Source organism: Pinus tabuliformis, chromosome Q (assembly GCF_031772625.1).
Source record: "Pinus tabuliformis cultivar Carrire ecotype Pingquan chromosome Q, CPIR1, whole genome shotgun sequence".
NCBI lineage: Eukaryota > Viridiplantae > Streptophyta > Pinopsida > Pinales > Pinaceae > Pinus > Pinus tabuliformis.
In genome coordinates, this window is record NC_142296.1 from 113,435,424 (window position 1) to 113,507,512 (window position 72,089).

General features: G+C 36.4%; 1 pseudogene; it reads left to right on the top strand.

Moving 5' to 3' along the window:
* Window positions 1-24,954: 24,954 nt before the first annotated feature.
* Window positions 24,955-26,714, top strand: LOC149218488 (AAA-ATPase At3g28510 pseudogene; annotated as a pseudogene).
* The last annotated feature ends 45,375 nt before the right edge of the window (window positions 26,715-72,089 follow it).

Below are 72,089 nucleotides of genomic sequence, written 5' to 3' on the forward strand. Positions count from 1 at the left end.
TATATATATATATATATATATATATATATATATTTTAAATTTGGTTCTACCAAAAGCTGAGAGGGATAAAATTTGGTGCAAACCTCTTTTAGAGTGAAAACATATATAATCCCTCTTGGCACTTCATAGATCCAGAGTTAAGATGAATCTAGACCGGTTAAATTATAAATATTTTTTTAATATTTTATTTGATATTATTTAAATATCATAGTGTAATTTAATATTTAGCAAAACATTTCTATTTTATTAATTAAATGTATAATATATAAAAGTACTTAGATATTAAAACATGTTTGAGTTGACAACATTAAATAGTAAATTATTATTATGGTTGTGATTTTTATACTTGGTTATGGCAGGTTATATTGTAGTCACTTTATAGACAAAATGCTTTGACTTTCAATTAGTTTCGAAATTTTTAAAAATATTTTCTAAATTGTATTAAAGTTTTGAAAAAAATAACTATTAAACTGAGTATTTTGAAAATAAAAATTAATTTCTGAAATTTTTGAAATTTGAATTTCTATTTTCTTATTGGCTCACATAGATGAAATAACTAGTTTTATTGGGTTATAAATATAATTTATGAGAAATAAGAATTATTTTAAAAATAAAAAATAGAAATAAAAGCTATATACCATGAAGTGTCATAATAGTACACGCATCAAATCTCAATATTCATGAAAAACAATACACACATCAAATCTCAATATTTATGAAAATTTCATTATTTATAAAAAATAAAAAAAATTATATATATATATATGTGAAGTGTCATAGTAGTGCACACATCAAATTTCAATATTTATAAAAATTTCATTTCTAAGTGTGTCAAACTCATGTTTGACTTTTAATTATTGTGCAACTTTTGAAAATAATTTACAAAGGTTTTGAAATTTTTTAACACTCACAATTTATTTTATGATATATTTTTTTGGTGGTTTAATATATATATATATATATGATATTTTAATTGTGAAATTACTTTATATATAGATTCACTTTTATATATAATATTAACATATATAATCTACTTAATATAAGAAAAAACATCTAAAATTATTATGTCACTACTTAAATAAAATATTCCTAAGTTATAATGAGAAATATTTAACAAAATCTCTTTTAAGTCTTACTACTAGGACTCCAATACTATTGCAACAATTGCAAAAAAAATCCAACAAACACATTTGTGATTTTCTATCACTTCTTATATCAATATAAAAATATTTTTGAAAATGCAATCTAAGTTTTTCCTCTAAACTCTTGCTACATTTGAGTCCCTTCCTACATTAATACAACTTATTTAGATAAATGGTCAACATTTGAATTGAATTATATATATATATATATATATATATATATATATATATATATATATATATATATAGATATAGATATAGATATAGATATAGATATAGATATAGATATAGATATAGATATAGATATATATATATATATATATATATGAAAAAATTATCAAAATTGTTTTTTACCTTCATAAATTGATTTCTAATTGGAATTGATATTATAGTCTCAATTTTACATTTATTGCCTATCTAATTTATTAATAACTTAAAGTCTCCCAATACTTATAAATATTTTTCTATTGTTTTTCATAAAAATATAAAATGCCTAAAACTTAACTATTCCTTTACTAACAACATATTTCAAAATAATATAATGTATTGATAAGAAAAAACAATGTCCCGGACGTCATATATCTTTATAGCTCTTTGGTATGCCCATAAGTCAACATGCATTTTCATAATTAAATATGTGTTCCTTTAATATTATATAATGTTTTTCTTTCAAACATTTTTACCTATCTTTAATAGCTAGCTTGATTTTATGGGCAATTTGTGTAAAAGTCATATATGGCCTTGAAATATCAAGTTGTCAAATAATGCAAGGTAAAGACTTATAAGCATTTGTAGATACGTTAGTTATTTAAGAATATAGATAACAAACAAAAGTCAATTAATACCGTTTGTAAATTTTTGTTATAAATGATTTTAATGCAAAATAAAAATTTCATTGTTTTAACTAAACACTTATTAAATCTTAACTTTGTGATTTCAACTATAAAAATCGCCCTACTTAAAAACTTTAACAATTTTAATTGTTTGAATATTTTGAAATCTTGTTTTAATATTTTAAAATTAAAAGTTGAAAAAGATCTAAACTATTATAATGTGATTTACAAAATAAACTTTATAAATCATAAAATTTAATTAATTACCCTTATATATTGTATGAGAATCATAAAATTTAATTAATTACCCTTATATATTGTATGAGAATTTTTATATTTTTATTATCCTTTTCATAAAAAGCAAGTACTAAACTTGTTTAAACATTAAGATTATGATTTTAAAAAAATGATATAACGCAAAAGAATATAAATTGAAAAAGTATTAAAAAATAATATAACGCAAAAAAATATAAATTGAAAAAGTATCGGACTACGGTGAAAATAAATGGGAAACATACTATAATACGAATGGTCATCCATTTTGACGAAACCCATTGACTTGAAATCTATTTCCACTAGGATGCGTGCCCCTAGGCACATGCTTTCATAATCTAGCAAGATATGCTGATATTATCTATGTTAGAAGTAGGTATATATATATGAATTTTTTTTTAATACATTTTATTAAACAATATTATGGAAAAAAATAAAAATAAAAATGTAACTATATTAGATTGTGAACAAAATCTATCTTACAAATAAAATATAAAAAAATACGCTAAAATATAAGTTGTTAGGTATATGATACAAATATATAAAAAAATCAATAAGTTGTCAGGTATATAATATATATAAAGAAATCAATTTTGTTATTTTTAAAAGTTTATTTTTAATTAATTTTTCTAAAAAATTGAGATGGTTATAATTTTAAAAAAAATTGGTAGTGGTGGTGGTGGTGGTGGTGGTTAACATCCACTGAGACCAAACTTTGGTCTATCGGACCTAAAGAAACAAATTATTTAGTTTGATTTAAGATTTTATTCCTATGCTCAAAAAGCTTGGAGAGAAGCCTCCCGAGCTCACTATAATTTTGACATCTTAAAAGACTAGGAAGGTCAGTGTTGCGACAAAGATTATGAAACTAAGATCTAATGTGGTTGTACGCAGGGCACTCTAAGAGGAAGTGGTTTTCATCCTCGATCTTCCTATTCTCACAGAGATGGCAGGTCCTTTCCATCCATGGTGTTTTAGGAACTGCCCAACGACCTGTTTCACTATGGAGCTCATGAGAGTTCGTTCTAATCTTCGCTATATTAATTTTCTTCTTTGAGCTAGTTAAAACAGAGAGATACTTTTGATCTTCTAGGGTGGGGTTGATGACCTTCTTATAATAACTTAATTTTATTTTAGTTGCTAAATCTTTCTCACACCACATTTTTTCTTTGAACTTAGAAGTAACAATATTTTTAATGTTATTAATGTTTTGCAATGCATCATTCTCGTTGATCTCCCAAAGGTTTAACCAGGCCCTCGTGTCTTTATACCACCCCCGCTTGAGCCTTAGGTGGTTTTGGCTGGAATTTAAAGCTAGCTTAGGAAGTCTATGATCTCCTATGTTATTGAGTTTGTGTTTATACAATAGAAGCCTAGTCATAGCTAGGCTCTCGATAGGGGAAAGACCTACTTTTATAAGAGGTAACTTCATATTTTTCTTATTTTTTAAGAATAATATAAACAAAAAAGATTCTATTAAGTTTGTGTACCCGGTCACAACAAAGTACTCGATAGAATTACAACTTGTACAAGCATGTCGCTTCAAAAAGACTTAGAGGGATGAAATCAAAATTTTCTTTTAATTTTTTCTTACTAGTTTTTGGAAGAATAAAATTAAGTCCATTGATAGGTAAATTTTACAAAATTGGCCAGTAACAAAATGCATTTGCAAGGGGTTGATATTTTTTTCTTGTCCATATTGCTTGGTGTTGGGTTTTCTATTACACTAAAACTTGCAAGGATTAATAAACTTCCAAACCATTATCATTACTTTTATCAATGATTCCATGGTGGACTCTAGATAACTTAGACTGATATTTTTTGCTTGTCTATATTGTTTGGTGTTGGGTTTTCCATTACACTAAAACTTGCAAGGATTAATAAACTTCCAAACCATTAGCATTACTTTTATGAATAATTCCATAGTGTACTCTAGATAACCTAGACTAACGCTGACTTAACAAGTCAATAAGGTTGGTTGTTGAGGAAAGACGAAGAATGGCGAACCCTAGCTCCGCCGTCTCCTTGCCCTCGGCCGTCGTCGGCTCTCTGCTCGCTCTGAGTACGAAGGGGTTCGAGAGATCTGGGCAAAGACTAAGGGTCTGTCTCTCAGCTGTAGATCCACAACATGACCACGCCAAGACCACCAGCTCGAACCACAGCACTGCTGCCTCCATGCCCCATGCCGCCGTTAGGTCTCAGATCGATCCGGCTGCGAAGGGGTTGGCGAGATCCGGGCAAAGATTAAGGGTTTATCACTTAGATGCAGGCACACAAGATCTCCACGCCATGAACACCGGCGCCGCAGATCTAAAAGCGCCTGCAAACCTCTTAACTGAGAGCTCAGGGAAAGCTTGGCCAAGTCCCCCTGCTTCCAAGGCGTGCCTTTGCAGCCCTCTTCAGATTGACAGATCGGACAAAGATCAGCCAGATCTAGTCACCCAGAAGGCAGAAAAACCCGTGTGCTGGCCAGATACAGAGATCTGCATGGGGTCAAAGCCCCGATCTAACTCCTTTCAGATCCAGATTGCTCAGCCTGCAGGCAGAACTATCATGCAATGGGTTCGCCCTTCAGATCTGGTGCAGGACCTCATACTGAATCTAAAGCGCAAAATGGGGATCCCATCTAGCCTTCTGCGACTTCTCTTTCAAGGTAAACAGCTAGAAAACCCTCTTTCCCTCTCTGCTTACGGCATTTCCAGGAACAGCTCGGTGGTGGCTACCCTTCGTTTGAGAGGAGGTGCTGCGGGACAATCCTCCTCTACTCGGCCTTTCTCATAGAAGGAAGCAGTTCACTCTGAGAACCCCAAACCCCCGGAAGCCCTTAAATCTAAGGCCTTCTTGGTTGAAAAAACTGAAGAAGTTCCCTCTGTTGAACTCATGCATGAAGATCTGGCTTCCCAGCATCAAGTATTTGCAGAAAGAGCCATCATTTGCAGATTTAATGGACTGTGGCCTCGATCCCAGGATCTCTACGCATGGATTCATGCAAACTGGACACATCATTGTAAGATCTTTTTTTGCTTGAAAGGTTATTTCATTGTTCTCTTTGATAACATCAAGCACTATGAAAAGGCCTTAGAAGAGGGCCCTTGGTTCATGGGAACTGCGGGGCTTTTTTTGACTCCCTGGTTTCCAGATTTTGATCCAGCCACTGCAGTCATTACCAAGACACCGGTATGGATTCGGCTTCCAAACTTACCTGCTCATCTATGGGATACTCGTGTCTTCAGAGCTATAGGAGACACTTTAGGTAGTTTCATCCATGGAGATTTTTGGCAGGAATCCAAAGGTCTCTACTCATATGCAAGAGTGTGTGTGGAGTTAGACCTGACCAAAGGTCTTCCAGAACAAATCAACCTCAAGATAAATGACTTTGTCTGGACCCAGACGCTGGATTACGAGAACACTGCTTTTCGGTGCCGCCATTGCCATCAATCTGGGCATTTGCAGAATACTTGCCCATCTCACCCGGCAAAAAAGAACAAGGCCAACGACTCCAAGCCCAGGTCCAAACGATGGGCTCCATGCTCTCCTCCTCCAGGCGGGGATTCTGACTCCTCCAGTTCTGAAGATGAAGATAGCAATGAAGATTTGAATCAGGCCCCTCATTCTGTGGCCCCTTCCACTGAGGGCCTGGCACCTTCCTCTGACTCAGCCATTGCTCAGAAACGTGTCCATTTGTCCTCTTCCTCGGATTCAGAAAAGGAGGGCTCCCCTGTGGAGGACCCCAATCTGCAAGTTGTAATCGCCCATCCACCCCAAAGTGGTTGGGTTGAAGTTAAAAAAGGAAAGGGAAAAAGCTTCGTGTTGAAACCCCTACTCTTTCAGGGTAGAATTCAATACTTCTTATGCTTTCAGTGACTAGTAGTAGCTCCTTGCTTGCTTATCTCATTTCCCGGAACCGAGGTTGATAGTTCTATCATTTCTGGTTGCCGGTATCCTGCATCTCTGGAATGTATCCTCATGTACAATATTTTACTGCTTAATAGAATTAGTCTTATCGAGAAAAAAAAAAAAAAACCTAGACTAACGCTCTGATACCCTGTAAAAATCTTCTCCATACTTTAACATGACATTGTAAGTAATAAAATACTGTTACACCGGGTGCATTGCTAGTCATACTCCTATTATCTTTATTTTCTTTCTAAGCCTGGAGGTCAGAAAATTGTTGGCTCACCGATTCCAATTCGACCTCCAGCCGGTGTATTCTTTCTTGCTGCTGTCCCCATTATGACGGAAATGATCCGATTTCGAAGTTCTAAGATTTCTGTGTACCAATCCAGAGGCAGATGAGGGCATTGCTGACACTAATGAGCCATTCTTGATTGGTAATCTAGACGTGACTTATGTTCCAAGTTGGAAGGGGAAGAAGAGGCACCACAGGCAGGATGATTGGGGAGTAGTCTTCGTTACATGCTGCTGGATGAACTACCACCTAGAGTTCTTTCATCCCAAGAAGTAATTCGGGTGCAATGAGTGATGGAATGCTCCTAATACCGCCTTTCTTAATAGAGTTTCCGAGCTAAGGTCTTTCTAACGGGCGTCTAATCCAGACCAATTTGGAAATTTCAGAACGATTGGCTGTCACCTTCCAGGTTTGAAGATGAGACAACCTTCCAATCCACACCTTTGTGCCACTTTTGTGGAGACACCCGGGCCTGGTGATAAGATTACTCCTCAGAGCTGCATAGAAAAACAAATGCGTTCTCCAGGAAAGAACCAATTTAAGTATGGGGGATTTTCGCAGTGCATTATATTAGATATCATTTTTGGGATTCAACTGCATTAAGTAAGTCATTCAAAGTATGACCATTTCCATGAGAGGTAGTCGTAAAGTGACTAATTTCTCATGATTTTTGAATAGTTCACTTAGCACTCATTGCATCGGGTGATGCTCACAGGGGTGAAGAAGTGGGATTGAAACTAGTGAAATGTGGAGAACGAATCACATAGCATCAATCATCACTTCCGGGGCTTGCACCCGGTAACCAGGACTTCCCAGGAGGTCACCCATCCCAGAACCAAAAGAACCAATTGCCGGATGAAGAGATTAAAACACCAAACCGTGGAGTATTCTCAAAAATGCGAATTCACGGAAATAGGAGGGTGGTGCGTGCTGATTGTATTTCATGAGCTCAACATTCATCGTAGCAAGCTGCAACTCTATCCGCTCACATGTTTTTGGAGTTGATCTCGCCGTCATGTCTATTGCATTATGCCTGATGAAACTCATCTGAAGAGGTACAAAGCTCTGGTTTAAAGGACTGGATTTGATACCATACACATACCATGCATAAATGTTGTTAATCTGGGAGGATAGTGTCCCCGTTTCTTCAAGGGAGAGGATTGGTGACGTACGCCACCTAGATCGCACATCATGTTGGAGCCAACGTGCCAGCATGGGCGGTAGTCGGCGAGATGCAGCTGATCTTAAAATTTTATTGATTCCTCTTTGTTTTTGTTATTTGTAAGTGGTGCTTCGATCTTTCACCTTAATATGGTTCATTTTATTTGGAAGTCTTTTAATCCTTGGTGGAGCCATTGAATCTTCTTATAGCTGACAATGTTAAATTTGTAATTTTAAAACAGTGCAGCAGTTTTGGAAAACCGCCCGGTCCTCCCCGCACCGCCATTTGCAAAAAGCTGTTTCCGTATGAAGGGAGCCGCCGCAATCACTTTCCGCCACGCGTCCCTTGTACAAACACCAAAACTGCTTTCCCCGGACGGTAAAGATCGTTTGGTTTGCTGGAGGATGGCGTGCGAACCACGTAGGATCGGCTCAGCGATTTGATCGCGTGATCTCAGCCGTCAATTTTTCGAAGGTGCTGTCCGGCCACGACACATCAAATTTTGTCGTTTTCTTCGTTGACCACCGTGGAGGAAACGTTGTGGTCTTTAATGTTTGTCGTAGGTTTTTGGTGGAGGCTTTAATATTGGTTATGGGCATATGTCCCATGCCTTTAATATAGTTATGGGCACGTTTAATATGTTTTATATTTTTTTTATATATGTTTTTATATATACGTTGACATAAATATAGTTTATGTGCCGTAGTTTTTTTATGTAATAGAGTGGTGGCTGCATAGAGTTGCAATAGTTTTTTTTGGTGCACAGCAGTGCGTTAATTAGGAATACCACAGGGGATGTAATGATTTTGTTCCCCATTGTAAAACTGAAGTTTTTGTAATATCCACAGCAGTGGAAAATCTGTGAGAGCAGCACAGTTTTTTTTAATTCCCTCTTTGCACAGAGGAAGAAATATGTAACAGAATGTTTGTTTTTAATTAATAGAAATGCTTTGTGACTGTGTAATGGTGTCATCTGAGTCATTTTGGTTTTAAGAGGTTCCCTGTCAAAAGATCTTGGACAGAGTAAACAGAGCATTGTCTCTGTGGTGAATTTTTATTTTGGTTTTTGGTATTTTCTCCAATTCAAAAATACCCAACAGTGGTATCAGAGCAGGACCAAGCTCTTTAAAGAAGTTAAAGAAGCTGAAGGGAGAAGGTTGTTGCTGCAGCAAAACTTCTCAGGCAGACAGAAGACTCAGACAGCGAAGGATTCAGGTATTCCCCAAAAGCATTTCTCTTGTTATTGCTGAAGACAGTTAGTTGTTTTAAAAAAAACCACAGTCAAGGATTTAAAGCCATAGTTCAGAATGCAAGGAATGGCAAGCACAAGCATGGGTATGTTCAACACCCAGCTCCCACAGTTTAATGGGAAGAACTATGACTACTGGTCAATAACCATGACAGCCCTGTTTGCCTCTCAAGATTTATGGGAAATAGTTGAATCTGGGTTTGAAGAACCAGCAGATGAAACTGAGTTCAATGCATTAACTCAGGGAGAGAAGGATCAGCTGAAGAGCAACAGGAAGAAGGATTCAAAAGCCCGTATGTTGTTGTATCTAGCAGTGGACTAGAGTATATTTCCAAGGTTAGCAGCAGCTAAGACAGCAAATGAAGCATGGCAAACCCTCAAGACAGCCTATCAAGGCATGGAGAGAGTGAACACAGCAAAACTACAATTGCTGAGAAAGGATTTTGAGAATCTGAGCATGAAGGAGTCAGATAACATTGACTCATTCTTCACTCATGTGATTGGTGTAATCACACAAATGAGAACTCATGGAGAAACCATTGAAGATAGAAGGATTGTGGAGAAAATATTGAGGGTCTTACCCTCAAGGTTTGATGCCATAGTCACCACCATTGAAGAGACAAAGGATCTCTCAATCTATTCAGTTGATGAGCTACATGCATCACTGATAACACATGAGCAGAGGTTGAGTAGGAATGAAAACTCATCTCTTGAGCAAGCCTTCAAGACCCAGATATCCTTTGGAAGAGGAAGAGGTCAAGGAAGAGGAAACCGAAGAGGAAGAGGTAGAAGCCAGAACAGAGGTGGAAGGAACAGCCCATCAAATGCACAAGGAAGAGGCAGCAATCCAAATCAGAACCAAGGTCAAGGCAGCAGCCAACAAAGAGATCAGTATCAGGCTCAAGGACAAAGGTATGATAAATCTAACGTTCAATGCTATTATTGCAAAAAGTATGGACATTATGCTAGTGATTGTAGAAAGAAACAGCATGATAAGAACAGCAGACAAAATGCAAATGTTACAAGAGAAAACAACAGTCAAGACAATGTTCTGTTAGCTTGTAACATGGCTGAAACACATAGTGAGGACATATGGTTTTTAGACTCAGGTTGAAGCAACCATATGACAGGGAATATAGCCCTCTTTTCAGCCTTAAATCAGAATTTGAAATCAGAGGTCACACTAGGAACTGATAGTAAAGTGTCTGTTATGGGAAAAGGGGAGGTAAAAATATTTACAAAACAAGGAGAAAGGAAAACCATAGCAGATGTCTACTATGTCTCCGGAATGAGATGTAACCTCTTGAGTATTGGACAGCTTGTCCAAAAGGGTTACAATGTTTACTTTGTAAATGATGTGTGCACCATCATGGATATACCACCCAGCAAAAGATGCATTGCTGAAGTGAAGATGACAAGGAACAGGATGTTCCCTCTCCGGATCAGGGCAGATTTGAAAAACAAAGGAGAAATTGCAGCAGTCACCCAAGAGGCCTTCCAAAGCGTGCCAAAGGATGAGAACTGGTTATGGCACTTGAGATTCGGACATCTAAATTTTGGAGGTCTAAACCTATTAAGCAGAAAAGGAATGGTAAGAGGATTACCATTGATAGAGAAACCGGACAGCCTTTGTGAAGGTTGCATATTGGGAAAACAACATAGAGAAAGTTTTCCATCAGGGAAAAGCATAAGGGCCAAGGCACCCTTAGAGATTATCCACTCAGATTTGTGTGGACCAATGCAAGCTCCATCATTAACAGGCAGCCTATATTTCTTAACATTCATTGATGACTTTACAAGAAAGACTTGGATATATTTCCTCAAGAACAAAAGTGAAGTCTTTGAGAAATTCCAAAACTTCAAAGCACTTGTGGAGAACCAAAGCGGGCTGCACATAAAGGTATTGAGAACTGATAGAGGAGGTGAGTATATCTCAAATGAATTCCTAAAGTTTTGTAGAGAAAATGGAATACATAAACAGTTCACAACTCGGTACACCCCACAGCAAAATGGAGTTACTGAAAGGAAGAACAGAACCATCATGGAGATGGCAAGGAGCATGTTGAAGGCAAAGCATTTGCCAAATGAGTATTGGGCTGAAGCTGTACATTGTGCAGTTTATATATTGAATAGGTGTCCTACAAAAGAAGTCTTGAACAAAGTGCCAGAAGAGGCATGGAGTGGGAGAAAGCAAGGAGTCACCGACATGAGAGTTTTTGGGTGTGTGGCCTATGCACACATACCAGATCAGCTAAGGAGGAAGTTGGACAGCAAAGGGGAGAAATGCATCTTCATTGGATATAGTGATGAATCCAAAGCCTACAGGCTGTATATCCCATCTACCAAGAAATTTTTTGTAAGCAGGGATGTTCAATTCATTGAGGAGGAAGCTTGGGATGGAAGCATAGAGAAAACAGTGAACATTAAAAGCTGTTTGCCTCATGATGAAGATGAAGAGGAGGTGGCTGAAATGAATCCCCAAACAGCAGCACCAACACAAGGACAGCAAGGAACACCATTGAGGATCAATGAGAGTGCTTCTCCAAGCACACCACAAGGAGGAAATTCAAGTGCATCTTCAAGCACTTGCACACCAAGTGAACGAGGTAAGAAGTTTAGAAATCTAAGTGACATTTATGATGAAGGAATGAATTCCTTATTTGCCTTGTTTTGTCATGTTGATGATCCTATTCATTTCGAAGAAGCAATTAAAGATAGGAAATGGATAGAAGCTATGGATGAGGAGATGAATGCCATAGAGAGAAACAAAACATGGGATTTGGTTGAGCTACCAAAAGGCAAATAAGTCATTGGTGTGAAATGGGTCTACAAGACCAAGAGCAATGCTGAAGGAAAGATTGAAAGGCATAAAGCAAGGCTGGTTGTCAAAGGCTACAAGCAGCAGTATGGGAGAGACTATGAGGAGACTTTCGCCCCGGTTGCAAGAATGGAAACCGTGAGAGCAGTGCTGTCCATAGCAGCTCAAAACAAATGGAAAGTCTACCAAATGGATGTGAAATCAGCATTCCTAAATGGAGTGTTAAAGGAAGAGGTTTATGTGGAACAGCCTCTCGGATATGAGAAGAAAGGAGAAGAGCACAAAGTGTGCAAATTGAAGAAAGCTCTTTATGGGCTGAAGCAAGCGCCAAGAGCATGGTACAGCAGGATAGATTCATATCTATTGGACAACGAATTTGACAAATGTGAAGGAGAACCCACAGTCTACATCAAGGAAAAGGATGGTAAAATTTTAATTGTTGTCTTGTATGTAGATGATGTTATTTTCACTGGAAATGATATGTATCTTATTGAGAATTTTAAATCAGTCATGAAGAATGAATTTGAAATGACTGACATGGGTTTGTTGAGATACTTCTTAGGCATAGAAGTAGATCAAAATGAAAAAGGAATTTTTATATCTCAAGCAAGATATGTAAATCAAGTTTTGGGCAGATTTAACATGCAAGAATGCAAGGCAGCCATCACTCCCACAGTGATGGGATTAAAGCTCAGCAGAGAGGACAGCAGCAAGGATTTTGATCCTAGCTTGTATAAAAGCATTGTGGGCAGCCTTATGTATTTAACAGCAACTAGACCTGATATTATGTATGCTGTTAGTTTGATTTCCAGATTTATGGAGAGGCCAAAGGAGGTACATTGGCAGGCAGCAAAGAGAATTTTGAGGTATGTCAAAGGTACCAAAATGTTTGGAATTCTATATCATGCCTCAGAACATTCAGATTTGGTTGGGTACACAGATAGCGATTGGGCTGGAAGTGTAGATGATCGGAAGAGCACTTCCGGTTATGTTTTTAACATGGGTTCAGGAGCCATTTCATAGGCTTCTAAGAAGCAGTCCATTGTAGCATTGTCTACAGCAGAAGCAGAATATGTGGCAGCGACAGCAACAGCTTGTCAGGCAGTATGGATGAGAAGGATGTTGAGAAGCTTAGGCCAAGAGCAGGCAAAAGCAACAATGGTCTTTTGTGACAATAGCTCAGCTATTGCTTTGTCAAAGAATTCAGTGTTTCATAAGAGAACGAAACACATTGATACAAGGTTTCACTATATCAGAGAATTAGTGAACAATGGAGAAATCGACCTAGAACATTGCAGGACCCAGGAACAGGTTGCAGACATCTTGACAAAGCCACTGGTTCAGAAGAGTTTCAAATTTTTGAGAAAATGCTTGGGAATGACCGAACGCGCGGCTGTTAAAATTAAAGGGGAGTGTTAAATTTGTAATTTTAAAACAGCGCGGCAGTTTTGGAAAACCGCCCGGTCTTCCCCGCACCGCCATTTGCAAAAAGCTGTTTCCGTATGAAGGGAGCCGCCGCAATCACTTTCCGCCACGCGCCCCTTGTACAAACACCAAAACTGCTTTCCCTGGACGGTAAAGATCGTTTGGTTTGCTGGAGGTTGGCGTGCGAACCACGTAGGATCGGCTCAGCGATTTGATCGCGTGATCTCAGCCGTCAATTTTCTGAAGGTGCTGTCCGGCCACGACACATCAAATTTTGTCGTTTTCTTCGTTGACCGCCGTGGAGGAAACGTTGTGGTCTTTAATGTTTGTCGTAGTTTTTTGGTGGAGGCTTTAATACTGGTTATGGGCATACGTCCCATGCCTTTAATATAGTTATGGGCACGTTTAATATGTTTTATATTTTTTTATATATGTTTTTATATATACGTTGACATAAATATAGTTTATGTGCCGTAGTTTTTTTATGTAATAGAGTGGTGGCTGCGTAGAGTTGCAATAGTTTTTTTTGGTGCACAGCAGTGTGTTAATTAGGAATACCACAGGGGATGTAATGATTTTGTTCCCCATTGTAAAACTGAAGTTTTTGTAATATCCACAGCAGTGGAAAATCTGTGAGAGCAACACAGTTTTTTTTAATTCCCTCTTTGCACAGAGGAAGAAATATGTAACAGAATGTTTGTTTTTAATTAATAGAAATGCTTTGTGACTGTGTAATGGTGTCATCTGAGTCATTTTGGTTTTAAAAGGTTCCCTGTCAAAAGATCTTGGACAGAGTAAACAGAGCATTGTCTCTGTGGTGAATTTTTATTTTGGTTTTTGGTATTTTCTCCAATTCAAAAATACCCAACAGACAAGCTCTATTAGCTTGAAGATTGACTTCCTTATTTTGGCCGGGAGGACATGAAAGAAGGATTTATGAGAAAGAGTATCAAGGATGCCCAATATTTTTCAGCATATGAGAGTGAACTAGTTGTTCTGAAGAAGTGAGGTTGAATGTAAGAGAAAAATGATGATAAAGAGTCTCCCAAAAAGAAATATCATGCTCTTTAGCTAGATTGTTTGATATATGGCCCAGTCCCCATGCAAATCTTATTTCAGTCTCTCTTTCACGATTGATAAGAATCCCCCATCGTGCAACCCCTATCAGGTAACCTTATCCTAAAATAATGTTATAATGCATTATATTTTAAAGAAATTCATAATTATAAATTTTTTTTATTATATTACTTAATTTATGATTTTGAGTAAAAAGTTTTATTAAATTTTAAATGTTTATATACTATGTAATATAAATTAAATTTGTAGTAAGTGTTAAAATGATAAATATCAAAATTTTTACTTTATAATGAATTTCACATAATTGAATTTTAAGAAATTATAAAAATTAATTAAATTATAAATTTATTTTTAATTGAGAGAAATTTTGTGGATAAATTGTATGGAGGATTTTTAATCATGTCGAATGTTTTGGGTGGATACTCCACCCATACCTAAGAATTATCAAGGTCTATGATGATAAGTGGAGTGTCCACCCAAAAAGTTCGACAAAATTAAAAATCTTAAACAAAGTTTATCCCCAAAATTTCTCTCAATATGAATAACTCTCTGTATTTTCAATTGTTGTTGTTATTATTATTATATATATATATATATATATATATATATATATATATATATATATATATATAAAGATCCTTAATTATGGAGATTCATCCCCTTTACTATATTACAAATAGGCTTTGTTACAATACCATGGTTTATCAATACCACATGCTAAAAAAACTATAACTTATTTCATATGACTTTTTCTCTACTTAATTGTTCTAATTAAAATGGAAAAATGACATAACTACTATGGAGATAATTCTAAACATTTGATTTGTGCATAGTACTAAGAATATTCTAAAATATTTCCTGGACCTAATAATTCTTGATAATTAAATTAAAATTATGGAAGTCCTATCCCAAATTGAACATGGCTAAGTAATTATTTAATTTTAAAATATACATATAAAAATTACCTAAATGTATATTATAATTAAATGAAAAAATGAGTCATTTTCTGTATAAAGATTTCTGTAAGAGAATGAATAACTTCTCAATATATAAACAATTATTATGTAAAATTTTAAATGAATCAATTTAAAGTATAATTATTAATTTCCCCAAATGGGGTGATGTGTATGGAATAAGGGCAGGGAGCGCAAGGGCGGCGAAGGGGGGGTGCAGAAGGCGGTGTGGGATGGTTGCGCTGGTGCATTGGCTGGGGGTGTGACATCCCATCCTCTGGGAGCTTTAATAAATATTTTTTGGACGTCAGTGTGTAGAGTTTGTTACATGTGGATTGTCCTTGGGAGAAGGCAAGCAAGGTCACCACGAAATCTAATTGTGGGATGGGAGTTATGTTGAGTTCTTTAAGCATGGGGGAGTCCATGTTTATGAAGCGGTCTCTAAGAGAATTGAAGGTTGGATTCCATTATTAGGAGTCTAGTTTAGGGAGGGGAATTCCATCTCATGGTTTCTAAAGGATGGTGTAGAGTGGGGGCCTCATAGTGATGCACCTAAGGTAGATAAGATGTAAGACTACATGTTTGAGAGGGGGTAATTGTGAAGCCCTGCAGAACACAAATAGTTGACATGAGTCAGGCCCAAGCCAATTGCATGAGGAAAGCATTGTAGAAGTCTGCTTGTTTCTCTGTGGGTCAAAGTAAGTGGCTATGAGTATAGAAAACATTTTTGGCTTTCCATTGCAAAAGTGGATGACAATTAGGTTTCCAAAGATTGATGTTGCATAAGATTTAGTCTAGAACCAAGTCTATCGGTGATGGTAAAATTTGGCCCTTTTCGCTAGATTTTACTTTGGAGTTGTTACAATGTAATAGTGCTTTTGGAGTGGTGGTATTCTTTGTTTCTTAATTTGGTTAAATTTGGTAGTGGTTGTTTCCATTTCAACTTCTGGGATATTGGTTATATTGTGATAGCTTTCTTTGAGGCAATTTGGGGGTAGATCGTATTCTTTTTTGGGTTTGCTTCACTCTATGCCTTTTTCTAGGCTTAAGAAAGTCTAATTATCAACTTGGAAGGGTTACCCCTATGTCCACCTCTATTTTTGATCCACTTATGTCTCATTCTTAAGCAGGGAGGTGGTGGTGCATGGGTATTACTAGAGAGAAGTGAGGATGTATGGGGTCAATGTGGGGTTATGATAAAGCCAGAGTTTAATCTATAGTGGCATATCCTTCCATGTACAGCTGTGGCTTGAAGCGAAGGATAGTTAGAGGCTATTATGTAGATCCTTTTGGAGTTGGGGTAAATATGTCCAAGGGGGAAGAGGCCTTAGGGGTGGAATTATATCCTTGAGAAATCACTCCCCATGTGTCTACCAACTGTGATCAGTGGTCATAACCATAAGTGTTGGGGGTTTTCTCTCTGGATCATAGGGAGTGGTTTCTAGTTGAGTTTTGTTCTTCTATGGGGAAAGGAAGTATCCAACACTATATTAGCTATAGGAGGTGAAATCATGCAATTTGAATGTGCCTATGTCAAACGCAGTGCCACATATTACCAAGAGAGAGCCATGCATGGTAATATTCGATTGTATCAAGTATAATAGGTTTTGTTGCACACTATTGTGAGCTCATTCCATACTAGATACAAGAAAAAATTACCTAGGAGGAAGGAAAGGATTCATCCCACATAACTTCCCACTATGATTTCGAGGTGATGATGGATTGGACAGAATGGATTTTGATACAGGACAGACAAGAGGCAAGGTTAACCATTACATGTAGAAAATGGACTTTTACTAGCAGATGAAATTTCTTCTTGGGAGAATGATTCAGGATCATCATGAGTCTTATTTAGATAATATGCTTCACTGGATCATATACACACTCATCTATGCTCTCTGTATCAAAGGACGGAACGAGTTGAGTGACACCTAGGTGTACCCCTAAATGTTGGATGTCCTCCAAAATGCCCATTGAACCCCATCCAGGTGGCAGGCTTGGACTCAAAATCCATGGCATGATGTTATGTTGTTTATGTTTGTTGTCTTTTTCTATGATGTGTTTTATGTATATGGTTTATTAGGCATGCGTGTCAGTTATATCTTGGTAAATTTTGTATCATTAGGCTCTCAATTATCTATCTCTTCATAGGAAAATATTTTTTTGGTTATAGTCAAGTCTCCCATGTGAGCAATTGACTACGAAAAATGTAATCTAAACTATATACCATAATTTTCTTCTTGATAAATTTCACCTTATAATTTTTTTAATGATTATAGTAAAATTAATTTAAAAATAAATTAATAATATTTTAATGTTAAAAATTGAAATAATTTTAGTTAGAATTTCTAAATATAATTATATTCCAATTATCATATCGATAAAATTAACAATTAAAAAAAATTAATTATTTAAAAATTACATATTTTTTCATAATATTAATTTCTTTAATTATAAATAATTAAGAAGTTTTAAAATCATTATAAATAGTAAATTAGTCCATTTATATTATAATTATAATACTTAATAAATTTGAAAAAAAATTGTAAATTTACTTTCTGTATATTATATAGTGTTATTTTATTTTTAGCCATAAGTCTCTTTACAAACATAAAATAATCTCTTTTCAATTTATGATTATAGTGATCTCTTTCAACTGAAGAAAATATTTTAGTGATATGATTATTCATGCTATAAGTATTACATGATTAATCATGTTATAAATATTATTGGTAATAATAATGGATGGAAAAAAAATTTAAACACAATTTGCTATATATTGATTATTAATATAAAATTTAATATTGAATTAACTATATATATATATATATATATATAAAAGTAATATACTTGTAATAAAATTAGTATAAATTTATTTTAATTCTAAATTTATTAAGTATTTAGAGAAATTAAAGCTTTTAAGATGTAATGAGTTCCAAAATTAAAAAAAAGTTTGTAACTGGAGAATTTTGATTTCTCTAAACATTTAGCAGATTTCGAGTTAGGATAAATCCATATTAGTTCCCTTTTTTTCTAGAGAAAAAATCACATTTTTATTCAACCTGAAAATAATGATCAAAATTACATTTTGTAGATGCCACTAGGCATTTGATCATGTCAATCTTTCGACTAATGCACTATAAAAGAAAAAACTATAAAAAAATACATAATTTTTCCATGAGCTAAGTGTGATAATAATCACTTAACTACCCCTTTTTGCCTTTACTTTTTTCAAGTTTTTTCCAAACCCCATGGTTGTGTTCAACTGTTACTATTTCCAATTGATTTCCTTCTTCCTACACATAGAATTCTTTGTCTAAATTTGAACTCTCTTTATATCCCCTGATCCCTTTTCAATAAGTGTATCCTCTTTCTTTTGCTTTGGTGTTTTGATTTCTACTAATTTTTTTCTCTTCTAGGTATGGGTCATGATCTCTCACTAGTTCCCAACTCTTCCATCTACCTTGCTACCTTTTTGTGCCTGAGCATCCATTTTTGAAGGATTTTCCACGGGCCCTTCTTCTTCATCCTTAGAGCTATTAGGTACCTCGCATCCTTTTGGCTTACAAGCTTGCCTCCTTTTCTTTTTTGGGATATTTTTTCTTGTGGGCACATGTTCTACATATGTCCTGATCAAAAGCATATTCGACATCTAAATGGCATATTCTCATAATCTAGAATCTGGGTCGACTAAAAGTTTTCATGCTTTAGATGGATATGATCAGGTAGACCTTTAATAAGGCCTATCTCAAATTATGGAAAATGTAAAGATATCTTTGTCTTCTATCAGTGTCTGTTATTTTGAATTTTTCAAGGGCATTCCCAATACCTTCTAGGACTTGATGGTGCCAAAAAGGGAGAGAGAGATTTGATAATCTCACCCACACTGATATGGTAGTGACCACCATGCTGGTAGCATCAAATTTTGGGAACCACGGGGTAAAAAAAATCCTAGCTCTACCTCAAAACCATGGCCCGTCATTTAGGACTTATTCCCTAACTTTCTCTGTGTCAAATTGAACTGTGAAAAAACCTTGGGAACATAAGTAAAGTTCACAATTGGGTGTCCAAGAAGAATATACCCAATGATGTAAATATTTTTTTCTCATCCAAAAGCCATTAAATTTACATATTAATGTTAGAGATTATAGATCAACAAAAAGTGATTTTACCTCTCGGGGTATAATGGATGGTGTTTTTCCCACTTGCTCGACTATGTAAGGTCGTGGCATATTTTGTATCTAGTTATCAAGAGCTACAACCTTCCTTTTCACTGCATTCTTGAATGAGGTGGGTCCATTAGGGTTTTTGACACCTGAAAGTCCACTCATCAGCCTCATATTTAATATTGAGGTGGAGCATCCAAATCACATCTTACAATGATTTCCCCTAAAAATTCAAACTTCGTAAAAACACTAGTATACCCAATTCATTCTCTATGGCCTGCTTCAATTTTTCCACTCGATACGAGCCTTGAACCCCTAAAAGAACTGATTTCCCACTTAGGGTTTTAACAAAAATATGAAAAATCTCCTCCAGATCCATCCTTGCATTCTAAGGTATTTCGATCTAGGGAAGATCAAGTTGAATTCCCTTGAAAAAATTGACATTCTCAAGCTTAGTCGCAATTCCCAGATGTGAATGGAGTAAAAGAACTCAACTATTTACACACACACACTCACACACACACACATAGATATATAATTGAAAAATGATGATACAATTGTGGGAGGCCCATTGCTTAAGTACAACCTCAGGTGCCTCTTAGTGAATGTCCATGATCTTTGGTCATGCCCTTTTGCCTTAATTTAACTAATCATTACAAAGTTCATTATTTTTTACATAACATTTCCTTCCTCCCAAAAATATGTTTTGTCCTCAATGCATACATAATGACGGATGTTGTTGACGAAACATTTCAGTCTCCCAAGAAGCTTCTTCTTCCGGTCAATCCTTCCACTTAATCAAGTATTCTTTGATGTATCCTAGAGTGCCTCAATTTATTCTCCATGTTCGGTCACCTTCGTCTCAAGATCTATCAATCTTTTATTAAAATCATCCATCGACATTGATGAAGCCATTGATTGGGTGTGTGGTGGAGTATACTTATCTAGCTTTAACTTTTCTTAACTTGATCCTAATTTTTATTTTTTTATTTTATTAATTAATCAATATATTAGATAGTTAAAATAAATAAATAAATTTATATATATCTATATCTATATCTATATCTATCTATATATATATATATCTATATCTATATATATATATATATATATATATATATATATATACATATATTTAATATTGTATAATATTTTGACTTTATACTATATAATTGTATGACATTCCACAGTGCCAACATCCAAGGGTCGGTCGAAAAATGAGTATTCATGCATGCAGCGGACAACTCTAGGGTCGGTCGACGGATAAATATGCATGCAACAAACAAGAACATTGGGGATAATGGACTGTCAGAAGGACCTAATGGACGAAGGTGTGTTGATAGTGGACAAAGGTGTGTTGACAGTGGAATGGAATAGTGGATTCGCAACAACATAAGAGGTGGTAAGGTGACAGACGTGATTCAAGAATTGGGTGTCGACTGCAAAGTTTAGTAGTGCACAACAATGGCCACTCTAGACAACAGACATGGTTGGGAAAGGAGATGTGGGGGAACGACTGAGATAGAATAGAGGGATGATAGGAGCATGTGGGACAATAGAAGTTTAGAAGAACCTAAGATGATGGGGGAATGGAGGACTAGAAGATGGGACAAAGTGCAGTGAATTGAGGCGGAACAGGGTGTGGATGCATTGTACGAGCAACAGTAGCAGTGCTGTTGTGGCTCTGATGCCAAATGGAGTAAAAGAACTCAGAAATTGACAAGAATATACCTGACACATAACTAGATCCAAAATATTCCAAGACCTTATATAATCGAACAAGTGGAAAAAGTACCTACCATGGACATTAAAGCTATAACCTTCCATTTCCCTGCATCCTTGAATGAGATTGATCCATAAGGGTTTTTGATACCTGAAGGTCCACCCCTTAGCCTCATATTTAATATTATGGTGGAGTTTCTTTCAATGTCATAAACTTTCATCTGAATGAAATATTGTAGCAATTTCCCCTCAAAAATCAAACTTTGTAAAAACACTGGTATACCCAAGTCATTTTGTATGGCCTGCTTCAATTTTTCCACTGGATTCAAGCCTCAAACCACTAAAATAATTGATTTTCCACTTAAGGTTTTAACAAAAATATGAAAAATATCCTCTATATCTGACTTTGCATTCTCAGGTCTTTTGATTTGGGGAAGATCAAGTTGAATGCACTTGAAAAAAAATTTGTTCTCAAGATCAATTGCAATGCATAAATGAGAACCATCAAAGGGAAAAATCCACTTACACATTAGTTGCTTCAAAACTATAAACTCTATATCTACCACAAGGGTCTTCTCCTTTGGCATATTGAGACTCTAGGAAGCAATTGATGTATGAGGTCCCTGCCCTTTGGGAGAAGGGCGCACACTGAGCAATCTTGTAGGGCCCGCTTAATGTAGCTTACCCAAACAAATCAAAGTACCACCAGGGACATCTTCCTCAAGTGTAAAGACACCCTAATAAATAATCTATGTTCCTAGGGAACAACCACAACATAGAAACTAATAGATCATGAATTTTGATTGCACAAATAAGGGGAGAAACAATAATCAATCACACTGGGCATACTTAACACATTTTCCATGGATGAGCCCTACCATTGCCATAAGTCCATGGTTTTGTAGTCGATCTATGGCTTTGAGCCTTCTTGACGAGGTCAAGCCAATCCCCATCATAAAAAAATTTGATCAACCAAAGCGATCACTGATTGTCGTGAATTGTTTGTAACAAGTAGCATGATCTAGACTTTTCCACAATATAAGAGGCCCAAATACACCTACAATCATCTCTTCGTAGCATGAGGGGGACTTCATCTTTATTCCAATGTCGATCCTCACATCTTCTCGCAGGCATGATACCCTTGGCGACACTAAGCAGAGTGTCGCAGAGAAACCAAAACCTAACATAGAGTGAAACCTCCATCCCGATGCCGAGTTCAACTAGTAACCTTCTTTTGAAAACATCCCTATACTAATTCTTAATAATATTATTTATATTTATATAATTTCACATCTTTATACATAAGAATATTCTTATTTTTAATTTCATTAAAACATTGATTATATATATATCTATCTATCTATCTATATCTATATATATATATATATATATATATATATATATGAATTATTTTTCATTGACATATTTATCATTATTTTAATTTAATTTTACAGTGTGATATGAATAACATTGATGATATATATAGATAGATAACTTAGAAAAAAGTTGATTGTAAATATTGTCTGCTAATTAATTTAAATATGAGGTTCTAATTTCAGGAATATGAATTATCATTTTAATTTATCTGGTTAAATGGATTTTAATTCTTTCTCTCTTAAACAAACATTTCCCAATTCTATATTTAGAAATATTTATATTTTTAACTATCCTTGTATTAACTAAATTTATTAAGTTGTTATATGTTTATTAATTATATTTTGGAATATCATGGTTACGAATATGAAATTTATTGTAATGTAATATACAAATTATGAGATTATGAGCTTTTGTGGGAAAATATGTTCACAACTTTATTAATAAAAAAATTACTATATAACAATTTGATTTGAATAGACTTATTCTTTTCTATTACTTTTTTAATTGAGCCATCATGATCATCATCATCAATTTAAGGCTTCATTTTATGAATATTACACCATTTCTCCCATATTAAAATGACATTTCAATATTTGCACTCATTTACATACGCTATAACATCTCTCTCATACTTTCAAGTGCCTCTCAAGACCATTAACATTAGCAATAATACTTTTCTTGAAAAATATCCAATTATCTTTTTTAACAATAACCAAGAATCATTGTTATATTAAAAGACACTAAGCTAAAGCTTAGTTTAGATACATGACTTACATAAGCAAGTTGAAACTAGTGGACATGGTTGAAAAGGAGTACAAAGTATGGAATATTTTGAACAAAATGCTACAATATCCACATTATTCTACTTTTACAAAGCATTGAAATGTTACATTAAAGCATGGGGAAATATTCCTTTGTTTTGATTTTTGCTTAGTTTAGATACATGACTTACATAAGCAAGTTGAAACTAGTGGACATGGTTGAAAAGGAGTACAAAGTATGGAATATTTTGAACAAAATGCTACAATATCCACATTATTCTACTTTTACAAAGCATTGAAATGTTACATTAAAGCATGAGGAAATATTCCTTTGTTTTGATTTTTGCTTAGTTTAGATACATGACTTACATAAGCAAGTTGAAACTAGTGGACATGGTTGAAAAGGAGTACAAAGTATGGAATATTTTGAACAAAATGCTACAATATCCACATTATTCTACTTTTACAAAGCATTGAAATGTTACATTAAAGCATGAGGAAATATTCCTTTGTTTTGATTTTTGCTTAGTTTAGATACATGACTTACATAAGCAAGTTGAAACTAGTGGACATAGTAGAAGTGGAGTATGAAGTATTTTGAACAAAATGCTACAATATCCACATTATTCTACTTGTACAAAGCATTGAAATGTTACATTAAACCATGATGAATTATTCTTCTACTTTGATTTCTCAGTCTCTTGGTTAACCATTAAAGAATGAGGACATGCCCTTTTTGCCTTTTTCACTAAAGTTCACTTTGATTTAGCCTTGACCCCAAATTAGTTATGTGATCAACCTTAAAGTTATAAATCAACTTAAAAATTGGCTTATTTTATTAGAGAAAAAAAATTCTCAATATAAATAATGAATTATATTCAATAAATTACCAATCACAACTTGAATTCATATATTTACATTTTACTTCCGAGCCTGATATAAAATATAAATTTAGTTGGAAATATGAAATAAACCCCAACATACCTATATGTTCTTCTTAACTCTTGATGAAAAAAAATTACCCCTCCTCCTGCCCCTTAAAAATATCGAATTATATTGAATTATGCTCACTAATTATATAGAATGATCCTCACTTCTTAGTGAGTGAATTACACGCCATTTTTATTTAAATTTTCTTTGAAATGAGAATTCAATTAAATTTTTTTATCAACAGCTACGATGGCTATTTTAGCGCCCTACGCATTGATTCCTGGGTAGTGGGTACACTAGATAATGGTGTGCACTCTAAAATATATGACAGTATATATATGGAACATGTGAAAATTCGATGGTATGTAAATCACAGATCCCACGTTACACAGAATGTAGACTGGATAAGCCTATCGCTGTACGAGGCCTCTACATGAGCGTCGTTGCTTTGACCTATAGCTGCACTAAATTTCTGGTGTACAGTCGTGGATTCCGACGTCTTGACGTTAACTTCAAATATAATATCGAACCACAAGCTATAACTAAACTTATCATATAAATAATTGTTTATAACTCTTCTGGAAAACAATATAATTGTTTGTAAGTTGCATTTGGCGTGTTATGGGTACGGTTGCGTGTCATAAATGGGTCCGCATCTGCTTTATCAGAGTATGATGGGGTACTTTCAACAACTCACGTGCGTCTTTTCAACCACATGGATAAGGTTGCTCGTTGCGCTCTCATTTCCCGGAAAATACAAACAAATTTACAGCAGATCAGAAGGCACCGACATTACGGTTTGGTTTGGGTTGGCATGATTCATTGGATTCAGCCAGAATTGAAAACGAAACACCCTTCGGTCCAAAAGGAAATTTCTATTTAAATTCTCGGTTCTTTTACTTTCCAGTGAAGGCCCGTCAGATAGCCAGGCCGAGTTCGTCTGAGTTATTTCTGTTTTCATATCTCTTTCGTAGTAGGGTTTGCTTGTATGATGAAAATGGAGGTCTGGTCGAACTTGGGTTCGATCATGGCTACCGTGATATTCGTACGGACCATAGTGAAGGATTACGCACCTCCAGAAGTCTATTATTTCTTTTCAAAATCGCTGCGCAGGTTCATAGGCCTGGTTTCTTCTTACATCTCAGTTGTCATCGACGAGAACGATGGGATGAAGGTAAGCGAAGTTTACGAGGCTGTGCAGACTTACCTGAGCGCAAGATCGACCTCGGCTGCCAAGAGATTAAAACTGAAGAAGCCCAAGAATAACAAGGAGTTTACCTTCAGCATGGATAGGAACGAGCAGGTTTCAGAGGAATTTGAGGGGATCAAAGTGTGGTGGGTTTTCTACAGCAGCGAGCCTAAACAGCAGATCGTGTTCTCTCGGAACTCTGCATCCGAGGAGAAACGCTATTATGAGTTGACGTTTCACAAGAAACACAAGCAAAAGATATTCGATGACTATCTTCCCCATATCATGGCCGAAGCCAAAGCGCTGGAGATTAGAAGCCGCTACAGAAAGATTTACACCAATAAATCCGACTCCAAGGACTTTGGATACTGGAACAGGGTGTGGACGCCTGTTGTGTTCGATCATCCTTCGACTTTTGAAACTCTGGCTCTGGAACCAGAAATGAAGCAAGAAATTATGGAAGATCTCCAGAGATTCTCGAGGGGAGAGAAATATTACAGGCAAGTGGGGCGGGCATGGAAGCGGGGTTATTTGCTCTACGGTCCCCCTGGAACTGGCAAGTCCAGTATGATTGCTGCCATGGCTAACTTTCTGGATTACGACATCTACGACCTGGAGCTGACCCAAGTGAAGAACAATGCGGCACTGAGGAAGCTTCTCATCGCCACCACCAACAAATCGATAATTGTGATAGAAGATATCGACTGTTCTCTCGATCTCTCTGATCGCAAGAAGAAGAAGAAGAAGCCACAGAAAGATGGCGAGGAGGACGAGAAGCCGCCGGAGCCTGACAAAGCGGATGAGATCGAAGCGAATCAGGACAGCAAAGTGACCCTCTCGGGAGTTCTGAATTTCACGGACGGGTTGTGGTCGTGTTGCGGAAGCGAGAGATTATTCGTTTTCACCACCAACTACATTGACAGGCTCGACCCGGCGCTTCTCCGGTCTGGTCGGATGGACAAACACATTCTCCTCTCATTCTGCACTTTTGGGGCATTCAAGATTCTTGCGCGCAATTACCTCTCCATTGAAGACCATGAGCTGTTTCCCCAGATCCAGGATCTGATGGAGACCGCTCAGATGACGCCTGCGGATGTAACGGAACATCTAATGAAAATGACAGATCATCATCCCACCACTGCCCTCCAGAACCTAATTCAAGCTCTTCGAGAGGCCAAAGAAAGAATCGCTACTGCCGCTTTGAAGGGCATATCAGAAGAAAACGCTTGTGCAACAGTACAGGGCCAAGAATAATGTCAGCAAAGTCGTTGCAGACATCAATCCTTCCTTAGATCTTCGACATCCACTAGAGTTGATCAGTCGCAGAGTAGAATTACTCAGGTAATATTCGAAATTTCTTTCCTAGTACTAGAAGTTTGGAGTTTAAATGTAATCTGTACTCTGTTTTTTTTCTCCTTCTTGTAATTTAATTTACTAGTCTCTGGTCTTGTTTTCCTTTGAAATTTTGTGACTATAAAGCAGTTTTTGTGCAGAGAAACCATACAGTTAAAATTGGAGTTTTTAATACGTAAAAACTAACATAACCGTGAGTTGCAACTCTAGCAATAGATTGTAGAATATTTTAGTAATTTTTGTTCAAAGGAAACACCCTGCAATTTATCCAGAGTTTTACAACTACATGAACAAAACGCCGAAGATGATACTGCGCTTGAAGAAGAGTTAAAATATTATTAGCTTCCCAAATATGTCGTGCCTTATGTATGTCCGAACCTTCTGCATCCCCTTCCATTAGAATCTGCCCATTGAAAAAAGAAAAAGAGAAATTTTGAGTGTTCCAAAAATTATTATTCATAGCATAGCGAGAAAGCGGGGAAGGCAACCTTGTTTAAATTGCATAAAGGAGCTATTCACATTTTGTTTCGGATGGTGGGTTGTATTGCAGATTTTGTTTTGCAGGAGGCATTTACATTTTAAATGGGATGTTGGGGTTATATTCCATATTTTGTTTTGATGGGAGTATTCAAATTATATTTGATATATTGGAGTCATAGAATTATATTAGATATCTTTTTTTATTAATTATGAAATTTAATAGGATATGCTTAAAAATTATGTTTATTTAGTAAATTTAAAAATGTAAAAATATATTTATTTTTTAATTAAATTTATTATTATAATTTTTAAAAATATTTAATACAATTTTATATTATTATATTATTATTATAAAAATATATTTATATAGGTTAAATATTATTAGGATCATTAAACATATTTGTAATGGAGACCTTATTTTGACAATACTTATAAACTTAAGATTATATTCGATGCTTTCTTCAGGAAAAAGGAAGAAAAAGGAAATAGTGAATGCAAGCTCAAATGAGTATTAAGATTCAAAATATAATTTTGAGCAAATGGCCTTTTGTTTTCTCATTTCAAACTGCTACTTCATGTATTTTAAGCTCGTCCCAGGTAGATGCAGAAGGAAAAGCAAATTTCAACCGTTTTTCAATGATGCAAGTGTTAAGGAGAAGCAATTACATTGTTTATATTCTTAATCTAAAAATTTAGATTTTTCTGTTTTTTTTTTACCTTATGTAATTACAATAATTAAAATTATAATAATTAATTATTTACATTATTTTTTGAGTAAGCAACCTAATTTAAACATAATTTTTTTTAATAAAATATGCATACTATAATTTTTTTTATATAATGTTCATAAAAGAATGATAATGGTAATTTTCCACCAATTCTCATTTCAAATACGACGGTACAATCAAATATCTTTTGACAATATTTTTTTTTAATAAGATATGCATACTATATTTCTTTTTATATAATATTCATGAAAGAATGATAACTGTAATTTTCCACGCATTCTCCTTTCAAATACTACGGTACAGTCAAATATCTTTTGACAATATTTGTAAAATAAAAATTCATAAGAAGAGGACGTCTTCAACATAGCCATTTATTAATGAGTAAAATCTATTTGATAATCATATTTTAAAATACCTTTATAAAATAATATTCCATCCATGTCATACAATTAAATAAAAGTTATTTGATCACTAATACAGATTATAGAAAAATAATCTTTAATAAAAACAAAAATTACTCAACAAACAATATTCCATGTCATACAATTGAATCAAGGGTTATTTGATCGCGTATACAGATTATAAAATAACCTTTAATAGAAGCATAAATTAGTTAACAAGATTTTATTAGAATGGTTAAAACATTCACATGGTTTGCCTTTGAACCACTATAAAACAATTCATAAGAAATTAAAGCAGTGAACAATATCACATTTATGATAAGATTTCCAAAATTCTAATCGAGGTTAACTTTCTAAATTTTTCCTCTCTATTTTGTTTTATATATATGTATGGGAATAATAATATCATGGAGATTTTAAATTCGGTTATATATGTGTGGGGAATAATAATACCATGGAGATTTTCAAGTTGGATAATATGAAAAAGTACAACTCTTAATATTATTAGGTTAACATTTTTTTTATTATAGTATAAAATGTAACATCCAAAAAGAGAATAAGTTAAAAATGGTGGGATAGTATTATATGACTATTTAACAACAAAAATATTTGTGTATATCAATATGTTTGATTGAGAGGGATCGAATTTTTTCATGTGCAAATTTCTTTAGAGTGCAAAATACAATGTGTTATTTTTCATTGTTAAAATTGTGTTTGTGAATGTTAAATAGAGTATATATGACCAAATAAAAGTTTTCGGCATAAAATCTTAATTTTTTATAAACTTAAACATCTTACTCACATTTTTTTACTTCTCATTACTTTACAATATATTAATTTTTTATAATTAACATTATTTTTCTATTTAAAACATAATTTTTATTTTAAAGAATAATACCAATTTACGCATTCCCTCATATAATAAGCCTCTTGCACCAATAATATAATGAACAATGTCTTTGTAAATAAAATGTGGTTTCATTTAGAAAAATGATCTAAAATATGCATGACAGCATGATGTAAAAGATTATGTTTGTTGTGATATTCATTTCAACATAAAAGCATTTTATAGCTTTTAGTGTCAAAATTAACTACAATATTTAAAAAAAAAAATTGAGTCTTATCATAGATGTGGATTTACAAATATTGTGTTATTGTGATGAATTGATACATTTAACTTTATCTTTACAATCATCATTGCCTCGGTTCCTATATGAATATTAGTTTATCTATGTCAAAGTGCCAATACATTTATGTATTTCCATCCTCATCAAAAGGTGTGGTGTGTGGTTACGATGATTATTGATGTGTGTGGTTATGATGATTATTGATATATGTACAGGTTATTTTTTTTAAGACATTTACAACATGGCATTTATATACGAAGAAAGAAAAATAAAATAAAATTATAGAATATGTTTGGAAATCTATTATTGCATTAATTTATATTAGATATATAATATTTAGGTCGAAAATAATATATTTGATTATGATAATATTTGTAGGGTAACAAATGAATATTGTTTATTTTTATGGAATCATAATCTTCCCTTTATCCAATTTAATAGTTATCCAATAAAGGTAAAGGTGCATGGCAAAGCTAAATTTTTAGTTAAAAAAGAAATAAGGGAATTCTCAAAAGAGTTAAGGATAGTGATATCAATTCAATTGAATTTGATGGATTTAAATATAATAATATTTATTGAAACATTAATTTGATATGTTGGAATAGTATTGACTAAAAATGTTAGTGTCCATGCAAAAATCATGAAAGTCATTAAAGACTTGAAGACATGAAGACATATTAAGAGTAATGCATATCATCCCATGGTAACATGATTCATATAATTTGTTTCTATTTGTTTCCCTAAGATGTGTGTATGTGTTTAAGTGTTTAATCACAATGGTGTTGAAATTTCTAAGTCTAATAATTAGAAACTCTCTATGTACTTTTTGATTTATTCCTTCCTACTTGTTCTGATTAATTAACAAGTTATTTACCATGTAAAAAACACAAGTACATGCTCAACACATTACAAATCATCAACTGAAGGAAACAAAAACAAGCACACTAATGACACCGTTATTTTTGGACTAATGTCCCCAGAAAAACCCAATGCGGGAAAACTGGTGCAGTTATCTCAGGGTTTGATTTATTAAGCAGTTTCAGAATAAAATTTGGGTGCTAAATCTGGCTAACCCAACAGAGAAAAATCTCGACAGTTCTAGCTTCTGCCCTCTACGTCAACCTTCCCGACTGTTCCGGTAGTTCCCGGCAGTTTCGACTATTCCCGGCAGTTCCGGCTTCTGCCCCCTGCATCTGCTTTCTCGGTTGTTTTGGCAGTTCCCGGAATTTTTGGCTTCTGTCCTCTGCGTCAACGGTCCCAGCTATTTCGGAAGTTCCCAACAATTCCGGATGTTCCTGACAGTTCCGGCTTCTGCCCTCTGCGTCAGTTTTCCTGGCTATTCCGACAGTTCCGGTTGTTCCCGACAGTTCCAGATTTTGCCCTCTGCATTAGCTTTCCCAGTTGTTACGCTGATCCTTCCAGCACTATCTTTGCCTCTCTGCTTCTATATTCACTGCCCCTCAGCTGCAAATCCTGATCACTCTCTCAACTTTCTCAGCAAACCCAGCCCTAGAAAGTTGAAACCTTGATCTCTTGGTGTGTTCTCCAAGTGACCCTCAAGCCTCTTATACTTTTCTTGTTGACAAATCAATGGCCGAGATTAAGTCCCTAATCAACGGTTAAGATTAGATCTGGCTTGATCCATGATGTTTGGAACATTCTAACACAGTTTTATATTAATTCACATTAATATTTTAATTTCCCTAAGTTTAGACTTAGGGACTCTATTAAAAATATTACTTATTTTAATATCTCCCAAACTGTTTAGAATCTGCCCAAATCCTTTCTGGGCATTGGAGATCTCATGTGCCTTAGCCTCTCCATCAATTTTCGTGGCTAGAGCACATTCGATGCTACTCGAAATCAACACTCCCTCTTAGCGAGGATTGTGTTCTAGTAATACTCCTCACTAAGCATCACTCTGATTATCCAACATCGGTCCCTATGCTGATGCCAGGCCTGCTTCCCAACATCCTCTGTGCTACTGCATCCTATACTGCTACACATGGCCCTGCCACTGCCACTGTTGCATCCATACTGTAACTCCCTCTACATTTGTGCTACTGCCCATGGCTCTGCCTCTGCCATTGTTACATCTGCACTGCAACCCCTCTCATCATGTTGCATCATGCCGCCCGTAGCACTACTACTACTAACTGTTGCACCGCAACCCAGTTATTGAGAAGTAAGTAAATAATCTCCCAACTCTGAGATCTCTGTTAGGTTAAAAACACTCTTGATGCTGAAGATCCCTTTGTCACTGACAAGTGCTCCCTCTTTGACCTCTGTGCTGCTGCAACAACTCCATGCATCTCGCACTGTTGCACACCTCTCTGTGACATCTTGCACTGGTGCAACACTCCCTTGCCTCTCGCACTGTTGCAACCTGCTAGCCTCGCACTGTCCTAGGAATCCTACACGGTAGCTCCCTCTGTCACTCCATCTGCACCCGTCTCTACTAACATCGCTAGTACTGCTACTCCTCTTCGGGGCTCCCGTAGCAAGGTCTAATCCAAGAGGTTGGGTACCTCAAGGATCTTGCCCCTCATCGCTTGTAGCCCTCCTCACTACAACTCGATTTCTCCTCACTTCTGCTCAAGCGGCATGTGAGTACTCATGTCACATAGAACATAGAGGATCTTGGCCTTCCAGATGACAATGGTGGTTGTCTCATCCAACCTGTCCTCATCTCTTAGCCCATTCATGGTCGTCTCTCTACTCTTCTTGTCGACTCCTCCGAATCTCTCTACTTCCCGTCTGGAAGTTCTATGTTCGACTCCTACTGAGTCTACTTCCCGCATAGAAGTTCTTTGTTCGACTCCTACTTAGTCTACTTCTCATCTGGAAGTTCTCTGTTCAACTCCTGCTAAGTCTACTTCTCATCTGGAAGTTCTCTGTTTGACTCCTGCTGAGTCTACTTCCCATATGGAAGTTCTCTATTTAACTCTTACTGAGTCTACTTCCCATCTGGAAGTTCTCTGTTTGACTCTGGTTGAGTCTTTCTACTTCCCGTCTCGAAGTTCTTGGTTCGACTCTTGTTGAGTCTCTCTACTTCCCATTTGGAAGTTCTCGGTTCGACTTCGGCTGAGTCTCTCTACTTCCTGTCTAGAAGTTCTCTTCTGGAATCCCTCTGAGTCCCGATTTCCCTCCTAGAAATCCTTCTACCAATGTCGAGATGCCCCTCTCTAATCATCTGTGCAACTGCAACACTGATCCAGATTCCTTAGCTAGAAGTCCGCCTCGACAACAACTCCCTCTACGTTGGCCTTTCCCTGTTAGGTATTGTTTTAACTACAGTACCCCACCAGCTCCACTCTGCAACTTACCCACAGCCTCCTAAACCCTAGAAACCTAAAGGTGAGAACTCCTAGGCTCTACGTAGTCCCAACACTAGCAAACTAGCTTCCTCAGCCAACTGCATCAGCCCACCCGACCTCTGCGTGACTCTGCATGAGCCTGTCTTTGCCTCCCTCAGCCTCTATGCAACCTCTTCTTAGCTCGAACTTGATGATGCAGGCACTACATCACCCCTCCCTTGATGCTTTGTTATTAGGAACAACTTCTATCACTCAGGATAGTTGTTTTCTGCTGCTACTGCTATGCTTTGTTGATGTTCTCAGTTCTCTTGTGATCTGCAAGCACCCTATGATACCATGTTGAAGTTTCTAGGTCTAATAGATAGAAACCCTCCACGTACCTTCTGATTTATTCCTTCTTACTTGTTCTGATTAATTAACAAGTTATTTACCATGTAAATACTGAAAATAAACACAAGTGCATGCTCAATACATTACCGATCATCAACTGAAGGAAACAAAAACAAGCACACAAATGACACCGTTATTTTTGGACTAATGTCCCGGGAGAAACCCAATGTGGGAAAATTGGTTCAGTTATCCGAGGGTTTGATTTATTAAGTAGTTTCAGAATACAATCTGGGTGCCAAATCCAGCTCACCTAACAGAGAAAAATCTTGGCAGTTCTGGCTTCTACCTTCTGCGTCAGCTTTCCCGGCTATTTCGGCAGTTCCCAGAAGTTTCGACTATTCCTGACATTTTTGGCTTCTGCCCTCTACGTCATCTTTCCCAGCTGTTCCGGCAGTTCCCGACATTTCTGGTTGTTCCCGGCAGTTCTGGCTTCTGCCCTCTGGGTCAGCTTTCCCGGCAGTTCCGACAATTCCGGTTGTTCCTGATAGTTCCAGCTTCTGCCCTCTATGTCATCTTTCCCAGCTGCTGTGTTGATCCTCCCGACACTATCTCTACCTCTCTTCTTCTGTATTCACTGCCCCTCAGCTACAACTCCTGATCACTCTCTCAACTTTCTCAGCAAACCCAGCCCCAAAAAGTCGAAATCTTGATCTCTTAGTGTGTTCTCCAAGTGACCCTCAAGCCTCCTCTTATACTTTTCTCGTTGACAAATCAATGGCCAAGATTAAGTCTCTAATCAATTGCTAAGATTAGATCTGGTTTGATCCATGACTTTTAGATCATTCTAACACAGTTTTATATTAATTCAAATTAATATTTTAATTTCCCTAAGTTTAGACTTAGGGACTCCATTAAAAATATTAATCATTTTAATATCTCCCAAACTATTTAGAATCTGCCTAAACTCTTTCTAGGTATTGGAGATCTCATGTGCCTTAGCCTCTCCACCAATTTTCGTGGCTAGAGCACATCTGATGCTACCCCAGATCAACAAATGGTTAACATGTGATAAGGGGTTTTCAATTTTTTTATTAATGAGACTATTAGAAATGAGGTTGATAATATCCCCACAAATTATAACCTTAGGGAAAACCAAAATATGATGGAAGAGAATTATAATGATGAATGACTAAATGGCAGGATAAGTTGTTTGATTTATGACACCTTTACACCCTTTGATGAGAATGCATTTGGGGATAATGACACAATCCTCTCCCTGATCTTACAAACAAAGTTATATATGAAGGGTCAGAGGAAAAATCCTCTCTCTACCATTTTGTTGTAGGTGAACTCAAAAGTATTGAATGACACTTCAAACACAATTTATACACATATTAAGGAATGCATTGCTTTATAAACATTTAAGTTCATGATAATTTTCATTTTATGTCAGAAGGATGCAACCACCAATATTTAGAAAAATAACATTTTTGTAGACTATTAGCTAGTATTCTCTTATTAGATTCAAATATTTTTCCTTATATAGATTGAGAAGTACATTTTCTTATAAAATATATATGAATGGGGTATCAAACAATTGATGTATATCGTGATATATTATGAAGAATGGAAAGTGAATTTGAAGTGGTTCCCAAATGTAAAATTATTGAAGATTACCTTGATTAGTTGACAAAGAACATTCACAAGTAGGTTATTTATCATATTCTTATCATTCCATTTTTTCAATAATTATTCAAGTGTAATAACATAGTGCAACTTATATTTCATCACACTTAGAAGAGGAATGACAATAGTGTCATGTATATCCCTATATATGGTTATGCATTTAGGGTCATTAAGGAAAATTGGCCCATCTTTGTAAATGGAGCTTATAATGTTAATATTATTTAGTATTTAATGATGTTAATCCATTTGCAAAGAAAATCAAATTTACTTAATGTGGGGAATGTCTGTTTTAATTATTAATATCTCTTGATTGCTAAGAAAGAAGGACCATACAATGTTGTTCTTAATAGTTCAAAGAATTTACTTTTCAAATCTCTTTCTTATTATTTTTTGTGAATGGCAGAGTCAACAATTGGACTAGGGTTATAATGACGTGACATGGGGTTCATTATGAATGCCACCATTATAGCCTCCAAGTGTATCCACAAAAACCCACACATGGTACATGATCTAGTTGAGGTTTGAACTAGCGAAATTACAAGGAGAGCATTAACAGTGCAACCTATCACCAATAAATTTACACTATAGGGTAAATATTTATTTTTAAATTGTTTATAAGGAGGAGTGCATGAAGATGATGACCTCAAAAGTGGCAATGGGGCCATCAGGAACATGTTCCCACAAAAACGTGTGTACATTCCTAAGAATGTGCACAAGCTCCTAGGCATCCAAGATAAAAAATCCTCAAGAAACCAACCAAGTTTCCATTCAAGTTTCCATATCAACATGGATTATGTATGCACATGCATTCTTAGGAAAGAAAATTCACTCTAGGAATGTGCATGTGTTCCTGATAAGAATTTTTTTATGCACTTGCAACCTAATTTTTTACCAAATTAGGACCATATGACACATTTCTAGGAAACGTTGAGAAAATTTCTTGATTCCTGAACAACCTCAAGCACCAAATGGAGTCGAGATAAACATTCCAATGGTGTTTTTTTTTTTTTTGAAATTTGGTTTAAAATGTAAAAAAAAAAACTAATTGATACCATCAATGCAATAATTGTATTGAATCACAGGGAAATTAGATAACATTTAACCTAATCAAATTCCAAACCCATCATCACCAAACAAAAAATTAAAACATCCAAACACAAAACAAGAACCAAGAAATCCAAATGATGAAATCGATGCATCCTCATCTACATTTAGATCATTGATACATGATCTTTGAAACACTAAAGACCCATCACAAGTGTCCCTTGAAAGGATCATTGATACATGATCTTTGAAACACTAAAGACATCACAAGTGTCCCTTGAAAGGTCAGTAAACTCAATTGTATCATCAATCTCCAAATCCCAAAGCCAATTAATCAAAATTTCTAATTACCAGGCTAGAATGTATGAACATTATAGAACCGATATAAATAAAGACCAAATTAGAGACCTCAACATTACTAAACAAGATTTTTGTATTTGTTTATTTATCTGTTTAGAATTGTTGTGCTATTTTTCATCTATATTGATACTTTCAAAGTGGAAAAAGTGGAGGAATAAGCTCACTAGAGCATTTTTTCCAGTAAGTCCCATTTTTTAATGCAAAGTTTCATATTTGTTCATATTGTAGACTGAATTTTGGACCATAATTGTGTAAGTGGGCTAAAACATCTATAATTTAGTGCATTTCAAGAAGACACTCTACCTATCCTCACGTCCTATTTTGGTGAATTGGGGTCTAAAACCTTCTAGAAGGAACTTGAGGCATCAAAAGTCATTTTTTGGGGTAAAATTTTTATGCATAAGTGCCACACCCCTTATCTCTATTGTATTCATAGATACCTTTCCAGCAGTGTGAAAATTGTCTCAATCAGATTCCATATGTAAAATTTATGCCACTAGGAAGTTGACCTTCTTATTTTGACCACCATGATTCAATATGATGCCACATTAGTTCCCATTATTCATGGAAAAGGGGCTAACCACATGATCATGATGGAGAAGACTCTAAAATATTCAATATTGTAACTCTAGTTAAGAGTTGAATGAGCCAAACTTAACCACTAGTAAGCTATTGGGCTATGTTAGAATTAGGCCATTATGAGGAAAAGGGATTCCTTTATATTCAAGTGCATTTTGTTCCAAAGATGAGAAAAATAGTTGAGATTGGATAGGGAGAGGGTGAGCATACAAGATCTATGCACTATAATGGCCCACAAGCCACGCATGTCACTTCTTTATAGTTGCATCCATTTCCATTTAGAGAAAGAGAGAATAGAGCATCCTTACCTTCTAGCTAGGTTTTCTCCCAAAAAGGTTTCCTAGGCCATATTTTGTGTTATTATGGTTATGAGAGATTGTATCTTTGTTTTTTTTTTATCTATTTTATGCATTTTCAATATTACATGCATAAAAATGGAAACTTAATAAATCCATAAATCTAAGAAAAAATAACCCTCATAGTATATATTTCATATTTTCAATACAAATTCATCAGAATTGTTGTGATGAAATGTCAAATGGAATATCCACAACAGTTTATGGATCATATTGGTATCAGAGTAGGTTTCTTTGGGGATATTGTGGGGAGTTGTAGGGGATATATATTGGCTAAGTTAAAAGTCATAAAACCACAACCATAGTGGATAATTTGTTAATAACCCTCTCACACATAGGAGAGGTTTGAGCAACTGGAAGCACAAGTTACAAATATAAATTGTAATGTGAGCCTCCTCATGGTGATCCTAACCAATAAGCTCAGGTTATTTGGAGAAGATGGAGGTTCTAATGTGGAGGTTGGATCAAAGGGGAAATAGGTAGATTTGGAGGAATTAGAAAGGGAATATAAGAAAGAAAGTAAAATGGAACAACCCAATTTAAGTGCTAAGAACCATTCACAGTCACTACTCAAAATGGAAGTGCATGTATACATCAAAGCATATCAAGGTGATATGAAGTTATGAAGTTAAATCACTAGTTGCAAAAATTATAGGTTTATTTTAGTGTTCTGTTGACGATGCTAGACCCGTCAACATGTCAGGGGATCTCCCTCATAAGAAGTCCCAACTAGACCTCAAACTGTTTGGACTAAGAGTCCCAACAGTGGGTAGTATGGTATCTCCTTGACTGCGGTTGCGCGTAGAGGTAAGTAATATATCCTTGTTGGAAGCAAAGGTGTGACATTGTAGCAAGTCAGGGAAGATGCATGGAAAGGCTTTAACACACGGAAGGGGAGAGGAGTGCACCCCTTAGAAGTCTGTAATAGTATGTAGCTTGGAAGGGAACACACAAGCTTAAATACATCACAAGATGGAAAGAAAAATAGTCGAAAATCCAAAGTGATGAGTTAAACAAAAAACATGTTTCGATAAGGTTCATACAAACATATACGGAAGAGTCCATACATACATGCGTAAGTTTCAACTACATACATTGTTAGAGTAACCAAAATAGTCGAACTACAATAAAAATACATGCATGAGACGTGTTGGCTTTGTTAAATTAAAAGAGTGAAATATCCAATACAACCATGAAAACCACTAGCCCCAATAGTGGAACATTATAGTCACTGCCACCTGCTCCTCCAAAGAGATGTACTCACTCTGCACTGTGGAGAAGCCAAGGTTCGTTACAATACACTCCAAGCTTTCTATAAGTTATAACTATTAGAAGCTTGGCTCCCAAAAGCCTGTTCAATGAGTTATGAGGTTCTATATATAACAAAGGGAGGGGTGACCCTTGAAATTCCCCTTTATGACTCTTGAGCTACCCTCATGACTCTTCAACTTACACATGACTATTTACATTATACTATTAACACTTGGTCTTTCACTTTACAACATGTTTACAATACAATTTGCACATGTACCCATGTGAGACAAAAATGGGCTTAAGTAAGCCATACAAGACATCACTGAGACTCGAACAGGTGTGGGAAGAATAACTCGTCGACATCCTCTTGGTGATCATTGGTGGAAAACGGATGCCAATATTGGTAGTCTGCTATGGTGTCTGCGTGCTTTGTGCTGACATTTTTTTGAAAGTGAAATCTTGCCTCTGTTGCATTTGGGTAAATTGATTTAGCACCTCTGTCCAACTCATCAGGTAGCATGCACATCATGGTATTGAGTGTAGCTGGACCAATGACATACTTGTGCATAGTGTCTGTGCTCATCTGCAAATCTGTGCTGGTGGCTATGCACATCAACTGCTCGAGGTACATGTCCAACTCCAATCGGACTTGGTTCTTTGCTTTCACCTCAATGAGTGCGTCAATGGATGGGATTGCATGTGTGTGCACAGAGACATACATGGTCCTGAACACTCATGCATGTGAAGCCTGTAAGCTGGTGATGAGCTGTGTGAGTTGCTCATAGTTCCAGATCTGACTCTAGATGTGTGCCTTCAACTCCACTGCCTTTGGCTTCATCATCTTTGACAAGTACAATTGGGCTCCCTTGTACCTCATTATCCATATATGCATGTGATCCACATTAGTGTGTATGTGTGTCAAGATACGTGTTCTCCTAGCACAGTGCTGTTGCCAACCATTAAGATGGACAACTAACTTATGCATGGTAATGAACCCAAAGTACATCTTCCGCATGAATCTCTCGAGACATGATACTTCATCAAGTATTTCTTTCCTCCACTCTGCTCTGGTGGATGATGTAGCTTTCTCTTATCTCTTCTTGGTCGCTTGAAATTCCTTAGCCATGCACTTGTTCTTAGCTATCAAGAATCTCACGCTTGAGTTGGTGGCTTCGACATATGCCTTTGTAGCATCGGCCAATGCAATTGGATGTCTATGAACATCAACACGATCGCTCATTCTTGAAAATGCACAGGAGATACATGGAAATCTAGAGTGGGCACTCTTCATGATTGCACAACTCTATGTTGTGACTCATCAAAGGATATGTTGTGCACATCTGCTTCCAGATTATCCTCAAGGATTTCAATGTCTCCTTAATCACTTGGGGCTTGCTCTACTCCCAGATTTGGGGAATCTTGTGGAGTGACCTCTAGGTCCTTGGGCATGAGCTCTATATCCTAATCCTACTCCAGGTGAACCACATCCATGTCAATTTGCTCCAACATCTATTCAATCTCCTGAGCAAAGTCTTGCTCCTGCGACTGCTAACCCTATTTTCTATCTACCAGCTACGATGAGTCAATAACTTGTATTTGTGTAGTTTCATCAACGTGTGCACATTGTGCTTCCTGCTATTCATTTTCCTGCTTCACTTCCTTCTCCCTTTTACGCAACTCTTGTTCTTCCCTTAGTTGTTTCTTCACCTCCTGCAACTGTTTCTCTACCTCCTCCAGTTTTTGCTTCTCCCTCTGTCTTTTCACAATCCTTCTGTTGTGTTGTCACTTCTTTGCCTCAATCTCCAAAGCTTCTCTTACTACAAGTGGATCTTCCTTGAACTTGTAGCTTTGCTCCACCTACGCGCTATCAAAAATCTTCCTTTTACATTATTCATGTGCAAGTTTGCTTCCCTCTGCTACTGTTGATGTTTCTACTCTCTGATATGTTGCTACCTTGTGCACTGATAACCATTCTACAACCACTCTTATTGGTTCATTGAGCCTTGAGGAGTTGTAGAAATATCTCCATAGGTCTTCCTTAGGCCAAGTACATGCCCCATGGATCCAAGGATGATACACTCTCGCATAGTGGTCCTTCACTAAGCAATGCAAGTCATATGGATTGAAACTTCTAGTGCCGAAGGTGAACCTCTTGAATTCCTCCATCTCGGCCTTAGCATGCTTGAGAATCTAGATCTCATACAACCCGATTCGCAAAGGAAGAGCAGACCAAGGTGCATTCTTCTTTCTATGCAGTCTCGTTGACAACCCTGTCAAGATGTGGTATGCAACCTCTTGCATGACCAGCTTGTCCATGGAAAACTTCGGTAACACATGCAGAGCCTTCTATGCACTGTACATGTGGATGAAGGTGGCAAGGGGTGAGGCATACCAATATGATATGTTAACCAATTCCTCCATCGCTACATGTGACATGAAAGGTAGATCTTGCTCAAAGATCATCTTATACACCAGGGTGAGAAGTGGTCTGATAGTTGTAGTATAAATCCACGGAAGCTGCACTCGGAGAACAACCTGCAATAGTTGTGCACATAGGTTTCTGAAGGTGTCCTTGCCTAACCCAAGCCGGGGAACTATTGATGAGAACAGATTGCATCAAGCATGTAGGTGGACATGAAGAGCTTTGCTTGCTGACCCTTGGGCGGATGCTCGGCATTTGCTACTTGCCCCTTCAGTTAGAGAGCCAACATGTTAGACCGATTGAAAGGTATTCCTTCGTTCGCCAGTTGATCCAACATAATCACCCAACTCTATGGGAAGGTCTTTGTACTCTCTTGGTCATACAAGAAGCATGCGAAGATGACCAAGAACTAATAAGCTTTCCACAGTGTCTTTTTCTTGTATACCTGGTTGGGTGTCATCCTGAACTTAGACGACTCTCTCACCTAGCTCTGCAAGATGTCTCTTGAGTTCACATTGCTACTGGGATTGGTGAAGAGTGCATCCATTTTGTTCACCGATTGCGGCAAGTGATACATCTCCTGATAGTTATCTTCCCTGAAGGTAGCAGATTATGTTCCACTTACACTTCTTAGTACTATTATCTTAGGATTAGTATGTGAGACAATCCAGTGGATCATGTCCACGCATGGAAATGCGGGATACCTGTATGCAACCTGGTACAAGACAGACTTGTGTATGTTGACATAGACTCTGCGATCCTCCATATTATCCTCAAAGGTTCTTGAAAATATGTTATTGATATCGTTCCATGTGACCTTGATCTCCTTCTCTATGAACAACTTAGTATCTTCATAAATGGGAAAGCTCATAGACACTTGCTCAACCACATCTCTAGTTGTGCTTTGTATGGTGTCCTTTGATCCTGCTCTCTTGAAAGCCATTTTACGTGTACTTATGAGAGATGATCAACACATGTGATACTTGGAGATAGAGCAACACTCATGGCTAGAAAACTATCAGTTGAAAACCAAAAGAAAGTTGAGGACTGACACGCAACACACTTGATTGATTGCCTGGGAAAATTGCGCAGTTTTCTCTGGGAGAGGCTGGGAGACTGACTGCAAGAACTGTGCAGAGCATAGTCCAGGCTACTAGTGAGTTGAATGACTGCTAAAACTGTGTAGAGCATAGTCCAGCTTTGCTTTCTGAGGACTAGAACTGCACAATGCATAGTTTCAGTCAGCATGACTACTACCCGGGAAATTTCATTACACAATCCTGGGGGCCAACTGAGGCACTGTCTCTCAAAACTACACAGAACACAACCTGAGAGGCCAATGTGAGGTAGGATTTGCCCAATTATTAGGAGCAAGGCAAGGCCTTCCATCCAAGAAATGCATAGTGCAAGCTAGGTAAGGCAAGGTCGATGCAACCATATGGTTGTCAACACCCAAAATAGCCTTATCTCTAGACTACCCACGCTTGGGAAACCTCTCCTAACTCTAGTCTTTATTCCGTTTTGTGCTGCAATCAGATTTCTTTCTAACTTTTCCTTAAAACCCACTCTAGAAACCAAAATTGAAAGTAAACCTTACAGGCTTTTCAAACTTAGTGCTTTCAACTAACTCCTCTGCCCTTCACCTCTTCATATGACCACTTTACAATGTCCGATGCTCCTTCACATGTGCTTTTTGCAATCCTTCATCACAATGATAATCAAAAACTATTTATGCTATTTCTTATCGCATCACAGATCCATATAACATCGCAAGACGCTCATCATGATTTTAGTGAAATTAAGGTTCATTGCATTTTGTCTGATCGCCAAATCAAAAAACTCAGGGTCATCGTAATATCAAAAATAAAAGGGTCATCATAATTTCTCTTATCACAATCGCAGCTCCCTTTGCTGATATGCGATAAAGACTTAGGACTAAATTGCGATATGCAATGAAAGGTTTAGGTTGAATGTGATATGTGATATTTGAAGGTGAATGCGCAACGCTTCAACTGAGAATGTCATTTATGTACAGAGCCCTACGCAAAATCACAACGCCAAGAGGAAAATCCCTCTTCCTTTGAGAAAACACAATGCTTTACTAAAACTTTATACTTTCGCTGGACTTCCTTGGATCTTCATCAATCCCAAGGTTTTGGGCCCGATCTGAAATTTCATTTATGAAGTTTTTTCCAGGAATCTGACTGTTTTGATATCATCCATCCGATTCTTCTTTAAGAACTTCAATAAGGTGAAATGTCCACTGTATAAACAAGAAACTAAAAATAGAACTATTTAACATAGGCTATTACCACCCAGATCACAATCTTAACTAATTCGGGTGAACAAAAAATGTGAATTTCAACACAGATAAATATGTACACAAACATTTCTGAAATTAAAAGAATATGAAAACAAAAAAGAGTTTTTCCATGGGCCCTTGATGGCCTGGTTTACATTACATTTTTTTCTCGCTCTCGCTCTCTGCTCGCTCTCTCTCTCTGCTCCCTCTCTTCCTCCCTCAAATAATCACTCAGAAAATAAATGGAAATACAATATATCCTATCTAACAATCTCCTTCCACAAATGAAGGAATTTACTATATATTTAGAAATCAAATCCTATCCTAACTGAATAATCTAAACAACTTGGCTTGATCATCATGTAGGGAGGATCAACTTTCCACTTATTCCCTTTCTGTTCAGAATTTGGCAACAAATAACTACTTACATAATTTGCAATTAATAAAAATTAAGTAGCCCTTTTTTCCTCCAAACCCTTGTTAGCCACAACATATGAACACACCATCACATTGTTGGCTAGGTCTAGATGCTCTTGCATCAGACTCCCAAGGATGAAAATTCTTAAAACCTGATTCATTAATTCTGCCATTGTAAAACCTGAAACTTTCAGTGCTACAATATTCATCCATGTAAATACTTGATGCTTCCCTTCCATGATGCTTCACCCACTTGATCAAATATCTCAAATTATTTCCTGTCTTTTTCATGTAGCTTACTACTCTTTGCTTATCATCACAATTCATTGCTGGTTTAAGCTTACCAGGCTTCCACACCTTATTTTGCAGTTTACCATTACATTCACCTGTACCATTCTTTTCAGCCAATCTTCCTTTCTTCTTTTGTCCTCTATATATTCTATTGGAATGTTGTTGTATGAGTCTCCACAACTCATCAATTTCTTTGTCCAATTCACTTCTCAGATGATGAATACTATTCTCCTACAACTGGATGTGTTCTTGCATAAGAACATCATAATCCATGTGCCAATATTTTCCCATATACATTTCTAAGACATACAAATGCCTTCTCCATTAATGCCCTGCAATAATTCCAGTTCCTTCTTCTGGTTTCTCATTCATGGATTCATCACTTCTTACTTCAATTCCCGGTATACCTGTAATTCTGCAAATTTCTTGAAAACTAAGAATTCTTCCTGCTTGCTTAGGTACTTGGGATACCTCTTCTTCTAGTAACTTAATTTTTGTAACCTTAATGATTATGGCATCATATTCGTCTACTTCTGAAATGTCACTTTCAGCTTCTTCATTAATAACTCCCTGTTGTACAATAGTATTCCTGTTACTATCATCCCTTGAACCCATCTCTAGTTCAACAACTCCATACTGTGAATTCAACATCATTCCATCTTTATGAGACATTCTAATCTCATCCCTCCTTACTTCGATTTGATCTTCAGAATCAATTCCTTGTTTCAAATTCACTTCACATTGCCTTGTTCCTGCATATAAATCTTCACCAGAATCAATCAATTCATTAAGCACAAATGCTTTACCCTGTTTTCTCTGTATGCCAACATTTTCGACAACTTATTTTCCACATTTGTCATCCATGACAACTTCTTCATTCTCATTCAGTTCTGGTTTTACAGTTTGAACACTTATTCTTTGGTTTTCTAGCCTCTTCTCCAAAAGACTTAACTCATGCCACAAATCTGCCATCTCACTTGGAATTTCTCCCAAAAGCTCTGCACAATCTTCACTAACTTCATTGTCTGCAACAACTGTCAACAATCCTTCTTTACTCTGGTTGTCTTCAAGGTCAACAACCTTCAGTAACTATTTACCATCTACAAAGTCTTCTACATCAACCTTCAGTAGCTTCTCTCCTTTGGCTTTAGTCCTCAATAGTTGTCCAATATCTGCATAATTCACTACAGTCGTGTTTAACAGTTGCCCTTCCCCTCCATCATAAGATTATGTGAATTTCCTTCTTCTATCTTCTAAAAAACCATATCTTTGCTTTTCTTTTCCCCTATGACAACATTAAACAGTTTCCCTTCTTCAGTGTATCATGCATTTACACAAAAAATATTAGTTTCAAAACTATGAGACACCGAGGTCTCCTCAAATAATTTCATCATCAATTCTTCAGGTTGACTTTCACTTCTTGAATACACCATAATATTATCCATTAGTTTTGTATTAGCTTCATCAATTTTCCTGAGAAAACTCTTTGTTCCATATTCATATGAATGGATCTCTTTGTTTCCAAACATTTCTTTGATCTCAATAATTCCTTTGTCATCCTCCTTTTGACTTATCCTTTGGATTTCATCTGACTAGACATCTTCCTTCACTTGACTGTAACTTTTCTCTCTATTCTTCATATGACTATGGATAGTCATCTTCCTTCCTGATTCCATGATAATGTCACAAGAATGTCTTCCATCTCTCTTATCTAAACTACCTACATGACCACAACCAGTCATCTTTTCACCTATTGATATGACAATTTCCAATAACTGCCTGTTTTTCCCCAAGTTTACATGACCTACAAGCACACAACAATTATCAGTTTTAAAAATACAAGACCTTTCGCCCTCTTTTGATGCTTCAAGCACCAATCTCCCATCATAGACCTTCTGGATTTCAGCAGATCCTCTTTGTTGTGACTCCATTCCTTTGAGTCTCTCCTTCTCTAACAAATCAATATGAATTTGTTCAAGTTCTCTGAACTCATTTATCAACTTTCCATTCCACTTCTGTTGCAATAGCTTCCACTTGACCCGTTTCTTCATTCTCCATCTGTATCTTCGGTCTTCATTTGTCTTTCTTTGTAGCCACTCCATTAATATATCTACTTCTACTCTCATTACTGCCAGACTAATCTCATGCTCTTCATTCTGCTGCCAATTGCTATACTCCCGCAATCTAATGCCTTCCTCAAATTTACTCTCATGTTGTTGATCATCTCTTTTAAATTGCTAGTTTCTTCCATCTTTATCCTATTGGATTAATACTTCTATTTCCTTCATGTCTCTAAGGAAATAAATTTCTTGCTGCTCCTGATCTTTCATCTCATCTTCAAATAATCTCTGCTCAATTTCTCTAATTTCAGCATCATATTTATTAATGTTGTCTTCCATACCTACAACCACATTATTAATTGAAGAGTCAAAACATTCACTTAACTCTATAAACATTAGAGACATTTCATCTTTATCATGCATGGTAACTGCAATCTCTTCTTTATCAGGTTTTGAAAACTTCATTTCTCCTTTAGGTTCCTTGATAAATCTTTCCAAGAACTCTATTTCCATGCGATATCTTTCCAGCATTTCAGCACAACCTTCATTCTCAGCTTCATTCCTTTTCTGGCAATCCTCCTGAGTTATCCTGTTTTCTATACCATCACATTGCAAAATTCTTTCATCAATTTCATTAAACAAATTCATTTTTTTACCTCCTTGGAATACCACTACGACATTTTCATTATGCTTCTGGTCCATAACAACTTCAACTGACTGTCTTACACCAAACATAAATTCATCTATGAATTCTTTCTGCTGAAATAATTCAGCACCTTCCTCCTCTAAAAGACATTCTCCATCATACTTCACCTCAAGAACTTTATTCATCTTTGTGACAGTTTCCCCAAACTATCCATCATCTTTTGCACATCCCGAAAACACACACAAACTATGAGATTTAAAAACACAAGGCTTCATAGCCTCATCTGCTTCCCTTGTCAACATATCTTCAAATTGTTATGAACTATTCCAATAGTCCATGAGATCTTTAGCTGATCTCCCATTATCCTCTTCACCCAAAATTTCACCCTGTTCTGGTCCACAAATGGAAACTTCCATTTCTGACTCTGCTTCTCTGAGGTTTTCCATCAACCGCTTCACTTGTCTCTGTCGTAGCCTTCTCTGTAACTTAGGCCACTTCACTATTTTTTTCTTCAAGACCCAACCTTGTCTTTGGTTTTCCCCTAGCAGCATTGTTAACACATCGAGTTCTTCTCTTATCTCAACCATCTCCTTGTCAAGCTTCGCTTAACTCATCTGTTTCCTACAGATTGTTTTAGCACCCTTTTCCTTCATCTTGTAGCCTTCTTCTAAACCTTCCATATGAATTTCCATAGCCATCTTCTCTTCTATGTGAGCTTCTACACCTGCAACCAATCAACTTCCTTCTGAGTTGATCTTCTCACCAAGCTTCTCCTCTGCCTGGTTTCCAAGTCCTCTTTTCCTTAGAACTTGCACTGAGCAATCTTGCTCTCTCTCTGGTTGCTACACTCACTTCTCTTAAGGACTCCTTTGTCCCTGTCTATTCCAAGCCTCAGCTGGAATGAGGTTCTGCTACAATCTCTAAGAACTTCCAAAAGTTCTTCCTACAGTCTTATTGTTGTAGTCTTGTGCCAAACTTTTCCATTCATTCAACTGTTGTGAACTTTCATACCTTTGTAATCATAAATCTCCATAAGCAAGAACATCCTTGCTCTGATACCAAATGATGCAACCATATGGCTGCCAACACCCAAAATAGCCTTATCTCTAGACTACCCACGCTTGGGAAACCTCTCCCAACTCTAGTCTTTATTCTGTTTTGTGCTGCAATCAGACTTCTTTCTGACTTTTCCTTAAAACCCACTCTAGAAACTAAAATTAAAAGTAAACCTTACAGACCTTTCAAACTTAGCACTTTCAACTAACACCTCTTCCCTTCACCTCTTCATATGACTGCTTTACAATTTCCGATGCTCCTTCGCATGTGCTTTTCACAATCCTTCATCGCAATGATAATCAAACACTATTTATGTGATTTCTTATCACATCACAGATCCATATCACATCACAAGACACTCATCGTGATTTCAGCGAAATTAAGGTTCATCGCATTTTAGCTGATCGCTAAATCGCAAAACTCAAGGTCATCGCAATATCGCAAATAAAAGGGTCATCACAATTTCGCTTATGACAATCATGGCTCCCTTTTCCAATTTGCGATAAAGACTCAGGACTAAATTGCGATCTATGATGAAAGGTTTAGGCTAGATGTGATATGTGATCTTTGAAGATGAATGTGAAACACTTCAACTGAGAACGCCATTTATGTACAGAGCCCTACGCAAAATTACAATGTCCTCTTCCTTTGAGAAAACACAACACTTTACTAAAACTTCATACTTTCACTAGACTTCTTTGGATCTTCGTCAATCCCAGGGTTCTGGGCCCGATTTGCAATTTCATTTATGAATTTTTTTCCAGGAATCTAACTATTTCGATATCATCCATCTGATTCTTCTTTAAGAACTCTGATCAAGTGAAATGCCCATTGTATAAACAAGAAACTAAAGATAGAACTATTTAACACAAGCTTTCACCACCCAGATCATAATCTTAACTAATAGGGTGAACAAAAAACGTGAATTTCAACATAGATATCTGTGTACACAATCGTTTTTGAAATTAAATGAATATGAAAATAAAAGAGAGTTTTTCCATCGGCCCTTGATGGCCTGATTTACATTACATTTTTTCTCGCTCTCACTCTCTTCTCCCTCTCTTCCTCCCTTGAATAATCACTCAGAAAAGAAAGGGAAATACAATATGTCCTATCTAACAATCTCCTTCCACAAATGAAGGAATTTACTATATATTTAAAAATCAAATCCTATCCTAACTGAATAATCTAAACTACTTAGCTTGATCTCCATGGAGGGAGGATCAACTTTCCACTTATTCCCTTTTCTGTTCAAAATTTGGCAACAAATAAATACTTACATAATTTGAAATTAATAAACATTAAGTAACCAATTTTTCCTTCGAACCCTCATTAGCGACAACATGTGAACACACCATCACATTGTTGGCTAGGTCTATATGCTCCTGCATCAAAGGTTCGGGCCAAGGTAGCTCAGAACTGTCGACAGTGATTGAAAATCTGGGTGCAGACATGAGTGAATGAACATGTATGCAATCAATAAGTGCAGGATTCAATAAGATGGGAAAACAACGAAGTTTGTGAAGTGAGTCACTGCAACATCGACTATTAGTGTAGAATAGTGTCATGCATGCGAGAACAAGGAAATGCAATGCAAAACTCAAAATGACGCTTCTACAAGCTAACAAGAATTGAAACGACAAGAAGTGTTCAATAAAACTAGGCAAACATTACTCACACAAACCAAAATGTAAAAAGTGACAGAAAAGCAGCAAAAGACATGAAAAGTAGACTTACCCGAAAAGAGTTGTGATGAGTGTGCTGAAGGTTCCTAGATGTGTTGGAAATTCCAAATCTCCAAGATCAAAAGTGAAGAATGAGATTTGAGGCATCGAATAAATAGTTTTTACAAGATCGAGGCTTATGACGCACATGCCTTAAATCTAGGAAAAAGCAACACTTGGTAGGAGGTTTCTAAAATGGATTTTGCATGTAACCCCTAGCTACTAAAAATAAATCCCTATAATCTACAGATGATTTATTTTTTTTTCTTTTTTCTTTTTCAGGAAAAGCTACCCATGCATGCAAGGAAATATTACACAGTCCTAGAGGGCGCTGGTCAACCTTTGATCACATACAAAGGTCAGCAAGCCTTGGGATGACTTATGTGCAGTTTCTAGGCTGAGTGGCTCTAGTTGCCCCTCAAGATTTGTGAAATTTCTGGACTGAAGCCAAGGCTACTAGTCATAACTACGCAAATTCTGAGAGCAAGCCTGATGATGGGTTGCTCTACGTAATTTTCTTGGGGAAGGAAGCCTTCCTGCTCTATGTAATTCTAGAGAGCAGTGATAGCTACCAGGATGCACTGCACAATTCCAAAGAGAAATTTTGGTTTCCCTCTAGTGCTGCACTATTTTCCAAGTCAACACAAGAGGCAGTTTGAGACCAAGTTGTGGGAGGTCACCTTGCAGGTGAAAGACAAACAAGTTAGCGAACATAAGCTGATAAGCCAAAGAAGCCCAACTGAAAGCATAAGTACTTGGGCAGTGCAAGACATGTTGTTAAGGATGGCTGGTAGGGAGGCTTCAAAATGAAGCTAAGGAAAAACTTTTGGAGGATGTTATAGCTGCTACAACATTTGCAACACAGGTAGAAATCCAACTCTATGAATGGACCTGTTTCATGAAAAGAAAGTCTAACTCCTCTAGAAGTATTGTTTGATTCTTTGATCATCATGGTCTCCGCACTAGCTTGAGTGAAAGATGTAGCACCTACCATTCTCTTGATCGGTTAACACATATTCCAAGCCAATTCAACTTAGTTGTTTTGATTGGGGATGAGGGGTATATAGGTGCACAGGTAATATAGTTGTTAGAGTTTAAGTTTCATCTTTGGTGTTGCTCCGCTACCAGCAGGCCTGGATAGTACCTCGACGGAGTCACGCAGAACACAAGCATCACTCTGCTACCAGTGAGCCTGGTCAATACCCCAGCAGAGTTACTTATATCACCTCTCTGCACAAGAAGCCTTTCTCTTCTTTCACCTTATTCATTTTTAATTTTTAATTTTCACTTTTTTTTTTTCATTTTCAAAGAACTGTGCATAGGCACTTATTTATTTCTGAAGCGGAAGAGGGATCCCAACTTATTGAGAGCAGAAGAGGTTTTTCTTTTAGATAAGTATGTTATATATACCTTTGACATACTTGTTAAGGTTTTCCCCCTCACCTTACTCTACTTGACTGAGCTGACAAAGGTTAACCCATAAACAACAGACTAGAGTAGGTGGTACTAGTTGGAGCATAAGTATTGTGCTTTCACCAAGATTCACTTCGAATAGAACATATTTTCCATTGGTGTATCATTGACTGAAGACAACAAGTTTTGCATAAATATAGAGGACAATAGATAACGAAGTGTTGATATTTGTACTAGTCCTCTTGTACTTTACCCTGCTTGTCTCAATAGTCGCACACGGTTTCATGAGAAACTAACCTACAGACGTAAGCAAGAAAATGAAACAATAAAGAAAAGAGCAGAAGCAAATGTGAAAGCAAAAGAAAGCAAGAAAGAAAACAAACAAACAAAGTAAGAAGGAAAACATGCATGCAAGCAAACAAGACACAAAGCAATCACTACTCCTACTCCTAATCTAATAGTTCATGGGCTTGATCACGTGAAGCGATACTTCCAATGAAGCCACTGGCACATTGGTTGACCCATGCTGGTGAAGGCATGGTTCGCGAAAAGGATAGTTATGTGAACCATCAAACATGAAAGATATAGCAATGAAGACCAACACAGTTCGAGTTTAAACGCGTCCATAGAAAAGAAAAGAGTGAAAGCACAAGACAAGCATTATGTAGACTTAACATGGTGTTGTGACTTATTGCATGCAGATGATAAGCATGCACACTCTTTTGATGGTGATAGACAAACAAACATGAGAAAGAGAGAGAAATTACACATTGAAATTGTGCTTGATGTGTATGATTCCTCCAATGCGTGAGAAACAGGGTCATGTGATTCAGGTGGAGGAAGTGAAATATGTGTAGGGGATTTATCTTCAGTGCATATAGATGAGTGATGAGGAGCCTTGGGTGGTTCAATAATTTCATGATCGGAAGTGAAACTAACCTCAAGACAGTGAAGACCTGACATAACCATCAGCTTGGGTTGAAGTGTCTTGACAGCCTGTGGGGCTTCGACTTCATCGATAGATAGATAATCATAAATGTGTGGCTTTGAAAGATCAACAATGATTGAATTAACATTGTGATTGAATATAGGAGTAAATAGATCATGACAACTATGATCAGAAAAATCAGTGAGTTCATCGACATCCTCATGGTGTGATGAACCATACAGAGTGGTATATGAGAAGCAATAATGTTCACCCTCTGCATTTCCAAAAATAGTAGATGCAAAATCGAGTGGATTTTCAATGAAAGATTTTTCCTCTCTGCTGTCAAATGATGGACTGACATCAGGTGTGTTCTGTAAATGATTGGAAGTAGATGCATTCGGGGATGAATTTTCAAAAGGAAAATTAGAGATAATAGAATCACAAAGGATGTCAGGAAAAAGCGAAGGAGGCACGGACAGAAGGAGGTCATTCTTCATCACGGGTTCATGTTTAGATCCCCAGTCATACTCGTTGTAAATGATATCACAGGTTGGTTGTGCAACATCAACTCCGTCAATATCTTGATCCTCATTCACAACAAGTGTGGAGTCTGGAATGGAAGAACACAAGACAGTACAATCTAAAGGATCGACAGAATGCAGGGACGGAGGTTGAGGTAACAAGTGCATATGACAACCCATGGGCTTCCCAACCAAATATACGTAGAAATTGAGAGTAGTGGGGATGGGAGGATGTCATATTTCAATAGACTTATGTGCACGCTCTCCCACATCACTCTGCGGGGCTGGAGTTGTTTGATGAGAGGAAGGCAGGAAATCACTTGTGATAGTGACTGTGTCCACCTGAGATTGCATAGCTCTGTCACCAAAGTATGTTGAGTGGGGTTTGAACTTTCTTTTCACTTTTGGATAGATCGATTTGATACATACATACTCAAATCCTTCAAAAAGGTATTGGAACTTCATCTTAATTTTCAGAGCTTCAAAAGAGAGAAGATGAAAGAGATCCCAAAATTCCATTATAGATTCATGGAAGGCCTTCTGTTGTTGTAACATTTTCTTATCAAGTTCTTCAGGATCAAAATGGTGAAAAAAAATTTCTATTTGATCATTAAACTTTTTGAATGAGTGCATGGAGTTATGAGGCAGTATGCTAGACCATAGCAATAGGTAGTCACGAAGTGTGTGTGCAAGCAACATATAGACCTTTCCAGCTCTCCATGAGTGCATGGAAGTCATCTAAGTGCTCAGGGCATGCTACTTCACCTTCACCATCATACATGATTTGTGACAAGTCATCCCAGAACTCCCTCTCGACTTCAAAGATATGTCCATTGGATAGACATTTCGAAGGGTGAACTATAACAAACTCCATGATAGATGTGTGAAGATTCAAAAAAGATTGTGAGGACTCTTCTTGTCAATTGACTCTCCTTCTATAGCCTAAAATTTTGACAGTGCTGGACCCAAAAACATGTCAGGTGATCTCCCCGGTAAGAAGTCCCAACTAGGCCTCAGACAGTCTCGAGTAGGAGTCCCAGTAGTGGGTAGTATGGTATCTCCTTGAATGTAGTTGCACGCAGAGGTAAGTAAGATTTCCTTGCTGGAAGAGAGGGTGTGACCTTACAACAAGTCAGGGAAGATGCATGGAAAGGCTCTAACACACAAAAGGGGAGAGGAGTGAACCCCTTAGAAGCATGTAATAGTACGCAGCTTGGAAGGGAACAAACAAGCTAAAAGACATCACAAGATGGAAATCATAATAGTTGACAATCCAAAGTGATGAGTTAAACCAACAACACATTTCGATAAGATTCATACAAACATATACAGAATAATCCATACATACATGCGTACATTAAAACTACATACATTGTTAGAGTAACCAGAATAGTCGAACTACAATAACAATACATGCACGAAATGTGTTGGCTATGTTATAATAAAAGAGTGAAATATCCAATCATACATACAACCATGACAACCACTAGCCCCAATAGTGGAATGTTACACTCACTATTGCCTGCTCCTCCAAAGAGATGTACTCGCTCAGCAATGTGGAGAAGCCAAGGCTCGTTACAATACACTCCAAGATTTCTCTAAGTTATACCTATCAGAAGCTTGGCTTCCAAAATCCCGTTCAATGATTTATGAGGATATATATATATATATATATATATATATATATATATATATATATATATATATATATATATATATATATATATATATATTTAAAAGGGAGGGGCGACCCTTGATATTCCCCTTTATGACTCTTGAGCTACCCTCATGAATCTTCAACTTACACATGACTGTTTACATTATACTATTAACACTTGGTCTTTCACTTTACAACATGTTCATAATACAATCTAGACATGTACCCATGTGAGACAAAAATGGGCTTGAGTAAGCCATACAAAACATCACTGAGACTCAGACAACTATGGGAATACTAACTCGTCGACATCCTCTTGGTGATCGTCGGTGGCCAACTGATGCCAAGCTTGGTAATCTGCTATGGTGTCCATGTGCTCTGTGGTGACATCCTTCTGAAAGCGAGATCTTGCCTCCGTTGGATCTAGGTACACTAGTTTGGCACCTCTGTCCAACTCGTCATGTAGCATGTGCATCATGGTCTTGAGTGTAGCTAAACCAACGACATACTTGTGCATAGTGTCTGCGCTCATTTGCAAATCTGCGCTGGTGGCTATGCGAATCAACTTCTCGAGGTACATGTCCAGCTCTGGTTGGACTTGGTTCTTTGATTTCGTCTTGGTGAGTGTGACAATGGATGGGATCACATGCATGCGCACAATGACATCCATGCTCCTGAACACTTGTGCATGTGAAGTCTATAAGCTGGTGATGAGCTATGGGAGTTCCTCATAATTTCGAATCTAACTCCAGATGTTTGCCTTCAACTCCATTGCCTTTTGCTTCATCATGTCTGGCAAGTACAACAGGGCTCCTTTGTACCTCATTATCCATATCAACATGTGATCGACAATAGTGTGTATGTTTGTCAAGATACATGCTCTCCTAGCGCAGCGCTGCTGCCAACCATTAGGATGGACAACTGACTTATGCACAGTGGAGAACTTGAAGTACAACTTCCGCATGACTGTCTCGAGAGATGATACTTCATCAAGTATCACTTTCCTCCACTCTTATTTGGTGGATTTTGTAGTTTGTTATTCTCTCATCTTGGCTGCTTGCAATTCCTTAGCCACACGCTCATTCTCAACTATCAAGAATCTCACACCTAAGCTCATGTCTTCGGCATATGATTTTGTAGCATCGGCCAATGAAGCTAGATGTATACACACATAGGACACATTCAATCATTCTTGAAAATGTGTAGAAGATACATGGACATCCAGAGTGGTCACTTTGCGCGACTGCAAAACTCTGTGTTGTGATTCGTCAAAGGATACGTAGTGCATATCTGCTTCCGAATTTTCCTCAAGGATTGCAGTGTCTCCTTTATCACTTTTGACTTGCTCTACTCCCGGATCCGGTGAAGCCTATGGAGTGACCTCTGGGTCCTAGGGAGTGAGGTTTGTATCCTGATCCTGCTCTAGATGAACCACATTCGTGTCCATTTGCTCCAACATTTATTCAATCTCCTGAGAAAAGTCCTGTTGTTATGACTGCTCACCCTATTTGCTATCTTCCAGCTGATATGAGTCAATAACCTATAATTTTGCAGTTTCATCAATGTGTGCATGTTACACTTCTTGTTGTTCCTATTCCTATTGTGCTTCCTTCTCCCTTCTATGCAACTTTTGTTCTTCCCTTAGTTGTTGCTTCACCTCCTACAAACTTCTTCTCTGCCTCCTGCAATTTCTTCTTCTCCCTCTATCTTTGTGCAATCCTTCTATTGCACTGTCACTTCTTTTCTTCAATCTCCAAAGTTTCTCTTACTACAAGTGTATCTTCCTTGAACTTGTAGCTTTGCTCCACCTCCGCACTATTGGAAATATTCATTTTTCCTTTGTTATGCATAGGTCTGCTACCCTCTATTGCTTATGATGTTGTTTCTCTCTTAGATGCTGCTGCCTTGTGTGCTACTAACTATTCTACAACCACTCTAATTGGTTAATTGAGCCTTGAGGATTTGTAGCAATATTTCCATGGGTCTTCCTGAGGCCAATGACATGTATAATGGATCCAAGGATGATACACTCTCGCACAGTGGTCCTTCACTAAGCAATGCAGGTAATATGGATTGAAACTTATGGTGTTGAAGGTGAACCTATTTAATTCCTTCGTATCAGATTTAGCAAGCTTGAGACTCTAGATCTCATACAACCCAATCCAAAAAGGAAGAGTGGGCCAAGGTTCCTTCTTCTTTTGTGCAATGTTGTTGAAAACCCTATCGAGATGTGTTATGCAACCTCTTGCATGACCAACTTGTCCATTGAAAACTTCGGTAACAAATGTGGAGCCTTCTCCGTGCTGTACATTCAGATGAAGGTGCCAAGGGGTGAGGCTACCAATATTTTATGTTAACCAATGCCTCCATTGTTGCCTCTGACATGCAAGGTGGATTCTGCTCAAAGATCACCCTATACACCAGGGTAATGAAGTGGTCTGATAGTTGTAGTATAACTCGACAGAAGCTGCACTCGAAGAACAACCTGCAATAGATGTGCACAAAGGTTTCTAAAGGTGTCCATGCCCAACCCAAGTTGGGGAACTATTGACGCGCATGGATTGCATCAAGCATGTAGGTGGACATGAAGATATTTTCTTACTAACCCTTGGTTGGATGTCGGGCATTTGCGACTTTCCCCTTCAGCTAGAGAGCCAACACGTCGGACCAATTGAAAGGTCTTCCTTTGTTCGCCAGTTGATCCAACACAATGACCCAACTCTGTGGGAAGGTCCCTTCACTCTCTTGGCCATACAAGTGGCATGCGAATATGACTAAGAATAGATAGACCTTCCATAGTGTCTTTGTCTTATATACCTGGTTGGGTGTCGTCCTGAACTTAGACGACTCTCTCACCCATCTCTTCAAGATGTTTCTTGAGTTCGCATTGTTGCTGGGATATGTTTTGATTTTTTGAGTTTGTAATTGTCATATCTTTCTGTGTTAGAGTGAAGGGGAAGGCTCATGTAACTATGTGCGTGGAGACCTTGGTAAGTTTGTAGCTGTGTGTGTAGGCCCCTGCAGCTGTGTGAGTAGGGTAAGAAGGATTGTAATTGTGAAGATCTGAGGATAATAAATAAGATTTTGAAGGCAGATCTGTGTACTTATGCCTTTTTACTTTACTTTATGAAATTATTGTTTACTTTTGTGATGCGCGGTAAAATATTAGATCAACATTAATATGTTACAGTTAATTACAACTAAGGTCCATTGAATTATGCACAGTTGATAGAGTTTTAGATCTGTGAAGTAGTCCTTTTGTATGAATAGATCGGATTCAGTATAATATTAAGTAATATCGCGTAACACAATAATAGATCTCTATGTGAGATAGACTAAGTCAAGAGCCACACTCCATAATCCTTCTAGATGCAAAAACCTAGTTCCAGCATCCCCAATATTGCCTCAGGTGAGACTATAGTCTACGTGAGCAGATCATTGTCAAAAGGGTCAGTGATAAAGGGTTTTGTTGGTTAGCACATCTAACTCTCAACCTAGGTCTAACCCCATCAATTAGACACCACCAATGAAGATTGAAAATTGGAAAAGGAAGTGTTTTTTATCACTAGAAGTTTCGAGAAAAGATAATGTCGAGATCAATAGAAGTTACCAAATGTCATGGGAAGATTGGAATGCTGAGAAGGACATACTACAGAGCAGGAATTTAGTGAGCTAGACTATTGAATATGATATATGTTCCATATAGGCATAGATCCATGACAAGCAATAATATTTTGATGAATTCAAAGTGATGGCGTGGACCCTAGCACCTATGCAACGATTTTCCCGTCTTGAGGAGGGAAAGTTTTTGTTGGGATGGATTGATGAGATATGGCAAAAGGAGCAGATCATTTTATTGTGGCTGTGACCATGGGATAATGAATCCATTCATCTATCACTCACAGTGGAGATCAAGCTAAATATCATAAGGCAGATGCCAAGAACCATCAGTCTGGCGACAACAAGTCTGATGACAGAGAAGCTGGTAGAGGAAGTACGACAGGCCTCCACGCAGTGCATATAGATAGTTCAACCTTTAAGGATGCATAGAGTGGCCTTAAAGTGAAGATTCAGGAAATACTAGCTGAGTGACTCGGGATGAGTCACATATTTATGTTTGGGGCCTGTTGGGTAAGGTCCCCTTAGGTCAAAGTTTTGTCAAATTTTTGTAAAGAGTCCGCACTTTGAGGAGTGGAGCGCACTTCACAAGTGTTTTAGGAGTCATATTGGCTTTAGGGTGGGTCAAAGCCCCTTATTTTGTAAAAGTATGGGATCAATTTGTATGTTTTGAGCTCTGCTCCCGGTTTGCGAACCATGGTATTATAAGAGAAAACGATATATAAAGGGGTGTCTTAGTAAGTGAAAGTTAAATTGAATGACGAATATGTTTTGATGTTTTGAGTCTGTAATTGTCATATTTTTATGTGTTAGAGCAAAGAGGAAGGTTTTGTAGCTGTGTGCGTGGAGACCTTGGTAAGTCTGCAGTTGTGTGCGCAAGCCCCTATAGTTGTGTGTGTAGGGTAATAAGGATTGTAATTGTGAAGATCTGAGGACAATAAAGGATATTTTGAAGGAATATCTATGTACTTACATTTGTGTACTTTGTTTTATGCAATTATTGTTTACTTTTGTGCTGCACAGTAAAATATAAGATCAGAATTAATATATGAATGTTATTACAACTAATTACAATTTAGGTCCATTGAATTATGCACAATTGATAGAGTTTTAGATCTGAAAAGTAGTCTTTTTGTATGAATAGATCGCATTTGGTATAATATTAAGTAAGATCGTGTAGCACACTAATAGATCCATATGTGATTCAGACTAAGTCAAGAGCCACACTCCATAATCCTTATGGATGCAAAAACCTAGTTCCAACATCTCCCAATATCACCTCAGGTGAGACTACGTCTACGTGAGCAGATCATTGCTGAAAGGGACGGTGATAAAAAGTTTTGTTGGTTAACGTAGCTAAATATGAACCTGGGTCTAACCCGCTCAAGCCAACAAATCAATGCATAAGGGGGTGAATCCAATTAGGATTTAGCAATAGGAGGAGAAACAAATGACCAAACTCTTTCATATAAATATATAAGTCAAGAAGACCAAATTTTATACTCTGTTTGACTCAGGATCATAGGTGAATCTCATTGTAGCATATCTAGTCAAAAAATTTGGATTGGAAGTTAATGATTATCGAAGCCCAAATCCATTAGAATGGTTAAATAAATATGCAGAAATAAAGGTAACCAAACAGTGAAAATTCATATTTTCTATTAATGCTAATTATATTGAAGAAGCAGATCTAGATGTAGTTCCCTTTAATGTATATGCAATGGTTTTTCGAAATTTGTATATTTACACGTAAGATGAGATCTTCATGTGGTAGGTCAATTAGTACTGCCTCATCAAGGATGGAGAATATTTCACCATCAATGCACACATGGGGAAGTCCAAAATTTCGTTGGTAAGTGCCACCCGAGCCAAAAATATAAACAGTTCTAGAAAGAAGTATATTTTACTATTTTTAAGAGAAAATCATTTTGTAGAAGAGTCAGTGAGGACAAAGTCTTCCCTAGATGGGTGTAATAAGGAACACAAACAACAAAAGGAAGAGATGCTATATGCATACAAGGGTGTGTTCCAGGAGCTTAAAGGGATACTACTAAAGAGGAAAGTGGAGCATAAAATCCAGTTGTTACAAAATTCTTTCCAAACATTGTGTTGTGCAAGTAGTTCATTATATAATCAAGTAAAATTATGAACTAGTTGCAACAACTATTGAAAAAAGGTGTCATTCGGCCAAGTACCTCACCATGTGGGTCACCCATGATAATAATGCCAATAAATGACAAGACTTGGTGGATTTTTATTCATAAAAATGCATTAAACAAAATTACAATCAAGAAAAAATACCTCCTACCCAAGATAAATGATTTACTGGATTAGTTTCAGCAAGCCCAAAACTTAACAAGCTAGACTTCAAGTTAGGATCTTTCCGGATTTGGGTTAGAGAAGAAGATACCTAGAAGACTACCTTCAAAACTAGCCAAGGTTTTTATGAGTGGTTATTCATGTTGTTAAACCTATGCAATTCATATGTTATGTTTATGAGGTTAATGAATGATATACTGAGTCCTTTTATAGTCATTTGTTATTTTTTATTTGGATAATAAACTGGTATGCAGTTCTACCTAGGAGGAGCAAAATCTCATTTGATTTAGGTGCTATAGATATTATAAAGAAACACCATTCTACTAGAAAATATCAAGAAGTGTGAGTTTGGATAGAAATATTTGGTTTATTTTGGATTGTGATAGGTGGGGTAGAGCTAAATATAGATCTTGCCAATATGGAGGCCATCATGAAATGGCTAGTATTTACTAATGTTTATGATTTTGGGAGTTTTGTTTGGGAAGCACAGTACCTAAACAAATTCATAACCTAATTTTTAGTAGTATCAACACCACTACATGCCATAATAAATAGTGTCAAGAGTTTCTAGTGAGGAAAGGGTCAATAGAGGGCATTTGATGAAATGTGAAAGAAGAAGAACAATCAAACACGAATCCTAGCATTATGAAACTTGTAAAATCCCTTCGAAGTGGATATAGATGCAACTAGGTATGCTATGGGAGCAATCTTGATGCATGGAGGAAGGCTTGTATGCTACCATTATGAATTATTTCATGGGGAAGTTCTTAACTACCCTACCTACGAAAAATATCTTTGTGCCTTGGTGTAAGAGGTGAAGAAGTGGAAACATTATTTGACAAGAAAGGAGAAAGTAATACACACATATCACTGACCCCTACAGTATCTGCAGGCCCAAAGTAAGCTATAAAAAACTAGGAAGTACAAATGGATGGGGTTTTTGTAGTAATTTCATGCAATGATCAAGTACAAGAAGAGAAACAAAAGCAAGGTGGCTGACATGCTTGCAATGTCACCCACATCAAAGGCCATATCTTTGAGAACTCTAATGCACATGGATCCATTCATCTATGATGCATACAAAGAGTCATATTTAGAGTATGATGACTTCAACGAGGCTTTTTAGTAGTTGTAGAGCCAGAGTCATATGCATGATGGTGACAACACAATTGACTACCATCTCTAGGAAAAGTTACTCTACAAGTTGGATAAGTTATGTTTCCTAAAGGAGAGTGAATGCAACTCATTAGAGTGGCTAACACCTCCAATATTGAAGGGAACTTTTGTTTATGGAGGACAATGGCCAACTTATAAAGTTACGTGTATTGTTCGATGATGTAAGAAGGGGTAGCTAGGTTCATAAGAGGATTAATGATTTCTTGTACTAGAAAGATTAGTAACAAGAAACAAGGTATATATCATGTGTTCCTAAAGGTGAATGAATGCAACTAATTAGAGAGGCTTACACCTCCAATATTTAAGGGAACTTTGGTTTAGGGAGGACAATGGCCAAATTATAAAGGTATGTGTATTGGCCAATGATGTAAGAATGGGTAGTTAGGTTCATAAGAGGATTCATGATTTCTTGTAATAGCAAGACTAGTAACAAGAAACAAGATATATATCATCCCTTTCATGCACCAACTTGTCCATGGAAAATAATTTCCATGGAATTTGTGGGAGGTTTACCAATAACCAAGAAGGGACATGACTACTTGTTCATGTTATTTGATAGGTTCAACAATATATGTGTTCTAATTCCTTGTAAAAAAAATGCCATTTGTGGAAAAGAAAAAATGAACTTGTTATTTGAACAAGTCTAGGTGCACCTTTGAATACTGAGGAGAATTGTTTTAGATAGGGACACAATACTTTTTATTTCATTTTGGAATACATTGTGGGAGAAGATGGACACAAATTTGACAACGTTTACACCATTCCATCGACATACTTAAAGGGAATTTAAGAAGATAATAGAACTTTGGTGAAACTTTTTAGGGGTTATAAGTAGAAGCATTCAAAGACTTGGGACTAACATTTGGTATATATACAACATTATTATTACACATTAGTGCACACTTCTATTGGTGAATCCCCAATTGAAATGTGGTTTGGATCTTTCCACCTTCACCTTTGGATATTGCATATGGGAAACAAGAAGGAGTGAGGGAGGATCTTATAGGGGTGCCATAAGGGAGGAAAGTTTCGATGAGAAGGTGAAGCACATCCATTTATAGGTACAAGGGACACTGAGAAGACACAAGAAAAATACAAGGCTAAGTATTATTAGCACAAAATAGAGAAGTCCTTTAAGGTGGAAGACATTGTATGGTTATAGTTGGAAGAGGAGCAAGTATAAGTTACAGGTAAGAAAATAAAATATTTGTGATATGGTCCCTTTGAGATACCTTAAAAGCTGGGATATAATACCATAGACTCATCTACCTACCATACATGCACATTTACTCAGTGGTGAATGAATCTGAAGCTCTACAAGCCTTCTATGTTGGATTAGGAAGAGGAATAGGTCCTACCTTATATAGTGGATTTGGCACTAGATGCTTAGTCAGAGTTGATAGAAGATACAACTTTGTAGAAAAGGTATAGAACTATAAGACAAGGATACGATGACCTTTGGTATATTAGGTTTAAAGGATAGCTTCTTGGCAAGGCTAAATGGTACACCCAAGAGGTGGAGGAAAATTTTTCTCACCTCATTTAGTGGAAGCTTTTGGGGACCAAAAGCCTCCAAAAATGGAGAATTATGATCAAGGTTGGATAATTATATTATTTTCATCCATCTTGATGCTTTCAAAGTGGAAGAAGTGGAGGAATCAATGCATGGGACCATTTTCATCGGCATGTCCGAATTTTGTGAATTTGGGCCTGAAATGTTTTGGAAGAAGTTTGAGGCATCAAATAGAGTTTTTTTGGGGTACAAATTTTTCAATTAGTTATTGTACCTCATAGAGATATTCTACTCACAAATACATTTCCAACAATGCAGTGATTTCTTCAATTAAAGTCCATATGCAAAAGTTATGCCACTTGGAAGTTTATCTTCTTGTGTTGACCACCATGATTTGAGAGAATGCCATGTTGCTCCCCATTATTCATGGAAAATGGGGTAGTGATGTGATAATGGTGAAGAATATTCTAGAGTATTTGATATTATAACCCTAGTAAATTGTTGAAGGATTCACACTTAATCATTAGTAGGCTATTGGGTTGTGTTATAACTAGACCACTAGGAAGAAAATGGGTTCCATTCTATTTGAGTGCATTTTGTTCCATGGATGAGAAAAGTAGTTGAGAGTTGATAGGGAGAGAGAAAATAGAGATTTTTTTTTCATTGTAGTAGCCCACAATCAATAGGTATCACTTCCTTTTACTTGTTTCCATTTCCATTCAGAGAAAGAGAGAGTAGAGAAGCCTTACATTTGAACTGGGTTTTTCTTTTGAAAGGTTTTCCCAAATCATATCTTGTGTTATTATGGTTGTGAGTGATTTTAACTTTGTTTTTTCTTTATTTCTTCATTTTCTATATTGCACACATATAAAAAGTAACTTAATAAATCCAAAAGTCTAAGGAAAAATAACCCTCATAGTATAGATTTTAGATTTTCAGTATAAATTTATCAAATATATTGTGAAAAATTGTCCAGTGGAATATCTATTGCAATTTATAGATAATTTCTTAACCCAAGGGAAAAACAACTTATATTAGTAACAAAAAAGTCCATTCATATGGATTGGTGCACCTACTAAACATTTCTACACAATTGGATTGATAGGCGGTTTATGGTATCTGATAAACCTCCCTATAATAATAGGGAGGTGCCTCTATTCTTCTTGAGGAAATTATGGGAATATTTTTATTGAGGACAGGTGGATCATGGGTCTGCATAAGATAGAAAAAATTATAGATATAACCCAACAATAGGTCATCATCCACCTAGATGAAGACCTAACCCCCCTATCCAAATTTTTTTAGCTATGGAGAATTGCTCAGGCCCATATTACACTAGCTTCATTTCCTCACACACTAGTGTATCATGGAAACATGGTGGCATCAACTCATGAGGATACACCAAAAACTAATGTTCCAGGTGGGGTTAGATCATTGAACTCTGAAGTTGAGCTTAACCAACATAGGCCACATGGATATGTACTGGCTAGAGAAAGGCTTTTTATGGACTAATGGTAACTATCTTGACCATATTTAGATTCTTTATATATATATATATATATATATATATATATATATATATATATATATAAACTTTATTGTGTATTTTATTTATGGTTTCTTTATATGGTTTTTTATTTTGTGTGGATGCGTCGGTGCCAATTTCAACCACTAATGATGTAGTTGATGCCATATATTAATTTGGTGTATTGCGCAACTAGGTATGGTGTTCAAGTAAAACTATCTAGGCTGCTTGCAAAAAATTTCATATGTTTTTATTCCATTCTTTTAGTTTTCATATAATTGCAATGTTCATTTGATGTTTTTACATATAGCGGTAACACTAATGGAGGAGTTATAACCTGGGAAGGATATATTTTCCCCTCCTCGAGTACCACGTGTCAAATTAGATTTTGTTTAAATGTTTATTTGATTATCTTATTTTGTTTTACTAATTGAAATATTATAAATGTGTATGCAAGTTCCTCCATTTTCTCAATTCTCCACTCTTACCCCCCTACAATTGTTTACCAACCCATATTCTACTAGTATCATCACATTTCCCCGATATTTGGGATCAAGATTATCTTGACTAGGGAATTTCCTTCACTAGTACAACCCAAGGGTTTTTGATCATCACTTGCCTCCACTACTTGTGTTATCCCATCCACTCACAAAGACTTCATCCATAAACCATCCAACAACCCCTAAGAAAATTATGTAATCGAATGCTCCATCTGTGAGGAATATCCATCATTAGGGAAGACATTCATGTTGAGGACTTTAATTGATGACTTTGTTCCTTATGATGAATTGAATAATTTCTAGGAATTTTTTGTTTAAATTATATGATCTAACTCTTGCGACTATTATAAGGTGGTATTGCTAAGAAGTTGGGAAAATAGAAGAGGAAGACACCATCCTAACTTATTATAGTATCTTTGGTTAGTTTTCTAGGCTTGAATTATAAAATATTAGTTTATAAGTGTGTAGTTTATTGTGGAAAATAATATAATGAGAATGTTGTTTCTTTGTGCAATCCCTATAGAGACAAATCACACCATGAAAGAAGAAAAGTCGAGTTCCTTATTATAGTAAGAGGATAAATGTCAACTTCTGAGATCTAAATGATGATGGAAATGGTCAATGAGTGAACAATCAGACACATTTTGTATATACAACATCATATTCCATACTATCATATTTGGGCATGAGATGTCATTTGTATATCAGAGTCATTTTCTATATAGGTCACCATATTCCATACTTCCATGTTTAGGAATGAGGTGCCATTTTGTATATTAAACACACTGTCATTTTGTTAAAAATGTACATTTGAGACAATTTGTGTGTGTGTGTGTGTGTGTGATGGCACTTAGTAATGCAACAACAATGCTATAACTCCCAAAGGTTTCAACTTTAATTGTTAATTTGTGGTTTGTATAGACTTAAGAAGGGTTGACATTATATGTGCAATAAGCACTATATCTTTATTTTGCTGAATTTTGTGTAGGTGGAAGCATTGAGATTAAATATAGTTGCACGAATACCAATATGTTCTATACTACAAAAAAAAATTGAAATAGTAGGAAATGAAGGATAACAAGAAAACCTGTGTTGATTGTAGTTAAGGGAGCCAAACTTATGTATCTAAAGATGAAATTAAATAAAACCTATTCTATTTTGCACATAAAGAAAACACACTACTAAAATAAAAGCTTGAAAACAATAAATCTTAATTATGCAGGAAAGAAGCAATTTCTACTACAATTCAAATAAAGGCATCTACATGGTCTCTCTAACTCTAAATTCCATCCTCAAGGTTCAAAGAGCATTGTAATACATCAGAAAGGTAAATAATGGTTTGGGTGAAAATCTGAGAGAGTTTTGGAGGTGAGTTACAAACTGCTATGGTAGTCCATGTTTTCTACAAGAGGCAATCTAGCGAGAAGGAAAATATGCTAAATGCAAGGTTGGAAAGAAAAAGAAGCTAAGGAAATGATAAAAAATGACAAGGTGCACATGTCAAAGTCATCACATTAGTTGTGTTAGGGTTAATTCAACATGATATAAGGTTGTAGGGTTTCATGTAGTTGGAAAATAGACAACTACATAAACACATCTAAACAAGGAATGATGGATAACAAATAAACACCAACAAATAAAGTGAAGTAAATACATAAACTATAATGTTATTTGAACAAAATAACCACTACCAATATTATCATCTAATGCTCAGATACTTTGTAAGGAAATATTGTTCATAAACCATCTAAATAACTATGCATAAAAGTAATGTTTAGAAATAAGCTACAGAGATAAACAAATGCATAAACAATAATGGTACAAGTGTTGAAGAATGTAACTAGTGTTGGTCTTGATAATTGCAATTGAGTCATGATGTAATGTATTTGTCAAAAAAATACATTTTTTATTGTAAAATAAATTTCACTTATTAAAGCATAGGTTTCATGATTGGGTCATTGGTCAATAGGTCAAATCACTCATTGAGTGCTCTAGGGTTTGTGTCTTGAGTCAAAGTCTAAGTTATGATGTAAAGGACTCTCCTTGGGCTCATTATGTCATAGAAAGAAAAGTATTTTTTGTCAAAAAGTATGTATTGTCCCTCTTCCATTAAGTAGGCCTCTTCAACAGTCATGTCGACCTCAAAGCATAGGTTCGAACCAGTATATATACCCTATCCTTCGACCTAGTTTAGAAGTGAATCAAGTTAGTTGATCTACAATTATTTAGTGAAGAAAAATGATGTGAGGAAGCCAAATAGTGAAGGAAAAACTACAACAAAGAAGAAGAGATGCTTATCTAATGAATGAAAACCGAAATACTTAATCTTCTGTCACAGAACCAAAGCAGTACAAAACCACTATAGGGCAAAAGGAACAGACCTGTTGTAGGGTCGAGGGTGTAGTCCAATTGATCAGGGATCAATATTTTAGCTAAAAAATGAAAGTGCTCATAATTTATTCAGACTTGAACGACCGGATAGAGTTCATCTCCAGGATTCCAACGTCGTGAACAGTTGAAAGAAATCAAAATCATATGAAAAAGTTAGAGCTTCTTAAAGTTTGGCAAAAAAGTCAGAGTTTGACTAGGGTTGACTGGATGCCCAGCCAACATGCAGAGAATATTCTCCAATTTCACCCAATGGGGCTGTGACAAGTGTCACCTCTGGATTCACTTGTGTGGTTGTGTGCAAGGGAAATTGCCTAGTTGGCCTCTAAGGTGGAATTTGATTTTTTTATTTAATTAAATATTATTATATATATATTTTTATATAGCTATTATGTTATATTATATAATTTTTAAATTATATGTTATAATATAATTAATATATATATTATATATTTTAATCATTTTAATTAAATATTAATTAAAGACCCAACGTATATGAAAATGCACATTTAATTATTGTGATATGGTATAGTTTCAAACTATACAAAGGGAAAAATTATATGAGCGGAGGGAGGGGGAATGGAACCCACGACCTCCCTCGCCCCATTCCAAAGCAATACCATTGAGCCACAAGCAGCAACATTGAATGGATGGTAGTGCATAATTGTGTTATGACATAATTTTTTGCTGACTGAGGGTTGGTGGGAGGCATCCTTGCAGGCTAGCCCCCACCCCATGCGACCACAAGAGCGCGACCAAGGGCCAGCGCTACCATTAAGAGGGATTAGTGCGCCACTAATCAGGATTAACATTAATTAAGCAGTAGTTTAACTAGAGTTTAGTTTGGTGGCAGTTTCGGCAGCGCCTCCAACTATGGCAGAATTCCTATTTTTGGAAATTTAACTGGCAGTTCTTCCAGATTTGGTGGAGGAAATGTAGGAAAAATTGGTTTTGCCATAACTGAGGCAATTCTCAGCCAAATTTCGAAAATGAATAGTCATTTTTGGCTAATTGGCATGCTAGGAACTCATTGGAGTAGGTTGCAGAGGCAGAAGAGGTCATCTACAGGTGTTTTTGGTCACTTAAATATTTTTGAAGTCGAGGGCCACTAGGTGTTGGAGGCCATTCCCAGAGAAGTTGGTAACCAAATTGAGTAAAAAAATAGTCATTTCTGATAGATTTGAATGTTTTAAACTCATTGGAATAGGTTCCAAGAGCATTGGATGCATGTAATAGAAATTTGAGCACTATTGAAGCTAATACAAAGGCCCACACTATGAAGCTGGACCAAGGAGATGTAGCCCAGGAGGGGTGAACTCCTTCAAAAAAAAATTGTGTATTGAGCTCTGTTATTTGTGCTTGCTATGTTTTTAGATTCTACTATTCAACCATTTAAATTCGTGCTTTTAAGTTCATGCAAAACATTAAATTTCACCAAGTTAGATGAATTGACAATCACATGCTCATGGATAAACTCTTTATGGATAAGAAAACCAAAGGAAAGAAAATTTTATATCTGGAAATGATACTAGCACAACATTAAATAGTAATCAATTTTAGATCACCAATTGAAAAATTGAAGCTACAAAATTGAAGAGAAAGTCGAGACTCTAGATTCATCCTTGTTCTTAAAGAGATAATTGATGTTGACGTGCGAAGAAATGTGCCAGATTATAACTTGTTTTCATAAAGGTAGACTTGATTGATGGGGGAAAGTCTGTGTTATGGTAAAAAAGGTCTTGGGTTGTCTCACTTTGACTTGGTTCTTCTAGTAGAAGAGTTTGATTGGGTTTTCCACTTCTAAGGGGTTCCCCTGTTGTTTGGAGCCTATCTCTAGTGTCCTATTGTTGCATTTGTGATCTTCTTGTCTAGAATTTGTATTGATGATGAATAGAACACAATAATAATAATGAATAACTAATATAACAATCAAAAGGACTTTACAAAGGTAAGATAAATCATGTTAAGAAATGCTACCCTAGAGTTTTCAACATGGTGTCAAACTTATGGTTAGTAACATGGGAAGCTGGAAGGTGGCATCTAAACTTCAAATAAGATTGAACTCAGATCTTTGTGCAAGATCTATGAATAGGACACAATCTCTTTCTTGGTGACCAAAGATTCTATGGTAGGATGGCCAAAAGTTTCTAAGATAATCAAATATCTTGTGTCAAGGCTACTAAAGGGAAGAACATCCTTGTGATAAAGAAGAAAAGGAGGCATTACAAGAGGCCGAGATCTATGTACAGAAAGAACAAGGTCAAAATCCTTGTAAAAAAGATAACAAAGATCTAGACACTATTTGAGGGTTTTGAAATCACCGAACTCTGAGATTATAAGATCTAAAATCACCATCATAATTCTATGTCACTTTAGAGATCCGAAATAAAAAAATTTGCAAGTAACCAAATTACAAAACATCTTTTATGGACTAGAATCAATCCTTACAGCTAGCATAAAAAGAAAGCAAGACATATGTGCTTAGAAGCATTAGAGACACATTTGAAATATTCATTATCAAAGCTACAATCAATATAAGAAAAAATCCAAAATTCATGTAAAGGAATATGAAGTCTAGTGCACCCTCATATAAGAGATCCAAAACCTTCTCAAGAAGGCAACATAAAAGTATCCATTGTGTAAGGCATTTTAGATAAGTTTACTATAGCAGAAGATGAAGTCCTAACCAAAATACCATAGAATTCATTACCTATAATATTACCCTATTTAGAATTCAAGGATAAAAGAAGATTTATTATTCAAGTTGTGAACATTGAAAAGGATCAAAGAGGTAGTCTATATCAGTGTGAGGAAAAGTCTATTTCAGGACCTATAACAGCTCATTGTATCCTAACCAAATGTTGAATAAGACTAGTGGAATTATCTTTTTAAAGGAACACTTAGAAGATGCAGTCTACAACAAAGAAAATAACTTATTAAAATAGCCCTTGAACTCGAAATTTTTGGGATAATCATGAAGAAAACATTGTAGCAGACTTATGAAGAACATAGGTAAGTAATTCTTGAGGTAAGTATAATTGTTTTTGTACTGAAACAACATTTTTGAAATATAATTTTTGGATTGAGGGTTTGTAGCTTTTATAAAGTTATTGGCATTTAAGCCCTAGTTAAGAAACCCTAACCCTATTCTAATTGTTCTATAGATTGTTAGTCTCTAGGGTTTGTAGATAGTCTAGGGAGAAATTGGAAACCCTAGAAAAGTATAAAATTGAATTTGAAACTCTAGAATTGATATCTTAAAATATGACATAAGGTTTGTGTAGGTTTTATCCCCATATAGAAATTACCTACATACAAATTCTAAAAACAGAAAATAAACAATGGAGAGAGCATAAAACATAATATATATATACACTGAGATTTTCCACTGGATCCCAAACTCAAGACTACCAGATTTTTTTTTTATTATATTCCTTTCAATGTTACAATACATATATATACATGCCGAAGCATCCATAAACCCTAATCCATTAACCTTGGATTAGAACATAACCGTAGTTCCCTTGACCGTATATACAAAATACCATGGGAAGAAAACCATCATGCCCAAAACCATGTATGAAAACCCCAACAAAACCATACATAGGTCCACCCACCTAGTATAGGGTCCATAAAAAATTTCTCCGGAGCTCTGACCCATACCCTATAGATGGGGGTTACCGCCCCCCTCGAACCCCACAATAGGGGAGGTTGTGACCCCCCCTGTAACCCCCATGTAGTGCCCGATGCAACGAACATAACAGACTATCACCCCCCTGTGACCCCATGTTGTGCCTGGCACAATGAACATAGGAGACTATCACCCCCTGTGACCGCCCCCCCCCCCCCCCCCCCCCCCCCCCCCCCCCCACGCATGGGGCTAGTCGTGGAAAGAATATAACACACAACCAATGGTTTGAAGTTTGTTATTGTTGGGAAAATTATAGACTTATAATTTGACATAAATAAATCATCAACTAGGGATAGGTAACCTTATGAGATGCTGTGCAAAATATATGCAGGCTAATACTTTAAGTGTTTTTGTAAACAAAACCACATACACACACACACACACACACATAGCTTCAACATCTCTTTTCCTCATCAAAACTTAGCAACAAATGCTATGGAGAAGATTTAATCATCCCTCTACAACACCGAAAATTTTTGATGCTAATTAGAAAAAAGATAATGGATCAATCAAACAACAATTCAACCAATTCAACATTTCGCAATGTAAATTAAAGCTTGATCAAATAACTCCAAACATATTCATCAAATAAGCTTTACCATTTAACCATCATACATGTGCTGCTACAAATTAGAAAAGAGAAACAAAATTTGTGTAATAATTTTGTCAATTCATGAAAATAATTAAAAGAACACAAATATGCAACTACTGGAGTTGTGAGTAAAGGGGGCCCTCCCTTACTCACAACCCCTTTAACTGCTAAAGGAGTTTACACATCGAGATCAATAGAACATGGAATTTTATATTAATCTGAACAAATATTACAGTAGTACAAAATTTTGGTATATCCACTCTCCTTCCTTGCAAATGAAACATAAAAGTATTTATACAAGTGGAGAGGCATAAACTTGCTCGAATTAGGAAAACTAACATACTGCAACTGTTTCATAATCATAATTGAAAAAGAAATTAAAAGTAGACTTGCTAAGTTTGATCCATGACTGAAAGAATGGATCAAACTGATCTCGTTGAGTTGCTGGAGCTATTTCCCAATATGACCATCTATGAGAGGTCTGAAGGTCTGGGTGGTTTCGATGGCAGTTTTGAGGCAGCCAATAGGAAAACATCCATGTAAGAGAATTTCTTAACACAACCCATGTTTTCATTCTCCTCAAGGCTGACTAGAACATACTTAACCATCAAGATCGATGTAGGAAATAGGAGCGGTTATATGAAATCAATGTATCCACAGGAAATAAGAGATTCTATAGGAAATCATGGGATGTCTACAAGAAATCGTGAAACCGCTTTGGAAGATAGTTGGTTTTCATAATATTCAGTCAACACTCTTGAAATTGTAGAAAATTCAATTAGGTAACTGTAGAGCCTCTACTTTGCACTTGATTATTCATCATTACCTACAGTTTTCCCTCACTCATCTCTCTCTTTTGCCTCATTTTCCTTGCAAACCAACCCAGATCATTACATTTAATGTCTTTAAGCATGATTAAGTGAACTTCACTAATGTGTGACTGTTTTGTTTAGATTTTGACATATTTACAGAGTTTCCGCAGCTGTCTGGCAATTCCGTAGCCATTCAGCGATTCCGCAGCCATCCGATGATTCCGCAGCCTTTTTGTT